Source organism: Aegilops tauschii, chromosome 1 (genome assembly GCF_002575655.3).
Source record: "Aegilops tauschii subsp. strangulata cultivar AL8/78 chromosome 1, Aet v6.0, whole genome shotgun sequence".
NCBI classification, from domain to species: Eukaryota; Viridiplantae; Streptophyta; class Magnoliopsida; order Poales; family Poaceae; genus Aegilops; species Aegilops tauschii.
The window spans coordinates 381331979-381404067 of record NC_053035.3 but is presented as its reverse complement, the minus strand read 5'-3'; the positions used below and the strand labels follow the sequence as shown (position 1 = coordinate 381404067).

General features: G+C 44.7%; 1 protein-coding gene across 2 annotated transcripts; it reads left to right on the top strand.

Annotated features, from left to right (window-relative positions):
• The first annotated feature begins 32357 nt into the window (after window positions 1-32357).
• Window positions 32358-35845, top strand: LOC109744217 (actin-7). Of its 2 annotated transcripts, none has more exons than XM_020303314.4 (5): window positions 32358-32511; window positions 33511-33592; window positions 33680-34073; window positions 34151-34764; window positions 35607-35845. In XM_020303314.4, exons 2-5 carry the CDS (start codon window positions 33536-33538, stop codon window positions 35670-35672), a joined length of 1131 nt encoding a protein of 376 aa, XP_020158903.1. In that variant the 5' UTR covers window positions 32358-32511; window positions 33511-33535; the 3' UTR covers window positions 35673-35845. The 2 variants fall into 2 exon arrangements, with proteins under 2 accessions (XP_020158903.1, XP_045083784.1); XM_045227849.2 differs by having other exon boundaries at window positions 32448-32594.
• Window positions 35846-72089: the final 36244 nt, after the last annotated feature.

Genomic DNA, 72089 nt, shown 5'->3' with positions numbered 1-72089 from the left:
GAACTTGATGAGGTAATTGTACCTGCTCCCTTATTGGAAAGTAGTTCCTCACAGAAATCAGTTCCAGTGATTCCTACACCAATTAGTGAGGAAGCTAATGATGATGATCATGAAACTTCTCATCAAGTTACTACCGAACCTCGTAGCTCAACCAGAGTAAGATCCGCACCAGAGGGGTACGGTAATCCTGTTCTGGAGGTCATGTTACTTGACCATGACGAACCTACGAACTATGAGGAAACGATGATGAGCCCAGATTCCGCGAAATGGCTTGAGGCCATGAAATCTGAGATGGGATCCATGTATGAGAACAAAGTATGGACTTTGATTGACTTGCCTGATGATCGGCAAGCCATAGAAAATAAATGGATCTTCAAGAAGAAGACCAACGCTGACAGTAATGTTACTGTCTACAAAGCTCGACTTGTTGCAAAAGGTTTTCGACAAGTTCAAGGAGTTGACAACGATGAGACTTTCTCACCCGTAGCGATGCTTAAGTCTGTTCGAATCATGTTAGCAATTGTCGCATTTTATGATTATGAAATTTGGTAAATGGACGTCAAAACTGCATTCCTGAATGGATTTCTAGAAAAAGAGTTGTATATGATGCAACCAGAAGGTTTTGTCGATCCAAAGGGTGCTACTAAAGTGTGCAAGCTCCAGCGATCCATTTATGGATTGGTGCAAGCCTCTCGGAGTTGGAATAAACGGTTTGATAGTGTGATCAAAGCATATGGTTTTATACAGACTTTTGGAGAAGCCTGTATTTACAAGAAAGTGAGTGGGAGCTCTGTAGCATTTCTAATATTATATGTGGATGACATATTGTTGCTTGGAAATGATATATAATTTCTGGATAGCATAAAAGGATACTTGAATAAGAGTTTTTCTATGAAAGACCTCGGTGAAGCTGCTTACATATTAGGAATCAAGATCTATAGAGATAGATCAAGACGCTTAATTGGACTTTCACACAGCACCATACCTTGATAAGATTTTGAAGAAGTTCAAAATGGATCAGTCAAAGAAAGGGTTCTTGCCTGTGTTACAAGGTGTGAAGTTGAGTAAGACTCAATGCCCGACCACTGCAGAAGATAGAGAGAAAATGAAAGTCATTCCCTATGCATCAGCCATAGGTTCTATCATGTATGCAATGTTGTGTACCAGACCTGATGTGCGCCTTGCTATAACTATAGTAGGGAGGTACCAAAGTAATCCAGGAGTGGATCATTGAACAGCGGTCAATAACATCCTGAAATACCTAAAAAGGACTAAGGATATATTTCTCGTTTATGGAGGTGACAAAGAGCTCGTTGTAAATGGTTACGTCGATGCAAGCTTTGACACTGCTCCGGATGACTCTAAGTCACAAACCGGATACGTATTTATATTGAATGGTGGAGCTGTAAGTTGGTGCGGTTCCAAACAGAGAGTCGTGGCGGGATCTACGTGTGAAGCGGAATACATAGCTGCTTCGGAAGCAGCAAATGAAGGAGTCTGGATGAAGGAGTTCATATCCGATCTAGGTGTCATTCGTAGTGCATCGGGTCCAATGAAAATCTTTTGTGACAATACTGGTGCAATTTCCTTGGCAAAGGAATCCAGATTTCACAACAGAACCAAGCACATCAAGAGACGCTTCAATTCAATCCGCAATAAAGTCAAGGAGGGAGACATAGAGATTTGCAAAATACATACGGATCTGAATGTTGTAGACCCGTTGACTAAGCCACTCTCACGAGCAAAACATGATCAGCACCAAGACTCCATGGGTGTTAGAATCATTACTATGTAATCTAGATTATTGACTCTGGTGCAAGTGGGAGACTGAAGGAAATATGCCCTAGAGGCAATAATAAAGTTGTTATTTATATTTCCTTATATCATGATTAAATGTTTATTATTCATGCTAGAACTGTATTAACCAGAAACTTAGTACATGTGTGAATACATAGACAAACAGTGTGTCCCTAGTATGCCTCTACTAGACTAGCTCGTTAATAAAAGATGGTTAAGTTTCCTAGCCATAGACATGTGTTGTCATTTGATGAACGGGATCACATCATTAGAGAATGAAGTGATGGACAAGACCCATCCATTAGCTTATCACTATGATCGTTTAGTTATTGCTATTGCTTTCTTCATGACTTATACATGTTCCTTTGACTATGAGATTATGCAACTCCTGAATACCGGAGGAACACTTCGTGTGCTATCAAACGTCACAACATAACTGGGTGATTATAAAGATGCTCTACAGGTGTCTCCGATGGTGTTTGTTGAGTTGCATAGATCGAGATTAGGATTTGTCACTCTGATTGTCGGAGAGGTATCTCTGGGACCTTTCAATAATGCACATCACTATAAGCCTTGCAAGCAATATTACTAAAGAGTTAGTTGCGGGATGATGCATTACAGAACGAGTAAAGAGACTTGCCGGTAACGAGATTGAACTAGGTATGATGATACTGACGATCGAATCTCGGGCAAGTAACATACCAATGACAAAGGGAACAACGTATGTTCTTATGTGGTTTGACCGATAAAGATCTTCGTAGAATATGTAGCAGCCAATATGAGCATCCAGGTTCCGCTATTGTTTATTGACCGGAGAGGTGTCTCGGTCATGTCTACATAGTTCTCGAACCCGTAGGGTCCGCACGCTTAACGTTCGATGACGATTTGTATTATGAGTTTATGTGATTTGATGACCAAAGGTTGTTCGTAGTCTCGGATGAGATCACAAACATGACCATGAGTCTCGAAATGGTCGAGACATAAAGATTGATATATTGGACCATGTTATTCGGACACCAGAAGTGTTCCGGATAATTTCGGGTAAAAATAGAGTGCCGGAGGGGTTACCACGCTCCTAATGCGCGTTTGAAGCGTTGTCAGCTCGTCCGACGAAGACCAGTCCAGGCCCTTCTCTAGCCAGGAGGGGAGCCACATTGGGGCTCCGGACTGGACTTCGGGAGCCGCAGCCCAAGTGGCGTCGCGAGGCTCAGTGACATAGAACCACTGCTGTTGCCACCCTTTGACGGTCTCCACGAAGGTACCTTTGCGCCATGTGACGTTGGGAATCTTGCTCACCATGGCGCCTCCGCACTCTGCGTGTTGGCCACCCACCAGCTTCAGCTTCACATTGAAGATCTTTAGCCACAATCCTAAGTGGGGTGGGATGCGGAGGAAGGCCTCGCACACGACAATGAATGCCGAGATGTTGAGGAAGGAGTTGGGGGCCAGATCATGGAAATCCACCCCGTAGTAGAATATGAGTCCGCGGACGAATGGGTGGAGAGGGAATCCTAGTCCGTGGACGAAGTGGGGGATGAATACTACCCTCTCATGGGGCTCTGGGTGGGGATGATCTGCCCCGTTGCGGGAAGTCGATGGGCGATCTCCTGGGCTAAGTACCTAGCCTTCCGAAGGTCGGTGATGTCCTTCTCCTTGACGGAGGAGACCATCCACTTGCCCTGCGCTCCAGATCCGGACATGGTCGGAGTGCTTTTTTGAGGTGGAAAGGATGGAGGCTTGGGCGCTGGAGCTCTAGAATGGATGGGCAGAGAGAGAGAAGGCGTGGGTGAAAGGGGTGAATCCTTATCTCCTGATAAAGGCAGCGAATATCAAGCGCCTCCCCACTCGCCTTCAAACTCGCCTATTCCCCAAAGGCTGTGTAGATGGCACAGATGGATTACCCACGCCCGTATTGATGAGAATCCTGCAATAAGGGGACACGATCTCTGCTTTGACAAGACGTGCCAATAAAACCGCATCTTGAAACATGGAGCGAAAGGCTAAAAAACGACTCGAAATAATGACCGGGCGGCGACGTGATGTCACGCTATAAAAGTTGTCAGTGGATTGGACTCGTGAGATATTTATACTCTCTACGTGTGGGTGTGGTGTTTGTTTTACAGAGCTGGACACGTTCTCTGTGTTCGCGAGCTGCTTTGGAGTATTCAGAGGAGGAACCCGCCTTGCAATGCCGAACACAATCTGCGCGCCAGACACATCGTCATTGAAGCCTGGTTCAGGGGCTACTGAGGGAGTCCTGGATTAAGGGGTCCTCGGGCGTCCGGCCTATGTGACGTGGGCCGAACTGATGGGCCGTGAAGATACAAGACAGAATACTCCCTCCCGTGTCCGGATAGGACTCTCCTTTGCGTGGATGGCAAACTTGGCGTTCGGATATGAAGGTTCCGTTCTCTGTAACCGACTTTGTACAAACCTAGTCCCCTCCGGTGTCTATATAAACTGGAGGGGTTAGTCCGTAGGGCCAATCATAATCAGACAGGCTAGACTTCTAGGGTTTAGCCATTACGATCTCGTGGTAGATCAACTCTTGTAATCCTCATATTCATCAAGATCAATCAAGTAGGAAGTAGGGTATTACCTCCATCAAGAGGGCTCGAACCTGGGTAAACATCGTGTCCCCCGTCTCCTGTTACCATCGACCCTAGACACACAGTTCGGGACCCCCTACCCGAGATCCACCGGTTTTGACACCGACATTGGTGCTTTCATTGAGAGTTCCACTGTGTCGTCACCAGGAGGTTCGATGGCTCCATCCATCATCTACACCAACGCGGCCCTAGAGGAGGTCTTTCTCCCCGGCTAAATTTTCGTATTCAGCGGCTTCGCACTGCGAGCCAACTTGTTTGGCCATCTAGAGCAGATTAACAGCTACGCCCCAGGCCACCAGATTAGCTTTGGAAATCTAGACTATGTCGCTGATATCCGAGGAGACTTGATCTTCCAAGGGTTCACGACCCCAACCTCCGCTGTGCCCTTAGATCCAGAGCGCATCGCCAGCTCCGAAGACGGGATTACTGAGCCCGCCGGATTGTCTGCGGCCATTAAGCCCGGCACGGGAGGGCCGGAGGGAGTAGTTGAAGGAAATATGCCCTAGAGGCAACAATAAAGTTATTATTTATTTCCTTATATCATGATAAATGTTTATTATTCATGCTAGAATTGTATTAACCGGAAACATAATACTTGTGTGAATACATAGACAAACAGAGTGTCACTAGTATGCCTCTACTTGACTAGCTCGTTGATCAAAGATGGTTATGTTTCCTAGCCATTGACATGCGTTGTCATTTGATTAACGGGATCACATCATTAGGAGAATGATGTTGATTGACTTGACCCATTCCGTTAGCTTAGCACTCGATCGTTTAGTATTCTGCTATTGCTTTCTTCATGACTTATACATGTTCCTATGACTATGAGATTATGCAACTCCCGTTTACCGGAGGAACACTTTGTGTGCTACCAAACGTCACAACGTAACTGGGTGATTATAAAGGTGCTCTACAGGTGTCTCCGAAGGTACTTGTTGGGTTGGCGTATTTCGAGATTAGGATTTGTCACTCCGATTGTCGGAGAGGTATCTCTGGGCCCACTCGGTAATGCACATCACTATAAGCCTTGCAAGCATTGCAACTAATGAGTTAGTTGCGGGATGATGTATTACGGAACGAGTAAAGAGATTTGCCGGTAACGAGATTGAACTAGGTATTAAGATACCGACGATCGAATCTCGGACAAGTAACATATCGATGACAAAGGGAACAACGTATGTTGTTATGCGGTTTGACCGATAAAGATCTTCGTAGAATATGTAGGAGCCAATATGAGCATCCAGGTTCCACTATTGGTTATTGACCGGAGACATGTCTCGGTCATGTCTACATAGTTCTCGAACCCATAGGGTCCGCACGCTTAAAGTTCGATGACAGTTATATTATGAGTTTATGTGTTTTGATGTACCGAAGGTAGTTAGGAGTCCCAGATGTGATCACGGACATGACGAGGAGTCTCGAAATGGTCGAGACATAAAGATTGATATATTGGAAGCCTATATTTGGATATCGGAAGTGTTCCGGGTGAAATCGGGATTTTACCGGAGTACAGGGGGTTACCCGAACCCCCCCCCCGGGGGGGGGGTTTAATGGGCCAAGATGGGCCTTAGTGGAGAAGAGGAGGGGCGGCCAGGGCAGGCCGCGCGCCCCCTCCCCGTCTAGTACGAATTGGACAAGGAGGGGGGCGGCGCCCCCCTTTCCTTCCTCTCTCCCTCCTCCTTCCCCCTTCTCCTACTCCAACTAGGAAAGGAGGGATTCCTACTCCCGGTGGGAGTAGGAATCCTCCCTGGCGCCTCCTCCTGGCCGGCCACCTCTCCCCCTTGCTCCTTTATATACGGAGGCAGGGGCACCTCTAGACACAACAATTGATCTCTTAGCCGTGTGCGGTGCCCCCCTCCACCATAATCCACCTCGATAATATCATAGCGGTGCTTAGGCGAAGCCCTGCGTCGGTAGAACATCATCATTGTCACCACGCCGTCGTGCTGACGGAACTCTCCCTCAAAGCTCGGCTGGATCGGAGTTCGAGGGAGTCATCGAGCTGAACGTGTGCTGAACTCGGAGGTGTCGTGCGTTCGGTACTTGATCAGTCGGATCGTGAAGACGTACGACTACATCAACCGCGTTGTGCTAACGCTTCCGCTTTCGGTCTAAGAGGGTACGTGGACAACACTCTCCCCTCTCGTTGCTATGCATCACCATGATCATGTGTGTGCGTAGGAATTTTTTTGAAATTACTACGTTACCCAACAGTGGCATCAGAGCCTGGTTTTATGCGTAGATGTTATATGCACGAGTAGAACACAAGTGAGTTGTGGGCGATATAAGTCATACTGCTTACCAGCATGTCATACTTTGGTTCGGCGGTATTGTTGGATGAAGCGGCCCGGACCGACATTACGCGTACGCTTACGCGAGACTGATTATACCGACGTGCTTTGCACACAGGTGGCTGGCGGGTGTCAGTTTCTCCAACTTTAGTTGAACCGAGTGTGTCTACGCCCAGTCCTTGAGAAGGTTAAAACAACACTAACTTGACAAACTATCGTTGTGGTTTTGATGCGTAGGTAAGAACGGGTCTTGCTCAGCCTGTAGCAGCCACGTAAAACTTGCAACAACAAAGTAGAGGATGTCTAAATTGTTTTTGCAGGGCATGTTGTGACGTGATATGGTCAAGGCATGATGCTATGTTTTATTGTATGAGATGATCATGTTTTGTAACCGAGTTATCGGCAACTGGCAGGAGCCATATGGTTGTCGCTTTATTGTATGCAATGCAAACGCCCTGTAATGATTTACTTTATCACTAAGCGGTAGCGATAGTCGTAAAAGCAATAGTTAGCAAGACGACAACGAGGCTACGATGGAGATCAAGGTGTCGCGCCGGTGACGATGGTGATCATGACGGTGCTTCGGAGATGGAGATCACAAGAACAAGATGATGATGGCCATATCATATCACTTATATTGATTGCATGTGATGTTTATCTTTTATGCATCTTATCTTGCTTTGATTGACGGTAGCATTATAAGATGATCTCTCACTAAATTATCAAGGTATAAGTGTTCTCCCTGAGTATGCACCATTGCGAAAGTTCTTCATGCTGAGACACCACGTGATGATCGGGTGTGATAGGCTCTACGTTCAAATACAACTGGTGCAAAACAGTTGCACACGCGGAATACTCAGGTTAAACTTGACGAGCCTAGCATATGCACATATGGCCTCGGAACACTGAGACCGAAAGGTCGAGCGTGAATCATATAGTAGATATGATCAACATAGTGATGTTCACCATTGAAACTACTCCATCTCACGTGATGATCGGACATGGTTTAGTTGATTTGGATCACGTGATCACTTAGAGGATTAGAGGGATGTCTGTCTAAGTGGGAGTTCTTAAGTAATATGATTAATTGAACTTAAATTTATCATGAACTTAGTACGTGATAGTATTTTGCTTGTCTATGTTGATTGTAGATAGATGGCCCGTACTGTTGTTCTGTTGAATTTTAATGTGTTCCTTGAGAAAGCAAGGTCGAAAGATGATGGTAGAAATTACACGGACTGGGTCCGTAACTTGAGGATTATCCTCATTGCTGCACAGAAGAATTACGTCCTGGAAGCACCGCAAAGTGCCAAACCTGCTGCAGGAGCAACACCGGATGTTATGAACATCTGGCAAAGCAAAGCTGATGACTACTCGATAGTTCAGTGTGCCATGCTTTATGGCTTAGAACCGGGACTTCAACGACTTTTTGAACATCATGGAGCATATGAGATGTTCCAGGAGTTGAAGTTAATATTTCAAGCAAATGCCCGGATTGAGAGATATGAAGTCTCCAATAAGTTCTACAGCTGTAAGATGGAGGAGAATAGTTCTGTCAGTGAGCATATACTCAGAATGTCTGGGTATAACAATCACTTGATTCAACTGGGAGTTAATCTTCCGGATAATAGCGTCGTTGACAGAATTCTTCAATCACTGCCACCAAGCTACAAGAGCTTCGTGATGAACTATAATATGCAAGGGATGGATAAGACGATTCCCGAGCTCTTCGCAATGCTAAAGGCTGCAGAGGTAGAAATCAAGAAGGAGCATCAAGTGTTGATGGTCAACAAGACCACCAGTTTCAAGAAAAGGGGCAAAGGGAAGAAGAAGGGGAACTTCAAGAAGAACAGCAAACAAGTTGCTGCTCGGGAGAAGAAACCCAAGTCTGGACCTAATCCTGAGACCGAGTGCTTCTACTTCAAACAGACTGGTCACTGGAAGCGGAACTGCCCCAAGTATTTGGCGGATAAGAAGGATGGCAAGGTGAACAAAGGTATATGTGATATACATGTTATTGATGTGTACCTTACTAATGCTTGCAGTAGCACCTGGGTATTTGATACTGGTTCTGTTGCTAATATTTGCAACTCGAAACAGGGACTACGGATTAAGTGAAGATTGGCTAAGGACGAGGTGACGATGCGCGTGGGAAATGGTTCCAAAGTCGATGTGATCGCCGTCGGCACGCTACCTCTACATCTACCTTCGGGATTAGTTTTAGACCTGAATTATTGTTATTTGGTGCCAGCGTTGAGCATGAACATTATATCTGGATCTTGTTTGATGCGAGATGGTTATTCATTTAAATCAGAGAATAATGGTTGTTCTATTTATATGAGTAATATCTTTTATGGTCATGCACCCTTGAAGAGTGGTCTATTTTTGTTGAATCTCGATAGTAGTGATACACATATTCATAATACTGAAGCCAAAAGATGCAGAGTTGATAATGATAGTGCAACTTATTTGTGGCACTGCCGTTTAGGTCATATTGGTATAAAGCGCATGAAGAAACTCCATACTGATGGACTTTTGGAACCACTTGATTTTAAATCACTTGGTACTTGCGAACCGTGCCTCATGGGCAAGATGACTAAAACGTCGTTCTCCGGAACTATGGAGCGAGCAACAGATTTGCTGGAAATCATACATACAGATGTATGTGGTTGCTACCTCTTGAGCACTGCGTTGGTTTTCCCTTGAAGAGGAAAGGGTGATGCAGCAAAGTAGTGTAAGTATTTCCCTCAGTTTTTGAGAACCAAGGTATCAATCCAGTAGGAGGCTACACGCGAGTCCCTCGCACCTACACAAAACAAATAAATCCTCGCAACCAACGCGATAAGGGGTTGTCAATCCCTTCACGGTCACTTACGAGAGTGAGATCTGATAGATATGATAGGATAATATTTTTGGTATTTTTGTGATGAAGATGCAAAGTAAAATAAAAGCAAAGTAAAAGCAAAGGAAATAACTAAGTGTTGGAAGATTGATATGATGAAGATAGACCCGGGGGCCATAGGTTTCACTAGTGGCTTCTCTCAAGAGCATAAGTATTTTACGGTGGGTGAACAAATTACTGTTGAGCAATTGACAGAATTGAGCATAGTTATGAGAATATTTAGGTATGATCATGTATATAGGCATCACATCCGAGACAAGTAGACCGACTCCTGCCTGCATCTACTACTATTACTCCACTCATCGACCGCTATCCAGCATGCATCTAGAGTATTAAGTTCATAAAAACAGAGTAACGCCTTAAGCAAGATGACATGATGTAGAGGGATAAATTCATGCAATATGATAAAAACCCCATCTTGTTATCCTCGATGGCAACAATACTATACGTGCCTTGCTGCCCCTACTGTCACTGGGAAAGGACACCGCAAGATGGAACCCAAAGCTAAGCACTTCTTCCATTGCAAGAAAGATCAATCTAGTAGGCCAAACCAAACTGATAATTCGAAGAGACTTGCAAAGATAACCAATCATACATAAAAGAATTCAGAGAAGATTCAAATATTGTTCATAGATAATCTTGATCATAAACCCAATATTCATCGGTCTCAAGAAACACACCGCAAAAGAAGGTTACATCGAATAGATCTCCACGAGAGAGGGGGAGAACATTGTATTGAGATCCAAAAAGAGAGAAGAAGCCATCTAGCTACTAACTATGGACCCGAAGGTCTGAAGTAAACTACTCACACTTCATCGGAGGGGCTATGGTGTTGATGTAGAAGCCCTCCGTGATCGATGCCCCCTCCGGCGGAGCTCCGGAACAGGCCCCAAGATGGGATCTCGTGGGTACAGAAGGTTGCGGCGGTGGAATTAGGTTTTTGGCTCCGTATCTGATCGTTTGGGGGTACATAGGTATATATAGGAGGAAGGAGTACGTCGGTGGAGCAACGTGGGGCCCATGAGGGTGGAGGGCGTGCCCTGGGGGGTAGGCGCGCCCCCTACCTCGTGGCCTCCTCTTTTGTGTCTTGACGTAGGGTCCAAGTCTCCTGGATCATATTCTTCCTAAAAATCACGTTCCCGAAGGTTTCATTCCGTTTGGACTCCGTTTGATATTCCTTTTCTGCGAAACTCTGAAATAGGCAAAAAACAGCAATTCTGGGCTGGGCCTCCCGTTAATAGGTTAGTCCCAAAAATAATATAAAAGTGAATAATAAAGCCCAACAAAGTCCAAAACAGTAGATAATATAGCATGAAGCAATCAAAAATTATAGATACGTTGGGGACGTATCAAGCATCCCCAAGCTTAATTCCTGCTCGTCCTCGAGTAGGTAAATGATAAAACAGAATTTTTGATGCGGAGTGCTACTTGGCATAATTTCAATGTAATTCTTCTTAATTGTGGTATGAATATTCAGATCCGAAAGATTCAAGGCAAAAGTTAAATATTGACATAAAAATAATAATACTTCAAGCATACTAACAAAGCAATTATGTCTTCTCAAAATAACATGGCCAAAGAAAGTTATCCCTACAAAATCATATAGTCTGGCTATGTTCTATTTTCACCACACAAAGTATTTAAATTATGCACAACCCCGATGACAAGCCAAGCAATTGTTTCATACTTTTGACATTTTCAAACTTTTTCAATCTTCACGCAATACATGAGCGTGAGCCATGGACATAGCACTATATGTGGAATAGAATGGTGGTTGTGGAGAAGACAAAAAAAAGGAGAAGATAGTCTCACATCAACTAGTCGTATCAACGGGCTATGGAGATGCCCATCAATAGATATCAATGCGAGTGAGTAGGGATTGCCATTCAACGGATGCACTAGAGCTATAAGTATATGAAAGCTCAACAAAAGAAACTATGTGGGTGTGCATCCAACTTGCTTGCTCACGAAGACCTAGGGCATTTTGAGGAAGCCCATCATTGGAATATACAAGCCAAGTTCTATAATAAAAAATTCCCACTAGTATATGAAAGTGACAGAATGAGAGACTCTCTATCATGAAGATCATAGTGCTACTTTGAAGCACAAGTGTGGTAAAAGGATAGTAACATTGTCCCTTCTCTCTTTTTCTCTCATTTTTATTATTTGGGCCTTTTCTCCTTTTTTATGGCCTCTTTTTTTCGTCCAGAGTCTCATCCCGACTTGTGGGGGAATCATAGTCTCCATTATCCTTTTCCTCACTTGGGACAATGCTCTAAAAATGAAGATCATCACACTTTTATTTTCTTACAACTCAACAATTACAACTCCATACTTAGAACAAAATATGACTCTATATGAATGCCTCCAGCGGTGTACAGGGATATGCAATGAATCAAGAGTGACACGTATGAAAGAATTATGAATGGTGGCTTTGCCACAAATATGATGTCAACTACATGATCATGCAAAGCAATATGACAATGATGGAGTGTGTCATAATAAACGGAACGGTGGAAAGTTGCATGGCAATATATCTCGGAATGGCTATGGAAATGCCATGATAGGTAGGTATGGTGGCTGTTTTGAGGAAGGTTTATGGTGGGTGTATGATACCGGCGAAAAGTGTGTGGTATTAGAGAGGCTAGCAATGGTGGAAGGAGGAAAAGTGCGTATAATCCATGGACTCAACATTAGTCATAAAGAACTCATATACTTATTGCAAAAATCTACAAGTTATCAAAGCAAAGTATTACGCGCATGCTCCTAGGGGGATAGATTGGTAGGAAAAGACCATCGCTCGTCCCCGACCGCCACTCATAAGGAAGACAATCAATAAATAAATTATGCTCCGACTTCATCACATAACGGTTCACCATACGTGCATGCTACGGGAATCACAAACTTTAACGCATGTATTTCTCAAATTCACAACTACTCAACTAGCATGACTCTAATATCACCATGTTTATGTCTCAAAACAATTATCAAGCATCAAACTTTTCATAGTATTCAACACACTCATAAGAATTCTTACAAATCTTGTATGCCTAGCATATTAGGATTATTTAAGAAAATTACCATGCTATTTAAGACTCTCAAAATAATCTAAGTGAAGCATGAGAGATCAATAGTTTCTATAAAATAAATCCACCACCATGCTCTAAAAGATATAAGTGAAGTACTAGAGCAAAACTATATAACTCAAAAGATATAAGCGAAGCACATAAAGTATTGTAACAAATTCCAAATCATGTATGGCTCTCTCAAAAGGTGTGTACAGCAAGGATGATTGTGGTAAACTAAAAAGCAAAGACTCAAATCATACAAGACGCTCCAAGCAAAACACATATCATGTGGTGAATAAAAATATAGCTCCAAGTAAAGTTACCGATGGAAGTAGACGAAAGAGGGGATGCCTTCCGGGGCATCCCCAAGCTTTGGCTTTATGGTGTCCTTAGATTATCTTGGGGGTGACATGGGCATCCCCAAGCTTAGGCTCTTGCCACTCCTTGTTCCATAATCCATCAAAATCTTTCACCCAAAACTTGAAAACTTCACAACACAAAACTCAACAGAAAATCTCGTGAGCTCCGTTAGCGAAAGAAAACAAAAGACCACTTCAAGGTACTGTAATGAACGCATTATTTATTTATATTTGTGTTAAACCTACTGTATTCCAACTTCTCTATGGCTTATAAGCTATTTTACTAGCCATAGATTCATCAAAATAAGCAAACAACACACGGAAAACAGAATCTGTCAAAAACAGAACAGTCTGTAGTAATCTGTAACTAACGCAAACTTCTGGAACTCCAAAAAATCAGCCAAAATAGGACGACCTAGACAATTTGTTTATTGATCAGCAGCAATTGGAATCAGTATTTTATCACGTTCTGGTGATTTTTAACAATTGTTTTCGTGAACAGAAAGTTTCTGGAAATTACAGCAAGATCAAATAACTATCATCCAAGAAGATCCTATAGGTTTAACTTGGCACAAACACTAATTAAAACATAAAAACACATCTAACCAGAGGCTAGAACAAATATTTATTCCTAAACAGAAGCAAAAAGCAAAAAAAACTAAAAATAAGATTGGGTTGCCTCCCAACAAGCGCTATCGTTTAACGCCCCTAGCTAGGCATAAAAGCAAGGATAGATCTAGGTATTGCCATAATAGTGGTATGGCAAGTCATGAAAACTTTTCTCATATTCTCTACGTTCAGCAGCAAGTTTTCTTTGAGGCAAGCAAAAATAATCAAAAGGGCTAAATTTAATGGGACAAAAGTCCCCAAGATCAATCTCGGGAGGTATGGGTTCCTCCCTAGGCCCTTTGTATTGCACAACCAATTCATCATTACAAGCATTCTTTTGGCAAAAAGTCACAAGCCTTTGTTCAAGAGGAAAACCTAATCCATTATTCTGAATAGCAAAATCATCATTAAGCTCGGAAATTCTATCAACTAGAATATCAGCTGGAACCTTTTTCCTAAGATTTTCATTATAAGCAACATGATCCAAAGATTGTAAACGCATCATGTATTCTTGATTAAAAAGGATAGCTTCAATGGGAGGATGACTAGCATCTACCCTATAATGCGCAAAGATTTCTTTGGCCTCTTTTATTATGAATCTAAACTCATGAGCCAAAAAGATAGTGGGGGCACGCTTAACAGAAGAATGCTCAATATTAGAGAATTCTAGGAAAATTCTTTGTATGCAAGGATGCATGTGCATAAATTGCCTTTCAAGTTCAACTATAAGCATGGCAATAGCGTCCGCAAGACTACTAGTTCTATGGAGAATAGAACCGCCCATAGAAGGCAAAGCACCGGCACAAGTAAAGAAATCTTGAATAACTCCTTTTCCAATAATATTACCACTACCAATTCGAAATCTTTTTGTATGCAAGGTAGGGGGTTCTTCAGCATGAGCATCAGAATTTTCTATGATATTATTATTGTCCATATCGGCAATAATTTCTCCAATTTCAGACATAACGACAGAGAGAGCGAGGGGCAAAAAAGAAGAAGGCGAATAAAACGGCAAGGGTGAAGTGGGGGAGAGGAAAACGAGAGGCAAATGGAAAATGATGTAATGTGGGAGATAAGGGATTGTGATGGGTACTTGGTATGTTGACTTTTGCGTAGACCTCCCCGGCAACGGCGCCAGAAATCCTTCTTGCTACCTCTTGAGCACTGCGTTGGTTTTCCCTTGAAGAGGAAAGGGTGATGCAGCAAAGTAGTGTAAGTATTTCCCTCAGTTTTTGAGAACCAAGGTATCAATCCAGTAGGAGGCTACGCGCGAGTCCCTCGCACCTACACAAAACAAATAAATCCTCGCAACCAACGCGATAAGGGGTTGTCAATCCCTTCGCGGTCACTTACGAGAGTGAGATCTGATAGATATGATAGGATAATATTTTTGGTATTTTTGTGATAAAGATGCAAAGTAAAATAAAAGCAAAGTAAAAGCAAAGGAAATAACTAAGTGTTGGAAGATTGATATGATGAAGATAGACCCGGGGGCCATAGGTTTCACTAGTGGCTTCTCTCAAGAGCATAAGTATTTCACGGTGGGTGAACAAATTACTGTTGAGCAATTGACAGAATTGAGCATAGTTATGAGAATATCTAGGTATGATCATGTATATAGGCATCACGTCCGAGACAAGTAGACCGACTCCTGCCTGCATCTACTACTATTACTCCACTCATCGACCGCTATCCAGCATGCATCTAGAGTATTAAGTTCATAAAAACAGAGTAACGCCTTAAGCAAGATGACATGATGTAGAGGGATAAATTCATGCAATATGATAAAAAACCCATCTTGTTATCCTCGATGGCAACAATACTATACGTGCCTTGCTGCCCCTACTGTCACTGGGAAAGGACACCGCAAGATTGAACCCAAAGCTAAGCACTTCTCCAATTGCAAGAAAGATCAATCTAGTAGGCCAAACCAAACTGATAATTCGAAGAGACTTGCAAAGATAACCAATCATACATAAAAGAATTCAGAGAAGATTCAAATATTGTTCATAGATAATCTTGATCATAAACCCACAATTCATCGGTCTCAACAAACACACCGCAAAAGAAGATTACATCGAATAGATCTCCATGAGAGAGGGGGAGAACATTGTATTGAGATCCAAAAAGAGAGAAGAAGCCATCTAGCTACTAACTATGGACCCGAAGGTCTGAAGTAAACTACTCACACTTCATCGGAGGGGCTATGGTGTTGATGTAGAAGCCCTCCGTGATCGATGCCCCCTCCGGCGGAGCTCCGGAACAGGCCCTAAGATGGGATCTCGTGGGTACAGAAGGTTACGGCGGTGGAATTAGGTTTTGGCTCCGTATCTGATCGTTTGGGGGTACGTAGGTATATATAGGAGGAAGGAGTACGTCGGTGGAGCAACATGGGGCCCACGAGGGTGGAGGGCGCGCCCCCTACCTCGTGGCCTCCTCTTTTGTGTCTTGACATAGGGTCCAAGTCTCCTGGATCATATTCTTCCTAAAGATCACGTTCCCGAAGGTTTCATTCTGTTTGGACTCCGTTTGATATTCCTTTTCTGTGAAACTCTGAAATAGGCAAAAAACAGCAATTCTAGGCTGGGCCTCCGGTTAATAGGTTAGTCCCAAAAATAATATAAAAGTTAATAATAATGCCCAACAATGTCCAAAACAGTAGATAATATAGCATGAAGCAATCAAAAATTACAGATACGTTGGAGACGTATCAGTGGTCCAATGAGTGTTGAGGCTCGCGGCGGGTATCGTTATTTTCTCACCTTCACAGATGATTTAAGCAGATATGGGTATATCTACTTAATGAAACATAAGTCTGAAACATTTGAAAAGTTCAAAGAATTTCATAATGAAGTAGAAAATCATCGTAACAAGAAAATAAAGTTTCTACGATCTGATCGTGGAGGAGAATATTTGAGTTACGATTTTGGTCTTCATTTGAAACAATGCGGAATAGTTTCGCAACTCACGCCACCCGGAACACCACAGCTTAATGGTGTGTCCGAACGTCGTAATCATACTTTACTAGATATGGTGCGATCTATGATGTCTCTTACTGATTTACCGCTATCATTTTGGGGTTATGCTTTAGAGACGGCTGCATTCACGTTAAATAGGGCACCACCGAAATCTGTTTAGACGATGCCTTATGAACTGTGGTTTGGCAAGAAACCAAAGTTGTCGTTTTTAAAGTTTGGGGCTGCGATGCTTATGTGAAAAAGCTTCAACCTGATAAGCTCGAACCCAAATTGGAGAAATGTGTCTTCATAGGATACCCAAAGGAAACTGTTGGGTACACCTTCTATCACAGATCTGAAGGCAAGACTTTTGTTGCTAAATTTGGATCCTTTCTAGAGAAGGAGTTTCTCTCGAAAGAAGTGAGTGGGAGGAAAGTAGAACTTGATGAGGTAACTGTACCTGCTCCCTTATTGGAAAGTAGTTCATCACAGAAACCGGTTCCTGTGACACCTACACCAATTAGTGAGGAAGTTAATGCTGATGATCATGAAACTTTAGATCAAGTTGTTACTGAACCTCGTAGGTAAACCAGAGTAAGATCCGCACCAGAGTGGTACGGTAATCCTGTTCTGGAGGTTATGTTACTAGACCATGACGAACCTACGAACTATGAAGAAGCGATGGTGAGCCCAGATTCCACAAAATAGCTTGAGGCCATGAAATATGAGATGGGATCCATGTATGAGAACAAAGTGTGGACTTTGGTTGACTTGCCCGATGATCGGCAAGCCATTGAGAATAAATGGATCTTCAAGAAGAAGATTGACGCTGACGGTAATGTTACTGTCTATAAAGCTCGACTTGTTGCAAAAGGTTTTCGACATGTTCAAGGGATTGACTACGATGAGACTTTCTCACCCGTAGCGATGCTTAAGTCTGTTTGAATCATGTTAGCAATTGCCGCATTTTATGATTATGAAATTTGGCAAGTGGATGTCAAAATTGCATTCCTGAATGGATTTCTAGAAGAAGAGTTGTATGTGATGCAGCCAGAAGGTTTTGTCGATCCAAAGGGAGCTAACAAAGTGTGCAAGCTCCAGCGATCCATTTATGGACTGGTGCAAGCCTCTCGGAGTTGGAATAAACGCTTTGATAGTGTGATCAAAGCATATGGTTTTATACAGACTTTTCGAGAAGCCTGTATTTACAAGAAAGTGAGTGGGAGCTCTATAGCATTTCTGATATTATATGTGGATGACATATTGCTGATTGGAAATGATATAGAATTTCTGGATAGCATAAAGGGATACTTGAATAAGAGTTTTTCAATGAAGGACCTCGGTGAAGCTGCTTATATATTGGGCATTAAGATCTGTAGAGATAGATCAAGACGCTTAATTGGACTTTCACAAAGCACATACCTTGACAAAGTTTTGAAGAAGTTCAAAATGGATCAAGCAAAGAAAGGTTTTTTTGCCTGTGTTACAAGGTGTGAAGTTGAGTAAGACTCAATGCCCGACCACTGCAGAAGATAGAGAGAATATGAAAGATGCTCCCTATGCTTCAGCCATAGGTTCTATCATGTATGCAATGTTGTGTACCAGACCTGATGTGTGCCTTGCTATAAGTTTAGCAGGGAGGTACCAAAGTAATCCAGGAGTGGATCACTGGACAGCGGTCAAGAACATCCTGAAATACCTGAAAAGGACTAAGGATATGTTTCTCATTTATGGAGGTGACAAAGAGCTAATCGTAAATGGTTACGTCGATGCAAGCTTTGACACTGATCCGGACAATTCTAAATCGCAAACCGGATACGTATTTACATTGAACGGTGGAGCTGTAAGTTGGTGCAGTTCTAAACAAAGCGTTGTGGCGGGATCTACGTGTGAAGCGGAGTACATAGCTGCTTCGGAAGAAGCAACTGAAGGATTCCTGATGAAGAAGTTCATATCCGATCTAGGTGTAATACCTAGTGCATCGGGTCCAATGAAAATCTTTTGTGACAATACAGGTGCAATTGCCTTGGCAAAGGAATCCAGATTTCACAAGAGAACCAAGCACATCAAGAGACACTTCAACTCCATCCGGGATCAAGTCCAGGTGGGAGACATAGAAATTTGCAAGATACATACGGATCTGAATGTTGCAGACCCGTTGACTAAGCCTCTTCCACGAGCAAAACAAGATCAGCACCAAGGCTCCATGGGTGTTAGAATCATTACTATGTAATCTAGATTACTGACTCTAGTGCAAGTGGGAGACTGAAGGAAATATGCCCTAGAGGCAATAATAAAGTTATTATTTATTCCCTTATATCATGATAAATGTTTATTTTTCATGCTAGAATTGTATTAACCGGAGACATAATACTTGTGTGAATACATAGACAAACAGAGTGTCACTAGTATGCCTCTACTTGACTAGCTCGTTGATCAAAGATGGTTATGTTTCCTAGCCATTGACATGAGTTGTCATTTGATTAACGGGATCACATCATTAGGAGAATGATGTGATTGACTTGACCCATTCCGTTAGCTTAGCACTCGATCGTTTAGTAGTCTGCTATTGCTTTCTTCATGACTTATACATGTTCCTATGACTATGAGATTATGTAACTCCCGTTTACCGGAGGAACACTTTGTGTGCTACCAAACGTCACAACGTAACTGTGCTCTACAGGTGTCTCCGAAGGTACTTGTTGGGTTGGCGTATTTCGAGATTTTGATTTGTCACTCCGATTGTCGGAGAGGTATCTCTGGGCCCACTCGGTAATGCACATCACTATAAGCCTTGCAAGCATTGCAACTAATGAGTTAGTTGCGGGATGATGTATTACGGAACAAGTAAAGAGACTTGCTGGTAACGAGATTGAACTAGGTATTAAGATACCGACGATCGAATCTCGTACAAGTAACATACCGATGACAAAGGGAACAACGTATGTTGTTATGCGGTTTGACCGATAAAGATCTTCGTAGAATATGTAGGAGCCAATATGAGCATTCAGGTTCCGCTATTGGTTATTAACCGGAGACATGTCTCGGTCATGTCTACATAGTTCTCGAACCCGTAGGGTCCGCACGCTTAAAGTTCGATGACGGTTATATTATGAGTTTGTGTGTTTTGATGTACCGAAGGTAGTTCAGAGTCCCGGATGTGATCACGGACATGACAAGGAGTCTCGAAATGGTCGAGACATAAAGATTGATATATTGGAAGCCTATATTTGGATATCAGAAGTGTTCCGGGTGAAATCGAGATTTTACTGTAGTACCGGGGGTTACCGGAACCCCCCCGGGGGTTTAATGGGCCAAGATGGGCCTTAGTGGAGAAGAGGAGGGGCGGCCAAGGCAGGCCGCGCGCCCCCTCCCTCTCTAGTCCAAATTGGACAAGGAGGGGGGCGGCGCCCCCCCTTCCTCCCTCTCTCCCTCCTCCTTCCCCTTCTCCTACTCCAAAGGAGGTTAAGGAAGTGAGCCTAGCTCACTTGGCTAGTGGAGTGGATGTACAACCCAGCCACCCAGGTTCAAGTCCTCACGGACGTGAATTTGGGTTCTTATTATTTAAAAAAACTCGCTGTGGGGGGCTTCCCCTACCGCTTTCCTTTCAAAAAAACTAGGAAAGGAGGGAGTCCTACTCCCGGTGGGAGTAGGACTCCTCCCTGGCGCGCCTCCTCCTGGCCGGCCGCCTCTCCCCCCTTGCTCCTTTATATACGGGGGCAAGGGGGGCACCTCTAGACACAACAATTGATCTCTTGATCTCTTAGCCGTGTGCGGTGCCCCCCTCCACCATAATCCACCTCGATAATATCGTAGCGGTGCTTAGGCGAAGCCTTGCGTCGGTAGAACATCATCATCGTCACCACGCCGTCGTGCTGACAGAACTCTCCCTCAAAGCTAGGCTGGATCGGAGTTCGAGGGACGTCATCGAGTTGAACGTGTGCTGAACTCGGAGGTGTCGTGCGTTCGGTACTTGATCGGTCGGATCGTGAAGACGTACGACTACATCAACCGCGTTGTGCTAACGCTTCCGCTTTCGGTCTACGAGGGTACGTGGACAACACTCTCCCCTCTCGTTGCTATGCATCAGCATGATCCTGTGTGTGCGTAGGAATTTTTTTGAAATTACTACGTTACCCAACAGTAGTGTCGCTGGCACCCATCATGAAGCCGGGCCCTTCCCCGGACACCGGCTCCGGACCCTCGGAGTCAGCACCGGTGAGTTCGGCCAAGGAGTTCCCTCCCCGCCGTACTCCACGAGCTTTCTTCTCCCTGGCCAAACCTCGCCCTTAAGCGAGGCTCTGGACTTGATGTGATCCCTCGTCATTACAGAGGAGCAATGTCCGAACTACGCCCAGCCCGGACTAGGGGCTGAGAGCGGGGAATTTTACATCCCACCCACCACCCACTTTATAGCCACTGTCGAGGACTTAACTGACATGCTCGACCATGGCTTCGAAGACATCGATGGTATGGACGAGATGCCGGAGAGGAGCGGGCCGAAAATCCGCCGTTCACCGGACGTTGGACGACCACCTCTTCGTATGACGTATACATGGTGGATACACCCAAAGCGGGTAACGGCGATGACAAAGAAGATCCAGTCGAGGATAAACCTCTTGAGATACAGCCAAAGCACCGAGTCAACGGCGCCGCTCTAAATCACGCCGTGGAAAAGATAGCGATACCGGCACATGAGAAAACAATACTCTAGACGATGGCGAAGACAAAGAAGACCCCGTCGAGCCAACTTTCGAACAGGACGAACGGGAAGATGGGCAAGTCAGCCCTGATGAACAGGCCATACATGAAGACTCTGATATAGGTAATTATCTTACGCTCTCCGAGGACGAGGTGAGCGTCGGCAACGAAGATTTTATCGTGCCTGAGGAACATCTCGAGCAGGAGCGCTTTAAGTGTCGGCTAATCGCCACTGTAAGGAGCCTGAAAAAGAAGCAGCAGTAGCTTCAAGCTGATCAAGATCTGCTCAACGACAAATGGACTAACATCCTGGCAGCCGAGGAATACGGCCTCGAGCGCCCAACCAAGAGTTACCCGAAGCGTAAACTTCTACCTCAATTCGATGAGAAGGCACTGGACCCCGTACCGTCAGCGCGTAACGCAGCTGACCGACCACCACGTGGCCGGGATAAAGCGGCAACTCAAGCCGAACACCAGCCCATACCGCCTCGCCGTAAAGGTAGAGACGCAACAGCTCGGGGATATACATATGACCTGCGGCAAGACCTGGACAATAGAGCAGGTCAGACCAGATTGATCTACGGATCGCGTGGGCGCGCCCCGACGCGCGCCGACGGCTATCCAGCCGGACGCGATAAGCATAATCAAGCCCGGGCCGAAAACCGCAGACGGACTCCATCCGAGCTACGTCGTGACTTGGCCCAATATAGAGGTGCCGCACACCCCCTCTGCTTCACCGATGAAGTAATGGAGCATGAATTCCCAGAAGGCTTTAAACCCGTGAATATCGAATCATATGATTGGACAACAGACCCCGCAGTGTGGATTGAGGATTTTATTCTCCATATCCATATGGCCCGCGGTGATGATCTTCATGCCATCAAATACCTCCCACTAAAACTCAAGGGACCAGCTCGGCACTGGTTGAACAGCCTGCCTGAAAACTCCATTGGTAGCTGGGAGGACCTGGAAGACGCCTTCCGCGACAACTTCCAAGGTACATACGTCCGACCTCCGGATGCAGATGACTTAAGTCACATAGTCCAACAGCCCGGGGAGTCAGCCAGGAAATTCTGGACTAGGTTCTAAACTAAAAAGAACCAGATCCTCGACTGTCCGGATGCCGAAGCCCTAGCGGCCTTTAAGCATACCATCTGCGATGAATGGCTCGCCCGACACCTCGGCCAGGAAAAGCCGAAGTCCATGGCAGCCCTCACGGCACTCATGACCCGCTTTTGCGCGGGCGAAGATAGTTGGCTAGCCCGTAGCAATAATAATGCAAGTGAACCTGGCACCTCTGAAGCCAAGAATAGTAACAGCAAGCCCCGGCGCAACAGGCATAAGCGTCGAAACAATGGTGACAATATGGATGACACAGCGGTCAACGCCGGATTCAGTGGCTCCAAGTCCGGTCAGCGGAAGAAGCCATACAAAAGGAACAATCCGGGCTCTTCCAGCTTGGACCGCATACTCGATCGTCCATGTCAGATCCACGGCACCCCTGATAAACCAGCCAATCATACCCACCGGAGTTGTTGGGCCTTTAAACAGGCCGGCAAGTTAAATGCCGAGGATAAGGAGAAGGGGTCGCAAAGTGAGAACGACGACGAAGAGCCCCGTCCGCCGAACACAGGGGGACAGAAGAAGTCCCCCCCCCCATGTTAAAACGGTGAACATGATATACGCTACCCACATCCCCAAAAGGGAGCGCAAACGCGCGCTCAGGGACGTCAATGTGATAGAGCCAGTCGCCCCAAAATTCAACGCATGGTCATCCTGTCCGATCACCTTCGATCGTAGGGATCATCCGACCAGTATCCGTCATGGCGGTTCAGCTGCACTGGTCCTCGACCCAATCATTGATGGATTCCACCTCACGCGAGTCCTCATGGACGGGGGAAGAAGCCTTAACCTGCTCTATGAGGATTCAGTGCGCAAAATGGGCATCGGTCCATCAAGGATCAAGCCCACAAAAACTACATTTAAAGGAGTTATACCAGGTGTAGAGGCCCGTTGCACGGGCTCAATCACATTGGAGGTCATCTTCGGATCTCCGGACAACTTCCGAAGCGAAGACTTGATCTTCGATATCGTCCCCTTCCGCAGTGGTTATCACGCACTGCTCGGACGAACCGCATTTGCTCGATTTAATGCGGTGCCACACTATGCTTATCTCAAGATCAAGATGCCCGGACCACGCGGTGTCATAACAGTCAATGGAAACACGGAATGCTCCCTCCATACCGAGTAGCACACCGCAGCTCTGGCAGCAGAAGTACAGAGCGGCCTTCTCAAGCAGAACCTTAATTCGGCGGCCAAGCTCCCGGACACTGTCAAACGAGTCCGGACTACTCTACAGCAGGACAGTCCAGCTCGTCAAGAGCTCGACTAGCAATTTGGCCTCCATCTCCATCCCGACCAAACGGCAGCGTTCGTACCGCGCGTACATAACTACACACTCAAAATACCATGGGCATAGACGGAGGCATAACTTGATTGGGGTTCATCATACGGTTCCCACACATACTTTTCCTTTTCCTTTTTACCATTTTTTGGTCTCCTTTTCACAAGGCCCCTCCCGACGGCCTGATCATCGGTCCTTTTGAAGGATAGATATACCAAGGTGGCAAGCAGTACAGACGTGTGGGGGAATCTCTAGACGCTCTTCTTCACAATCGTTCTACCTGTTTTCAGGACCCGCATGCAGCTCCGCCTTGGTCTTGGCATGTTAAATATCCAGGTTGCCTATCGCACTATTTGTACAAATACGCTTTGACGTATTAATCAAATTATAAGGGAAACATTTTGCGGCCCAGCTTATGTGGCACTAGCTTACTACTTCATTTTATTTCGTCATTCTTGTCGATTGCACCCGTACACTATGGTACGCTTTAATTCGCCAGGGGCTTCATTATGCTCCATACTACGGCAACAAAGTCCGAACACTTTTTACAGTACAGTTCGGCACCCCAAATTTTAGCATTACATGCATCGGATCCGAATCATGTCTTTGGTCAATAGTTGGGTTGCTTGGCTCCTGTGCTTACTACCTTACGTTCCGCTATATCAGCTAGGGTAGTAAAGGGAGAACTACTGCGATTGTGTCCTAGTTTATCCGGATGAGCACCTCAGTAGAGAAAGCCGAAAACTGACTATCATTATGCAGCGTGAGCCATTCAGCTGTTCGGAGGTTACAAATCTTTTGTGATTTTTTCCGCATTATGCGACGAATCGGTCTCTACCCGATCAAGTGTTTACAGCACCCTAGTCCGGATTAAATGCTAACTAGGGGTTGCGCCTACATTTTTATTGTCAAACTCCTATGGCTAAGTGAGGGTGATAAAGCCACATAGTCTGATTGCCTGGTTCGTTGCACTAAACACCTCCTTCAAGGACCAAATTCTTCAATCAAGAGTGCTTAGATTCCATCCCGAACACCCCCGTACTACCTACATGGGGGCTGAAGCCGACGACTGGCCAACTCTCAGATTTAATAAAAACGGCCGCACGGGAGGTAAAATTTTGAATAATAAACAAGCATTATATTACATAACGGCTTTGCTTCATCATACAAGACAAGATAACATGCATGTATTCATTCGAAGATGATGTCTTTTGAACACTTGCCCTCTACAATGCGGGATCCCTTGAGGACATCGTCAAAATACCGCTCTGGTGTGCGGTGCTCCTTGCCAGCGGGCGGTCCCTCGGTCGCAAGTTTGACGGCGTCCATCTTCGCCCACTGTATCTGACACGGGAAAAGGCCATCCGCGCACCTTCGATGCAGACCGACCACTTGATGGCATCAAGCCGAGGGTAGGCATTGACCAGCCGCTTCACGAGCCCGAAGTAGCTGCTGGGTATGGCTTTGGCAGGCCACAAACGGATTATCAAATCCTTCACGGCCAGTTCGGCCACCCTATGCAGTTCGGTCAGCTGTTTCAGCTGATTGCTAAAGGGCACCGGATGCTCTGGCGCAAGGTATTGCGACCAGAACAGCTTCTCCGTTGAGCTCCCCTCTTCGGCTCGGAAGAATTCCGCAGCGTCAGAAACACTACGCGGTAGATCCGCAAATGCCCCTGGAGAACTCCAAATCCGGGTCAGTAAGAAGTACCTTTTCTTCATATACTTGCTCTGCATAATAAAAGCCTTACCCGCCGCGATTTTCCTGGCCTCCTGGATTTCCTGGAGGGCGCCCTGGGCTTCGACCCGGGCATCTTGTGCGCTTTGGCGGGCCTTGGCGAGTTCGGACTCTTGATCCGCAATGTTGCGCTCCAAGGACTCGCATTTCTTCACGGCGTCCTGGAGCTCCTGCTGGACCTCGCCGACCCTGGCCTCATGCTTTTCGCGGGCAGCTTGTTCCTTTGTCGCTCTCTCCTCGGCCTCGGCCAGCGCCTTCTTGAGGGTCTCCACCTCGGTCGCCGCTCCTACAAAATATCATGATATTATGGTCAACACAAATCATTCATCCTTCTGAATCTACACAAGGTCATCGCATACCTTGATGGTCCTCCAGTTGCTTTTTCACACGGCCGAGCTCTTCCTCGATCCGCTCCAGACTCTGCTTTAGTCCGGAAACCTCGGCAGTATGAGAGGTCGCAGCCAGCAAAGATGCCTGCTTATTCACATAGACACATCTGGTTAGTCTCCTGCGAAAATTGTTTGATCCTCTGTCCGGTTTTTCTTTTCGAACACCGGACAGTGTCTCAGGGGCTACTATCTATACTATGACATTCCTTTTGCATAAATTGCATTTCATACCTCAAAACCTGTTAGAAGGCTTGTGCAGGCTTCGGTCAGTCCGCTCTTCGCGGACTGAATCCTCTCAATCACCGTACCCATGAGGGTACGGTGTTCCTCAACAATGGAAGCACTTCACAGCGCTTCCAGTAGAGTATCCGGTGCCTCTGGATAGACAAAGGTCACCGATGGAATTGGCGCATCTCCTTCTTTCGAAGGAGGCTGCTTGCCGGATTCCGGAGCCGTATAGGTCTCCGGGTCCGTATTTGGCTAGGGGCCGAATTGGATATGGCCCCCATCGCCAGTCTCCATGGGGATTTGCTCCCCCAAGTGTCCGGCGGCCGAGGTTTCACCCTCTGGCGCCGCCCTGACGGCCTCCTGGATATTTCCCTGGCCTGGGATCCTTCGGGACAACACCTTCGTGTCATCCATGGCCTTGGGAGAGGAGGCCGCCGGAAGGGACCCGTTGTCCATCACCTTCGGGTCCAACGAATTCTACGAAGATGAGGATCGCTCGAGGTCGGAACGAGACGGACTGCAAGTGCATGATTCAACATGTTAAAACTATGAAGTAAAGAGGCTGGATATATGAATGCGTCAGGGCCTTTTGAGTACTCACGGTTCGGCCAGGGGCTTATCTCGGGGGCGCCACTCCAAGCTGCTATCGATGTCCCACACGGAGTTATCCGCGAGGGAGACCTTCCCCTTCTTGGACGCCTCTGCCTCCAGATGTGTGGAGGCCGCCCTTTTCTTCCTTCCCCCCTCGGGGGGAGAGTTTCTTTCCTCCTCCTCCTCGTCGTCCTCGGCGGCAGAGGAGTGAGTCTCGGCGTCTTCAGACGTCACGTCCGAAGCGCCCTTGCGGCGGAGGCCACTTCTGGTCTCCTTGGCCTTTTTCTTGGCCTTCTTCTCCGGCGCCTGGTAGGGCGCCGGAATCAGCATCTTCGTCAAAAGCGGGATGGTTGATTCCTCGGGCGGCGGAGCCGGACACTGAATCCGCTCCGCCTTCTTTGTCCAGCCCTGAAAAAATAAATAGGGAAGCTTAGGCATCTTCCTTGGGTAAGCAAGTAAAGGATACACCTTGAAACACAAAAGACTTACCGGACTGGCGGGATGGGCCAGGTCGTGCCCAGGTCCTCGGTCGTCTTCGGCCACGTCTCGTTGGCCTTAAAGAGCACCTTCTAGATGTCTTCGTGCGTAGTTCCGAAGAACCGTTGCAAGGTCTGGTGCTCGGCCGGATCGAACTCCCACAGATGGCAAGTCCGGCTTTGGCATGGAAGGATCCGACGAACTAGCATCACCTGGATCACATTGACGGGCTTGATGTTCTTGTCGACCATGCTCCTAATGCGCGTTTGAAGCATTGTCAGCTCATCCGACAAAGACCAGTCCAGGCCCTTCTCTAGCCAGGAGGTGAGCCGCATCGGGGCTCCGGACTGGAATTCGGGAGCCGTGGCCCAGGTGGCGTCGCGAGGCTCAGTGAAATAGAACCACTGTTGTTGCCACCCTTTGACGGTCTCCACGAAGGTACCTTTGGGCCATGTGACGTTGGGCATCTTGCTCACCATGGCGCCTCCGCACTCTGCGTGTTGGCCACCCACCACCTTCGGCTTCACATTGAAGATCTTTAGCCACAATCCGAAGTGGGGTGGATGCGGAGGAAGGCCTCACACACGACAATGAATGCCGAGATGTTGAGGAAGGAGTTGGGGGCCAGATCGTGGAAATCCACCCCGTAGTAGAACATGAGTCCGCAGACGAATGGGTGGAGAGGGAATCCTAGTCTGCGGATGAAGTGGGGGATGAATACTACCCTCTCATGGGGCTCCGGGGTGGGGATGATCTGCCCCGTTGCGGGAAGCCGGTGGGCGATCTCCTGGGCTAAGTACCCAGCCTCCCGGAGCTTGGTGATGTCCTTCTCCTTGACGGAGGAGACCATCCACTTGCCCTGCGCTCCAGATCCGGACATGGTCGGAGTGCTTTTTTGAGGTGTAAAGGATGGAGGCTTGGGCGCTGGAGCTCGAGAATGGATGGGCAGAGAGAGAGAAGGCGTGGGTGAAAGGGGTGAATCCTTATCTCCTTATAAAGGCAGCGAATATCAAGCGCCTCCCCACTCGCCTTAAAACTCGCCTATTCCCCAAGGGCTGTGTAGACGGGACGGTTGGATTACCCACGCCCGTATTGATGAGAATCCTGCAATAAGGGGACACGATCTCTGCTTTGACAAGACGTGCCAATAAAACCGCATCTTGAAACATGGAGCGAAAGGCTAAAAAACGGCTCGAAATAATGACCGGGCGGCGACGTGATGTCACGGTACAAAAGTTGTCAGTGGATTGGACTTGTGAGATATTTATACTCTCTACGCATGGGTGTGGTGTTTGTTTTACATAGTCGGACACGTTCTGTGTGTTCGAGACTTGCTTTGGAGTATTCAGAGGAGGAATCGCCTTGCAATGCCGAAGACAATCTGCGCGCCGGACACATCGTCATTGAAGCCTGGTTCAGGGGCTACTGAGGGAGTCCTGGATTAAGGGGTCCTCGGGCGTCCGGCCTATGTGACGTGGGCTGGACTGATGGGCCGTGAAGATAAGAGACAGAAGACTCTCTCCCGTGTCCGGATAGGACTCTCCTTTGCGTGGATGGCAAACTTGGCGTTCGGATATGAAGATTCCGTTCTCTGTAACCGACTTTGTACAACCCTAGTCCCCTCTGGTGTCTATATAAACCGGAGGGGTTAGTCCGTAGGGCCAATCATAATCAGACAGGCTAGACTTCTAGGGTTTAGCCATTACGATCTCGTGGTAGATCAACTCTTGTAATCCTCATATTCATCAAGATCAATCAAGCAGGAAGTAGGGTATTACCTCCATCAAGAGGGCCCGAACCTGGGTAAACATCGTGTCCCCCGTCTCCTGTTACCATCGACCCTAGACACACAGTTCGGGACCCCCTACCCGAGATCCGCCGGTTTTGACACCGACAGTGCCCCCCTCCACAGTTACACACCTCAGTTATATCGTCGTAGTGCTTAGGCGAAGCCCTGCGCCGGCAACTTCATCATCACCGTCACCACGCTGTCGTGCTGACAGAACTCTCCTTCGGCCTCAACTGGATCAAGAGTTCGAGGGACGTCACCGAGCTGAACGTGTGCTGATCGTGGAGGTGTCGTACGTTCGGTACTTGGATCGGTTGGACCGCGAAGATGTTCGACTACATCAACCGCTTTACTAAACGCTTCCGCTTTCGGTCTACGAGGGTACGTGGACGCACTCTCATCGCTTGTTGCTATGCATCTCCTAGATAGATCTTGCCTGATCGTAGATAAATTTTTTGAAATACTGCATTCGCCAACAATTGTAAGAAAGTTGCTCACGGTGGCCCATTGTTATTCCGAGGTTATGGCCTGATTGTCAAAGTTATGATGGGAGAGCAGACCCGACGTCGATCACCTTAGACGGGTTGTACGTTTGGGGTGCAAATACATAGGTTCCAGGCCTACATCACAGATCTGAGGTGGTTGATCAGTTGCTCATCGCATTGGAAGGGTGAAGGAAGTCCAATTAGCACAAACTCTATATTGTGAAGGAGATCATGTGAGTGTGCGAGGGCGTTGATGGCTAAATCTTTGACTCATTTCACTCCGCTCACGGTTGGAGGAGAGGGTTGATGCATATGTTTCAGGTGAAATATCGAAAGATTCTATTTTGGCGTGAAGTTTGAGCTCTAATGGGTCACGGTTAGGAGAAGTGTGCAGCGCAGTTTGGGAAGCAGGGGACAGACAATATGGTCGTTGGATGTATGCTCAATGGCGGACGACTTCAAATGATCCGCCACCTACAAGCCGTGCTCCAAGGGGGGTGTTTTTGTGGAAGGGGCAAATCAGGAGGACGCAATCCCGCCCATAGGAAACACAATTCCCAATATGTCGATCTCGGAGAGGAATTGGATGATATTGCCACTAATCCCATGAAGCCGAATGAAAACTTTGAGGTGGAGGAGTATCCTAAAGATAGTATGGCTAGGAAAAAGTTGGATCTCGGGTGTGAAACAGAAGATAAGGGGAAAGGTGAGGCCAACGAGAAGACCCCGCCGCTACCGCCGGCCTATGTCTCACCGCTGGAAGTGAAGAAACCAAAGAGGTCAGCATCACCGATTAAAAAAGAGAACTTGGCAATATCATCGGGCTCACGAGGGGATGACCGCTGGGCCTAATGGCTATCTTATGTTGGAACTGCGAGATAACACGAGGGACTATGCGCCGACGATGCCCTGTCTGGTGGAGATTCAGAGGAAGGAACATAGATGCTGACAAGTACGATTGTGGTCTTTCGATGGTCCACAAACCTCAATGTAACTTTATCATGTTTTGGGTGATTTGTACTTCATGCGGACTGTAACAATATACCTGAGTTATTTTTGCAAAAAGAAATATATTTATTCACCCAATTGAGCAATTATTTTGTTGAGCAAAATTCCATCGACATAGCTGTGACTCGAAAAAAAAGCATAGCTGCGTATCAAAAACGGAAATGGCTTTGTGCCTGCCGAAGCTCTCCGGGCGCGTTGAGCAGAAAAAGTATGCGGGCGACGGCTGGGACGTGCAGTCCGCCGGGCGAAGGCGCCGTCCAGAACCTACAGGTCGAACATTTCGCTGGCGCCGACGTGGACGTGCCTACTTTGGGCACCGAAAGTTTTCTTGGGCTACTTGGACAGGCCAAGGTCGGAGCCCTTTCAAAACTCCAGATTTTGGCTTTCTCTCGTTCCGGGTACTGCCAGCCGAAACCGCACATCATCATCCACCGTCAAGTGCGACTTGGTGGCTCCATGTCCCATCAGGCTCCACGCAGGACAGCAGGAGCACACGTGCAATCTGCGCATTGTTTTCTTCTCCAAGAAAAATAAGTCGACGCTCATCCGGCAACCCGCTCTTTTTCCGCAACACACCTTCTCTTTGCAGGTAAATTACTCACACCTGAGGATGCTAAATTACTTCTTTTAAGATCCCAAATACTCCTCCTCGGAAGAGAAAAAGTTCACACTTGAGAAACCACAGACAGGAGCACATTTTTGCAAGATAGTGAATGTCATCCCACCTCTTTTTATCTTCCTCGTCGTCATCTCGAATGCTTCCAAGTAGATGCTAAATGTGTTGCCACTGCTGGAAAGAAAATGACGAACATGCATGGCAAAGAGAAGAAAGTCGTTGATGAGCAAAATAAAGCAAGCAATACAAGAGGAAGGGACACTGGTGCGGTGCAACATAGAAAGTCGGCGCATGTCTGAGTCGAATTTTCCCCATGTAAAAGGTAACAAATCGTGCTTGTTTATTCTTTGTTGAACCAGATCTGAAACTAACATACTTTGAAAAAACTCGTATCCAAGATATGCATCTCACCGCCACATTAGTCCCACGGTTTTCACGCATGTTTTGTGTTGAGAAAATAATATAGCACGAGTATATTTGTCTACCCTCTAATTCCTCTGCCAAGTCCATGGTGCAGCTCGCAATGCGTCTTTGAGGATAGAGGGTAGGGACATATTTATACTTGGTTTCCTGAAAATTCAAATCCGTATCCGGATAGAATTCAATTAGACTCCTAATCGAATTAACCAACCACGATCATAACCGATTATTTTTCGAGTCAAATTCCTGGTCCCTAAGCACATATATATGAGATATATGCCACGTGTAAATAGTATATGGTTCCTATTTAAACCGTGTAGACCTATCAATCTACAGAGCTGAACCTGTAAATAGCCTAGCCAATTCCAAGCATATATTGTGTCCAGACAAAAAATTCTAGTGTTCTAGTGTACATATACACACTGTATTCCAGTATAGTTTGTACCCAGCTCCTTGAGTAAATTTCCTCAGTTCAATTGCAAATATTTGTACCAATCATTCATACACCAATTCTGTATGATTTCATTCATCAACCAAATAAATGTAGTATATAATGTTTTGGAAGACACTAAAAAATTCCTACATTTTGAACATGGCAATCTAGATGAATGCTACTAGATCGGAAGATTTATCGCAAAAAAAAGACTCAAAAGAATATGCAGCACTGAGTTTAGACCCCCCGACCGTTCCTAAATGCAATCAAAAGAAAACCATGCACCATTCGATGTTCTTGGGAAACATTTACCATGCCATTTAATTTCTATTTTCTATAGAAAAACAAAAGGGGAAAGACGCAAAATCTCTGGCACAGCTCCACATTATTACGCACACTACGAGGGACCCAGGCGTAAAACGCACAGAGCGGAGCGGAGGCCCGAAACTCGGTCACGGCACCGGGGCCGTTTCCTACGGGCGGCGTGCCTTTTCTAGCATGGACGCGTATAAAGCACCTCCCAGGGCAACCAACGCCTTTACGCCATCCGCCGTATTCCTTCCTTCTTCTCGCCGCAGTCCACCTCGCTTCATCCGCCGAGCAGAGCCCTCCAGACGCCATCCACGCCCCGTGAACAGGTGACGCCCCCCTCCCACCCCTGCTCCCTCCTCAACCCGTTTGATCCGCGACACAAATCCGTCGACTTCCACTCGCCCCCCAGGTAGATCGCCTCGCTAGCCTCTGCTTCGATCGGCGAACCTTTTGTGGTTTACTCCTGAGTTCCCGAATTTTTCCGTTTCTTGTGCTGTGGGCGAATTTCGCTGCTCGGTGGGTGGGTGATCCCTTCCGGAGCATGGAAATTTTCCGGGGTGAGCGGATGATCCGAGGATGTGTTCGTCGCGCGGGCTCCCTGGCGTTGCTGGAGATAATTGCGAACTGTTCATTTTGCTTTTGTGGGGGTTTTCTTTTCCCCCTTGCCTCCAAATGTTTTTCGTCTTCTAGAAACGACGATGCGCGGATTCTAGTGCCGTGCCGTGACAATATCTTCAGTTAGCACTAGCGAGACAGCGAGGCGAATTATACTGTTTTTTAATGCTTCCATGCTTAAACTTTGTGTGACCCGTGATGTCATGATATGTGCGATTCGCTTAAGAAATTGGGATCGGGAAAGACTAAGGGCCCGAGTTTGTCTTACTCTGCATTATTATTGATTGATAATTTAGCCGCGGCACGCCGACTTCGACTAGCTGCATGTTTGGTGTTTTGCTTGGCTATCCGCCTCCTTGGGAATTAGGCCAGCTAGTGCTGTTATAAACTCTTGATGAAAAATTGTATGAGAAAAACTTTCAACTAAATAAATAGATAAATACTGAATTCTTTAACACGTTATGCTTCAAAAATTAATGCCAAATTTCTAAATTGATGCTTGGATTATAGGAAATTCTTTAACACGTTGCCTATAATCCGATGATGTTCCTCAATTGCTCTATCCCATCAGATGACAGTTATATGTGTACCTTTGTCACTTTCAAGCACTCTGAACCGCTGATACCATGGGTTTACTTGCTTACAGAAGCATTTCTGACAGTTTAGACGTTTATACAGAAACTTGCTCTTATACCAATGTACCATTGCAGATTTCTGTTACAGGAAACTTGACAAATGGCTGATGAGGATGTTCAACCTATCGTGTGCGACAACGGCACTGGAATGGTCAAGGTTGTTATATATTCAGCACAAAATCCTTTGAACATAAAAAAAAACATGCTCTCCCAAACTAACTGATCACAATCCTAATTTTTGCAGGCTGGTTTTGCCGGTGATGATGCACCCAGGGCGGTCTTTCCTAGCATTGTAGGAAGGCCACGCCATACCGGTGTCATGGTTGGTATGGGCCAAAAGGATGCCTATGTGGGCGATGAAGCTCAAGCAAAGAGAGGTATCCTGACTTTGAAATACCCCATTGAACATGGCATTGTCAACAACTGGGATGACATGGAGAAAATATGGCATCACACATTCTACAACGAGCTCCGTGTCGCACCAGAGGATCATCCTGTGTTGCTGACTGAGGCCCCTCTCAACCCCAAGGCCAACAGAGAGAAAATGACCCAGATCATGTTCGAAACCTTCAGTTGCCCAGCAATGTATGTCGCAATCCAGGCCGTTCTGTCCTTGTATGCCAGCGGTCGAACAACTGGTATGTCTGTCGCCTCGTTTGCAACAGTTGTCACTGAAGTTCATTGGATAGGGGCAGTGACAATTTTTTTCCTGCAGGTATTGTGCTTGACTCTGGTGATGGTGTGAGCCACACTGTTCCAATCTACGAGGGATACACGCTTCCTCATGCTATCCTTCGTTTGGACCTTGCTGGCCGGGACCTCACGGATAATCTAATGAAGATCCTGACAGAAAGAGGGTACTCCCTCACAACAACCGCTGAGCGGGAAATTGTCAGAGACATAAAGGAGAAGCTCGCTTACGTGGCCCTTGATTATGAGCAGGAGCTGGAAACGGCTAGGAGCAGCTCCTCTGTGGAGAAGAGCTATGAGATGCCTGATGGTCAGGTTATTACAATTGGTTCAGAAAGGTTCAGGTGCCCCGAGGTGCTGTTCCAGCCATCTCATGTTGGTATGGAAGTTCCTGGTATACACGAAGCGACATACAATTCCATTATGAAGTGTGACGTCGATATCAGAAAGGATCTGTATGGTAATGTTGTTCTCAGTGGAGGTTCTACCATGTTTCCTGGAATTGCTGATCGCATGAGCAAGGAGATCACGGCCCTTGCTCCTAGCAGTATGAAGGTTAAAGTTATTGCACCACCTGAAAGGAAATACAGTGTCTGGATCGGTGGCTCTATTTTGGCCTCTCTTAGCACTTTCCAGCAGGTTAGTATATTTCCCCCTCTCAACTGTGGAAGTTGCATATACATTACTCCTATCTTTTCTCGACAACTTTTTATAGCGCTCTTCGGGGTAATTTTTTCTCAGCATGTTTTTCTGACGATTGACTTAGAATCCTTATTCATGATCCACTTTCAGTTTGGGTTGGCAGGGTATGCATTAACTATTTTAGAGAATTCAATCTGAATATACATTTAATTCATATTTTTAGGAAATTGGCCTATAATATTCTAATTAACATAGATGGCCATATCCTCTGCTTGAACTTTTAGATATTTCTAGTATGCCATTTTACCAGAATATGAAAAAAATAGTACTCCCTCCGTTCACAAATATAGTATGTTCTAACTTTTCTCTGTATCGGATGTATATAGACACATTTTAGTGTGTTTGTTCACTCATTTTAGTCCGTATATACTCCATATTGAAATATCCAAAACATTTTATTTTCTTCGCCTACGTATAGCGTTGGTCTTATATGACTTTGCTATTTGTCGAAGTGTCTTTTGTGTGCGTGTGTTGGTGTTGGCTGTGTGCATCCTAGCGCTATGTACAGGCTGGGTGTGCATGCTCAATCTGTTTGTATCGCCTTGATGCTTCATTTTGAGCAAATAAAATTCACCCTTTGTCGAAAAATCCTATATTTGTGAACGAAGGGAGTATCTTCCAAGAGGTTACGAAATCTGTAATATGCTATGATTGCTTTTGCAACCAAAGAATAGGCCAGTAGCCTGGTGGAGGGGAGGCTGTTTAAGAAGTGCTTCTAAGACCGGATCCGGTGCGTTGTTCCAAATCGATTCTTAACATCAATTTGTTTCTATTGGCAGATGTGGATCTCCAAGGCAGAGTACGATGAGTCTGGTCCGGGCATTGTCCACATGAAGTGCTTCTAAAGAGTCGGTGAAGGTTGTTTACAAAGGGGACTTGCTGCCAAGAATATATAGTACATGGAGTACATGGTTAGTGTTTTGTAGAAGATGTGTATCCTCAAAGGCACAATAGCATGGCCTTGCATGGCGTTTTCCTGCTGTATGAAATAATGAATGGAACATATGTGTATTCCAAACGCTGCCTAAGGGCATCTCTAGCCGATCCCTTATAAGTTGACGGACTAAAACCCTTAGTAGGGTATATATACTCCACTATTTTTTTTTTCTTTCTAGCCGATCCCTTAAACTTAACGGAGTAAACTTCAAATTGATCAAACTCAAAGCAATTTGAACCGAAGGTAGCATGCATTTAAACATAAACATAAATAGTTTTGCACAACCAAACATAAAACACAAATTTAAACTAAGCTAAGCTTAACTAAACTACTTTCGGTCGAATGTGAGGTCGAGCCAATCCTTCCTTGTTGAAAGTGCTAGTTATCGACTAGAGGGAGGGTGAATAGGCGATTTTTATTATAGTCTTCAAAATACGGAGGCTTTGAAGACAAACAGTAGAAATGAACCTATTGATATGCAGTGGAAGGTAGACTACACTAGACAAGCCACAGTCAAGTAAGCAATGAAGTGAAAGTACGAAGACTATCAGCAGCTAGGTAGTATGGATCAGGATGGAAGATAGTATGAAGCCAGACAATAACAGTCTTCACACAGTGAAGACAATCAGATCATGCAAGCAGGCAATGACTTCACGAAGACAAACTATAAAGTAAAGAGATGGGAAGGATAGAACCAGTTGTTTGGTGAGGACAAGGATTTGATAAACCAGTTCCAGTTGTTGTTACAACTGTACGTCTGGTTAGGGAGACTGAGATTTAACTCAGAAGACCGTGTCTTCACCTTATTCCTCTTGAGCTAAGAACACACAGTCCTCGCCCAATCACTCTGGTAAGTCTTCAAGGTAGACTTCCAAACCTTCACAAACTTCGTTCACTGGCAATCCACAATGGCACTTGGATGCTCAAAACGTGACGCCTAACTGGCTGGAGGATTCACAATCCTCAAGTGTAACAAGTCTTCAGATCACGCAGACAGAAAGACTTCAGTGATGCCTGACACTCTTTGGCTCTGGGTGTTTTGGGCTTTGTCCTCGCAAGGATCTCTCTCTCAAATGCTTCGGAGGTGGGTTGCTCTCAAACGAAAAAAGCCGTGCACTAACTCCGAGCAGCCACCAATTTATGGTGTAGGGGGTGGGCTATTTATAGCCAGGAGGCAAGCCGACCTGATTTGTCTGAAATGACCCTGGGTCACTAAGGAACTGACACGTGTCCAACGGTCAGATTTCAAACACACGCGGCAGCTTGACTTGGGCTACAAGTAAAGCTGACTCATCCAGCTCTGTATAAGATTTGCTCTCATTGTCTTCGCTCAAAGACATAGGATTTGGTTGAGCATCACATCAGTCACTCTGACTTTGTTCACTTGGACCCCACTTAACAGTATGGTGGTTCCTATGACTCAACAAAGAAGAAACGGAAACTACGAAACAACTATGTCTTCGCACTCCATAGTCTTCACGTGAATGTCTTCTCATGTCATATTCTTCACTGCGAATAACTTCACAGACCACCATTGTCTTCAATGTCTTCACACATTTTTAGGGGTCATCTCTGGTAGGTAAACCGAATCAATATGGGACCACTACATGTGTTATCCTGCAATTCTCACAAACACATTAGTCCCTCAACCAAGTTTGTCGTCAATACTTCAAAATCAACTAGGGGTGGCACTAGATACACTTATAATCTCCCCCTTTTTGGTATTGATGACAAACAGGTTGAAGTTTTCACGGGGATAAAAGTATGTGAAAGTTAAGGATTAAGGGATTATCTTCATAAGTAGCAAAACGCTCCCCCTGAAGATGTGCATATAAGTAGTTTGCTTTTGAATGTAAATGCACATGGAAGGTTTTAGTTGTGGAGATCCTCTTCAACTTATGAAGACAATTCATCATGCATATAAAAAGATAACGAAAATAATGACATGCATAATGAAAAATGGACGTCTACGGAATGGCTTCATGGGGAATTTATCATCGCATCACAAGGTAGCAGAAAAAAGTTAGCAGACGACCATCGAGTTTAAGTGTTACAACTCAAAGAACCAAATGTATCAAAAGACGAGAGTTGTAAAGACTTAGCAAAAAAATGCAACCACCCATAAGGACCCGCTTGAAGACTATCAACTCATAAGCTTCTCCCCCTTTTGTCAGTAATGACAAAAAGGTTTGAAGACATAGAGTATTTACTCGTTCCCATCAGGAGTGGATGATGGAGCAGGGTCGACGTTGGAGTTCGGTGGTGCAGACGGGCCTGAAGCAGTGTCGAGATGCAGTGCATCCATGGTCGGTGAAGTGGCTTCGTCTTCTTCATCGACGACTCTCGCAACAACTGTTGCAGCCGAAGACGAACGTTCAGAGTCTTCAATAGACGGCGTGCGACGCCGGCTTGCATTTGGTGGAGTCCTGGAATCAAACTTGAAATTCTCTGTAAAGCCATCTTCGCGAAGATCGTCTTCAGGACAGAGCATTGTGAGACTCTTCCAGGACCGCCGACAGGCTTCATGGGCAACAAACGAGTTCTTGGTGGCCAAGTTTCGAATGCGATTGACATCCACCAAGATACTCTGCATCTGACGCTTTAGCCAGTCATGATGCTTATCCTGCTTCTGATGCAAGGCCACAAGAAGCTCTCGGCCATTGAGTACACGAGAGCGCTTCCGAGGCCTTTGGGCAATCGTACTTGCAGTGGCTTTGGTGTGGGCACGATGTGGCACTCTCATATTTCCAGCCAGAGGATAAGCGGGGGTTGCAACGTTGGGGACAAGAATTCCTTCCATTGGTTGCGTGAAGCTTTGATGTTCAGCATTCTGAAGATGTAGGGGTTTCTTGGCAGGCTCGAGGTAGATGGCTTCAATGGACAGATCAACCTCAGGCAGAAAAACAATGTGGTTGCGCACTGAAGGCTGATAGTCAATAGTGGAATGGAGCTTGATCAGGCGCATCACCCATGGAGCATAGAAATTCAGGCCAAACAGATCAATCTCAGAAGCAGCTAGTTGTCTGATGAAGATATCCTGGGTGTTGAATCTGATGCCATTGATGATATAAAATACCAACGTCTTCATGGCTCCTTCAAGTTTAGCTTCAGAAGAATGTCCCTTGATCGGCCATAGAGTACGCCTCAGAATATGGTATAATGTGCGTGGCAAGTACTCGAGGTCCTTCACAAAGAATTCCTTTGGGTATTCAGCATCTTGCGGCAATGGCTTCATCATACTTAGCATCTGACTCATATTTGGTTCAGGCCTCTGAAAGATACTCTGCAGTTCATCTCTATGACGCTGACAACCAGGCTCGTATAACTCACCTAGAGTGGGCAGGGAAGTAAGCTCGATAATGTCTTGAGCTTTGGCTTCGTGATGTACATCACCTGACATCCACTCAAGGATCCATGTCTTCGGATCCCTGTTGTAGCCGCGGATATGAAGTATGGCATAAAACTGCAGTGGAAACTTCATTGCAGTGCTCTTTGTCTGTCACAAACGGCAGAAGACCAACATCCCTAAAGCAGTCAAGAGCTTCTTCAAGACAGGGCAGCCCAGCAATAGCTTCACAATCCAGACGCATGTGTGGAAAGATTCGCTCTTGATTGTACAGAATGCAGGAGTAGTAGCTTCGCTGCTGATGGCTCCAAAATCGATCGGAAGAGATCTTTGGCTTCGAGTAGGGATTCTTGGCACTGTCAAAGAAGGTGTTATGTGCTCTGAAGCGGTGCACGCTGAAAGAACCCGATGTAGTTGCAGCACCTGGAAGCCTTGGCAGCTGTGGCTTGGGCTTCTGAACTTGAGGCCTCTGCTCCACATGATAGTCATACTGTGGTCCAGGAGTAGTGGGAGGAACCATAATAGGCCATCTTACTGTGACAAGCTGTCCACGATCAAAGGCCTGTTCTGTGAGGCCTTGGAGGTGGAACGATGGCTTCAGCATCCACATTAGCTTCAGGCTCCACATTGTCTTCAGCCATGACTGTGTCATTGGCTTTAGTGGCGTTGTTTGTGGCAGCCTTAGTGTTTTCAACCTCCACTTGTTCAAGAACTGGAGGGTCGGGCACAATCACATTCTCCTCGAGAATGACTTGATCAGTAGCTAGGGGTGTGGCAACTCTCTCATCTTCTCTCTCTTCTTTGTCTTCGTCGGCTGATGCAGCCGGAATGTCTTCAGCCACTTTGGCCTCAGATTCAGAGGCATTTGCAAAAGGGGTGGCTTCTGAAAACACTTGACATGCAACTGAGCTTTGGTGCACTTCCCCTTCCAGAATGCTCGACATGGTGACCTGTGGCCTGGGGCCTTTGCGAAGCCTGCGAAATGCGGGCGACGCCTTTGGTGAGGGAGTGGTCTGCACCATGTAGTTGTCGTCGTCAAGCACTGGAGTGGTGACTTTAGGTGGTGGTGTTCTTGGTGTCTCATCATGTACTGGGGTGTCTTGTTGTGGGCGCTCGGCCCATGAGTCATCCTAAGCAATTGGCGTCAATGGACGACCAATGCCGATAAGTTCACTGCTCGTTGGAGTAGGCGATGATACCGTCTGGGGCTCGAGCTGAGGAAGGACTACATCATCATTCACATTGTCTTCATGAGCAATGTCTTCGGCTGTGATGGGGTCAACAACTGGAACTTCTTCATCTTCTGGAGCCTCTGTGGAAGCAGGCTCATGGATCACAAGACGACGCTCTTGGTTGGTTGAGGCTGGAAGAGCAACAGAAATGGGTTCAACAATGAGGGGCTCAGAGGCCGCAACACGCTCTTTCTTTGAAGACTTTTTCTTCAATTTCTTCTTGGATGGGGCATCATCAGAAGTATCCCTATGCTTGCGTTTCCTGGCTTTGGCTTTAGCTGCCCTTGTTTTCTTCAGCTCTGAAGCTGCTAAGGTGACCTTAGGCTTTGAGCCTGTCATACTAGCAGGGAAGACAATGCGAGGTTCTTCCTGCCTTGGTGCTTCAGTTTGGGCCGCAGCAGACTTCTTCTTTTGCTTGGAAGCCATCCTGGGGTCGATGCCAGGACGCCCAAGAGCTTTTCTTTTCTCAGCTTCATTATTTGCTTGAACACATTTCTGCGCAAAGTACTTCATGCGCTCTCGTGAGCCTTTGGCTTCTTCGCGCTTTTTGTGAAATTGTTCCTTAAGGTCATGCAGCATCTTCTTGAAGATCTGCACATCAGCCACACTGAGCTTGGCCATATTCTTGTTGAAATGAGCCTTCTCATAATCAATCTTGTTCTTGAGTTGAACGATTTTCTAAGCCAGGGCCAACTCATTAGCAATGGCCCGTGAAACGTGACGCTTATGTCCACAGGCAGCTGAACATCATCAATATTGATGCTTTGGTCATCGAACCACTCATCGATGAAGTTGTTCAGAATGTCAACATCAAAGAGGGGCAGATCGTTGAAGATCTCCACCTCTTGCTTGCTCTTGATCAGCATCTCAAGTGCTTCATCACCAAGATCTTCATCACTGGATAGATCAATGGTGTCTTCCTCATTCCGCACAACGGCAGCAGGAGTCAGTTCATGCCCAGAAATCTTCTTGGGCATCTTGGTTTTCTTGGACTTCTCGGCCTTCTTGGAGACACGAGACAAATCTTCAGACTGCACACTGGGTTTAGGAGGTGCAGTGGTCAATGGCTTCATAGTCGAAGCTTTTGGTGTGGCAGAGGGCTTCGAAGCTTTTGACTTCTTTTTCTTTTGCTTCGGCGGAGCAGGCGCATCTTTGGAGTCTGTGTCATCAGCTGATTTCTCCACAGTGGCCCTCTGAGCAGCAATGTGGGAGAGGAGCCCATCGAAGCTGGTGAAGGGGCCGATGACATTTGGATTGGCATCGCGAGTCCCATCCTGCCTAGGTGCAGATGGACCAGGGTTGAAGTTGAGTCCAAGATCCTTCTTGTTCTTCGCAGCTGACTCCTTGGCAAACTGATAGTTGCGCTTAAAGAGATTGTCTTCACGACACCATAACATGGATGATGGGTCGGCATTATCATGCTTCGGTCCTCAGACCATGCATGGGTAGAAGCCTTGGGCAATAGCTTCAGGCTTTGACTTTGGCTGCAGATTCTTGTACAGGATATCACCCCATGGGCGCTTGATAGCGTTCTTCTCAGCATATTCGGCACTGACGAAGTTGTACTTGGACCACTGTTCTGCCCAATATCTTCGAATCCATTGGATTCGGGTCTTGCGCTGATTCCTCTGGATCAGTTTTGTACATTTCATACAGATCTGGAGGCAGATCTAGAGCTGTGTTACCTCTGCGCTGCCTGCCACCTTTCCTAGCAGACTTTTCTGTGGCCATGATATTCAAGCAGATAGGCTTCAGAACAGTGAAAGTCTTCCGTCTACTGGTCAAACAAGAATTGGCTTCAGTGGAGTGAATATGATGTTGTAAGAACTCTGCAGATGAATGCAGACTATGAGAACCAAGGGATTCTCCCACGGACATGTACCTGTGACAGCATTAGAGGTGCAAGGGAAGGGGAAGAGGTCATATGCATTCTTAGAAGATTTTGAAGATAAATCAGTTTGAAGACATTGACCTCATAGAGCGAAGACATTCACTTATATGAAGAGAGTTGGTTCCAGATTTGTACGAATCCATGAATAAGTACAAGTGAGGAATCTAACTAGTTATGAAGCATAAGTGAATATTCTTAGCATGACCTGAGATGCAGATAAAGACGGATCCATATTCGGAAGTGTAGAAACCACTTTTGGTTGAAGTGGATGGATTTTACGGATCGAAAAGGTGGTAAAAAGTGAGATTTAATTACCGCTGACGAACTGCTAGACGAGGCAGAGTTAGAAGTCGAGCGGTTCAATCTCCCGCGCCCTAACTTGGTGGCAGAAGACACCTATGGCGGTGGCGGAGAGGACGAGGTCCGCGGCCGGCGTGAGGACGGCGTCGAAGAAGTCGCGGCAGCTAAGCGCTTCGTCTCCAGCGTCGACGTGAACTAGCGGAGCGCTAGGGTTTGAGCGAGGTGGCGAGGTGGAAGAAGAGATAATGATCGCGAGGTGTGTGTATTTATAAGAAAAGCGACGGCACAACGTAATTACGCAGGTGCCCCTGGCAGTTCACATCTGAAGGACACGTGGCCTGCATGCAACTTATTGGAAGTTGTTCCATGTTCCCACGCATGCCTGGATTGTCGGGTGGTCGTTCCTGCTTCTCCGGCATTCAGGCAAAAGGGATATGGCATTAAAACAGATTTAAATGTTTGTCTCCATGTCTTCTGCTGACAAGGACTCAGAGAAGACATTTGACAGGTTTCAACAGACTGCATATGACTTAGATAGATAGAATTTGAGGTAGAAGCACAGAGGGGGTTAGGGTCGGATCACATTCACTTAGATCAGGAAAAAATTCAAGTATGAAGACATAGCTATAAGTGAATGCTGTAGAGGACAGAACACGCATATATATTTATATATTAGTATAAGACCAACTCAACATTGCGAAGATAAACCTTGAAGTCAAATCAATATTGAAGACAAACCAAATGCGAAGACTATGCAATTGTGACGCCAAATGAAACTCTTCTAAAATATTTTGGTGGTGGCGTTACCCACCGTATAGGAAGTATTAGACCCAGACAGGGCGCACAATTATCGTGGCGCTCCGAAGTCAAATTCCGCATTAATTATTCACACTTAGAGTGTATGTCTTCATTGATTGAAGAGATACGTTACTTCGTGTGTTGCACATCTAAGTGTTAGGATGTGTGTCCAATTACATGACATTTGAGGATTCTAAGATATTTAGCTCACACCGTAACTTGCAGAACCTTTTCTCATCCAAGGGCTTTGTGAAGATATCTGTCAATTGCTCTTCAGTGTTGACGTGAATGATGTCAATATCTTCCTTCATGACATGATCTCTGAGAAAGTGATGACGGATCTGAATGTGCTTTGTCTTCGAGTGCTGGACTGGGTTGTTGGCAATCTTGATGGCGCTTTCATTGTCGCAGTAGAGGGGCACATGCTTCAGGTGGATGCCATAGTCCTTGAGAGTTTGCTTCATCCATAGAAGCTGAGCGCAGCAAGATCCAGCAGCAATGTATTCAGATTCAGCAGTGGAGAGGGATACACAGTTCTGCTTCTTTGAAGACCAACAGACAAGAGATCGTCCAAGAAAGTGACATGTGCCTGATGTGGACTTGCGATCAACCTTGTCACCAGCATAATCGGCATCTGAGAATCCAACTAGATCAAACTCTGAGCCCTTTGGATACCATAATCCTAGTGTTGGGGTGTAGCCAAATATCGAAGAATTCGCTCCACAGCTAAGTGATGCGATTCCTTTGGTGCCGCTTGGAATCGGGCACACATGCAAACGCTAAGCTTTATATCTGGCCTGGATGCACATAAATAGAGTAAAGAACCAATCATGGAGCGGTACCTTTTGATCGAATTCTTTACCATTGTCGTCGGGGCCCAGATGACTTTTGGTTGGCATTGGCGTCATGTTCCTTTGCAGTCTTGCATTCCAAACTTCTTCAGGCAGTCTTTGAGGTATTTTTCTTGTGATATGAAGATGTCGTTGCTCTGCTGACGGATTTTAAGACCGAGGAAGAATTTTAGCTCACCCATCATGGACATCTGATATTGCTCTTGCATCATATGTCCAAACTCATCACTGTATTTCTTGTCAGTGCAGCCGAAGATAATGCCATCCACATAGATTTGGCATACAAACAGTTCACCATCATATGTCTTCGTGAAGAGTGTGGGATCCAGGGAACCAGGTTTGAAGCCTTTGCTCTTCAGGAAGTCTTTGAGTGTGTCATACCAAGCACGAGGGGCTTGTTTGAGGCCATACAGTGCCTTGTTGAGCTTGTATACCATGTCGGGATGCTTTGGGTCTTCAAAACCAGGTGGTTGTGCAACATACACTTCTTCTTCAATTTTGCCGTTGAGAAAGGCACTCTTTACATCCATTTGATACAGAAGGATGTTGTGATGGTTGGCATAGGCTAGCAGTATGCGAATGGCTTCAAGCCTAGCCACCAGAGCAAATGTTTCATCGAAGTCAATCCCTTCTACTTGAGTGTAACCCTGAGCAACGAGACGAGCCTTGTTTCTGACGACTTGACCATGCTCGTCTTGTTTATTGCGATAGATCCATTTGGTGCCTATGATGTTGTGCTTGCGAGGATTAGGACGCTTTACTAGTTCCCCAACATTGTTCAGCTCGAACTGTTGAAGCTCTTCTTGCATAGCTTGAATCCATTCAGGTTCCATGAAGGCTTCAGCAACTTTCTTGGGTTCAGATATAGAGACGAATGCAAAGTGCCCATAGAAATTTGCTAGTTGTGTTGCTCTTGAACGGGTGAGTGGACCAGGTGCATTGATGCTGTCGATTATCTTCTCAATTTGTACATCATTTGCAACACGAGGATGAACTGGACGAAGACTTTTCTCTTACTGATCATTGTCTTCATTTTCAACATTGACTTCAGGCTGAGCAGTGTCTTCGGGGTGATTGGGTGCAGAAATGATGATTTCTTCTTCAGTCTGAGCCTCTGAAGGTATGATTTCTCCAGTACCCATAATCTTGATAGATTCACTTGGTGAGGCTTCATCTAGCACATTTGGCAGGTGCTCTCCTTGCGAGCCGTTAGTCTCATCGAACCGCACATCCACAGTTTCAACCACTTAATAGTGAAAGAGGTTGAAGACTCTGTAGGAGTGCGAATCCTTTCCGTAGCCAAGCATAAAACCTGCATGTGCTTTCGGTGCAAATTTGAAGTGTGATGTGGATCCTTGATCCAGCACCTAGCACCAAATACTCTGAAGTAGCTGACGTTTGGCTTCTTACCAGTTAGTAGCTCATATGATATCTTCTTTAGAAGCTTGTGAAGATAAACACGGTTGATGACGTGGCATGCAGTATCAATGGCTTCAGGCCAGAACTTTCTTGGAGTCTTGTACTCATCAAGCATCGTCTGTGCCATCTCAATGAGGGTTCTGTTCTTGCGCTCCACGATGCCATTCTACTGAGGTGTGTATGGAGCTGAGAACTCATGTGTGATGCCCAATGTATCAAGATAAGTGTCGAGTCTGGTGTTCTTGAATTCTGTGTCGTTGTCACTCCTGATGTGCTTGATCTTGATTCCATAGTTCGTCATGGCATGATTGGCAAATCGTCTGAAGACATCCTGCACTTCATTCTTATAAAGGATTATGTGCACCCATGTATATCTTGAGTAATCATCAACAATGATGAAGCCATAGAGGCAAGCAGTGGTAGTAAGGGTAGAGTAGTGAGTGGGGCCAAATAAGTCCATGCGAAGCAGCTCGAAGGGACGTGATGTCGTCATGATTGTCTTTGAGGGATGCTTGGCCCTAGTCATCTTTCCAGCTTCGCGGGCACCACATAGATGATCCTTCTTGAACTTGACGCCCTCGATGCCTACGACATGCTTCTTCTTCGCGAGAGTGTACAAGTTCCTCATGCCAGCATGCCCTAGCCTCCGATGCCAGAGCCAGCACTCTGAAGCTTTTGCTAGAAGACATACGGCCAACTGTGGTCCTGCTGAGAAATCTACCATATGCAGATCGTCTTTTCGATATCCTTCAAAGACTAGAGATTTGTCAGATTCCATAAGCACAAGGCAACGATATTTTCCAAATATCACAATCATGTTCAGATCACAAAGCATTGAGACAGACATTAAGTTGAAACCAAGGGATTCAACAAGCATCACTTTATCCATGTGCTGGTCCTTTGAGATTGCAACTCTACCTAGACCCAATACCTTGCTTTTACCAGTGTCAGCAAATGTGATGTGACTCTTGTCATATGGATGTAGGGTTGAATCCATGAGAAGACTTCGATCACCAGTCATGTGGTTAGTGCATCCACTGTCCATAATCCATTCTAAAGCCTTTGGTGCCATACCCTATAGTGCAGTTTAGGGGATAGGCTTCACCAAGGGTATTGTGAAGCATAAACATTTGATGAACAAGCGGATTATGAAAGTTCAGATCTTGGTTAGGATAAATAGGATGTTTGTCAAGGAATACTGGGACGAAATACATAATAAGACCATTTTGGCATTTTATCTTGCGCCCCACATGATGTTTTAGGTCCCCAGCATAAGCATCAGACGCCTTTGATTTCTGGCTAGAGACCTTTCCCTGCAAAAGAGAGTTAATTTTTCTTAACCACCCGCATCTTCAGGGGTGGCTTAGAAGCAATGAGTCTAAGTGCAGCATCTGAGAACTTCGGCTTTGGAGCCCTAGCAAATAGCCTTGCAGGTGGTGAATAATACTCATAAGAATAAGCAGAAAAGTTCTTGGTCCTATGAACATAGCGGTTTGATGAAACACGCTCATATTCATAAGTCTGAGTATGGTTTCCCTGCAAAACATTGGCGTTAGGGTGACTCTGGTGAGTCCTCTGTCTGTATGAAGCCTTTGGACCATATGAAGCCTTTGGTCTGGGGTTTGTCTTCTTCCCAGGTGGTGTCATGATGACATTCACCGGAAGTTTCTCAAGACAACTTTTGGGCAACCAGATCTTCTTCAAAGGTGGTCCATTCCTGCAGTTAGTACCAATATAGCTGGCAAACACTTCACCATTCTGATTCTTAAACAGTTTATAGTTTGCATCAAAGGATTCATCAATGATAATCGGGTTAGCACAAGTGAAGCCAGATAAGGTAGATGGATCCACTGAAGGTCCCTTTGCAGCAACCCATGTGGTTTTGGGGTACTGCTCAGGCTTCCAGTAAGAACCATCAACATTCATTTTCCTCTCGAACCCAACACCCTCTTTCCTAGGGTTTTGGTTCAGAATCTGTTTCTTGAGGACATCACATAGTGTCTGATGCCCTTTGAGACTTTTGTACATTCCTGTTTTAAGCAATGTCCTCAACCTAGCATTCTCATCAGCAATAGTAGTGGTATCCTCATCAGAGGGGTTAGTTACAACATCAGCAGTTGAAGATATTGCAACAGTAGCAGCAGTAGAACATTCAGTAGCAGAGACAGCATTATCACACTCAAGGCATTTTAGACACGGTGGTTCAAACCCTTCCTGAGCGAAACTGATATGTTGAGCGCGGAGTGACTCATTCTCCTTTTGAAGATCTTCATGAGCCGATCTCAAGTTCTCAAGCTCTTGCTTCCTTTGAAGATAATCATAGGAGAGCTTTTCATGAGTAGTTGAGAGCGTTTCATGACGACTTTCAAGTTCCTCGTACTTAACATGAAGATTTTTAATGTCTTCAATTAAGGACTGAGTTCGGGTCATTTCCGCGTCCAACAGGTCATCGCTTTTGTCTAGCAACTTTTGAATATGTTCCATAGTAGTTTGTTGTTCAGTTGCAATTTTAGCAAGTGTTTTGTAGCTAGGTTTAGATTCACATCCAGAGTCATCTTCACTAGATGTTTGAAAGTAAGCATCGCGTGTTTACCTTGGCACCTCGTGCCATGAAGCAGTAAGTGGGATCAGAGTCATCCTCATCATTAGCATCAGCGTTGGTGATGAGGCCATTGTTTTCAGTGTTGAAGATGGACTTGGCGACATAGGCTGAAGCTAGAGCCAGGCTTGCCACGCCTGAATCGGACTCCTCCTCAGACTCCACCTCCGCCTCCTCAGAAGCAGACTCCTCCTCTGAATCCATCTCCTTGCCAACAAACGCACGACCCTTGCTTGATGAGCTCTTCTTGTGTGATGAAGACTTTGACGAAGACTTCAAAGAAGACTTTGAGGATTTCTTCTTCTTCTTGTCATAAGAATCATATTCCTTGCTCTTCTTCTTCTTCTTCTTGGTCTCATTGTCCCACTGTGGACACTCAGAGATGTAGTGACCGGGTTTCTTGCATCTGTGGCATGTTCTCTTCTTGTGGTCACGAGTGGAAGCTTCATCATTTCTTGAGCTGGATCTTCAAGACTTTCTGAATCCTTTCTTCTTGGTGAACTTTTGGAACTTCTTCACAAGCATAGCAAGCTCCTTTCCAATGTCTTCAGGATCCTCAGAACTGCAGTCAGTTTCTTCTTCAGATGAGGAAACAACCTTTGCCTTCAAAGCGCGAGTTCGGCCATAGTTTGGACCATAGATATCTCTTTTCTCAGATAACTGGAACTCATGTGTGTTGAGCCTCTCAAGTATGTCAGACGGATCGAGAGTCTTGAAGTCAGGGCGTTCTTGAATCATCAGGGCCAGGGTGTCGAATGAGCTGTCAAGTGATCTCAGGAGATTCTTGATGATTCCGTGCTTGGTGATCTCAGTGGCGCCGAGTGCGCGAAGCTCATTTGTGATATCAGTGAGGCGATCAAATGTGAGCTGGACATTCTCATTGTCGTTTCTCTTGAAGCGGTTGAAGAGGTTGCGAAGAACATCAATCCTTGAGTCTCTCTGGGTTGAGACGCCTTCGTTGACCTTGGAGAGCCAGTCCTAGACTAGCAGTTTCCAGAGCACTCACATGGCCATATTGTCTTTTGGTCAGATGACCATAGATGATGTTCTTGGCAGTCGAGTCCAGTTGAATGAACCTCTTGACATCAGCAACGGTGACACCTTCACCGACCTTGGGAACGCCGTTCTTGATGACATACCAGAGGTCGACGTCAATGGCTTCAACATGCATACGCATCTTATTCTTCCAATAGGGGTAATGAGTGCCATCGAAGACAGGGCACGTACCAGAGACCTTGATTATCCCTGCAGTCGACATAGCTAAAATTCCAGGTGGTTAAACCGAATCACACATAACAAGGGAGCACCTTGCTATGATACCAATTGAAAGTGCTAGTTATCGACTAGAGGGGGTGAATATGCGATTTTTATGATTGTCTTCAAAACACGAGGGATTTGAAGACAAACAGTAGAAATGAACCTATTGATATGCAGCGGAAGGTAGACTACACTAGACAAGCCATAGTCAAGTAAGCAATGAAGTGAAAGTACGAAGACTATCAGCAGCTAGATAGTATGGATCAGGATGGAAGATAGTATGAAGCCAGACAACAACAGTCTTCGCACAGTGAAGACAATCAGATCATGCAAGCAGGCAATGACTTCATAAAGACAAACTGTAAAGTAAAGAGATGGGAAGGATAAAACCAGTTGCGTGGTGAGGACAAGGATTTGGTAGACCAGTTCCAGTTGTTGTGACAACTATACGTCTGGTTAGGGAGGCTGAGATTTAACTCAGAAGACCGCGTCTTCACCTTATTCCCCTTGAGCTAAGAACACACAGTCCTTGCCCAATCAGTCTGGTAAGTCTTCAAGGTAGACTTCCAAACCTTCAAAGACTTCATTCAATGCCAATCCACAATGACTCTTGGATGCTCAGAACGTGACGCCTAACCGGCTGGAGGATTCACAGTCCTCAAGTGTAACAAGTCTTCAGATCACGCGGACAGAAAGTCTTCAGTGATGCCTAACACTCTTTGGCTCTGGGTGTTTTGGGCTTTGTCCTCGCAAGGATCTCTCTCTCAAATACTTCGGAGGTGGGTTGCTCTCAAACAACAAAAGCCGTGCACTAACTCTGAGCATCCACCAATTTATGGTGTAGGGGGTGGGCTATCTATAGCCAGGAGGCAACCCGACCTGATTTGTCCGAAATGACCTTGGGTCACTAAGGAACTGACACGTGTCCAACGGTCAGATTTCAAACACACGTGGCAGCTTGACTTGGGCTACAAGTAAAGCTGACTCATCCAGCTCTAGATAAGATTTGCTCTCATTGTCTTCGCTCGAAGACATAGGATTTGGTTGAGCATCACATTAGTCACTCTGACTTTTTTCACTTGGACCCCACTTAACAGTACGGTGGTTCCTATGACTCAACAAAGAAGAAACGGAAACTACTAGACAACTATGTCTTCACACTCCATAGTCTTCACGTGAATGTCTTCTCATGTCATATTCTTCACTATGAATAACTTCACAGACCACCATTGTCTTCAATGTCTTCACACATTTTTAGGGGTCATCTCTGGTAGGTAAACCGAATCAATATGGGACTACTACCTGTGTTATCCTGCAATTCTCACAAACACATTAGTCCCTCAACCAAGCTTGTCGTCAATACTCCAAAACCAACTAGGGGTGGCACTAGATGCACTTACACTCGTCGGGTATGGTGTGCCGCGATTTGGGTCCGGACTGGTGTCGTCATCGGGGAAGACACTCCTCCACTCATCAACTTCGATCTCCTCATCATCGCCGCCCACCTCGCCGCCTCCGACCTCGTCGGAGGAGGAGATAAAGATAACTTTGCCGCCGGCATCGGCAAGAACATCCGCTCCGCCTCCACAAGCTCCGGGTGTTGCCGGCAGAGCTCTTGCATGTAGAACTTGTCGGCGACCTCGGCCTCGAGGCGCTCCCTCGCCTCGCGGTCCTCCGGCGCCATAGTCGAGCTCATCACCCCCTGCTCCGGTGGGACGAGGTGGATCGAAGCCGTGTCGAAGGGGAAGTCAAGCCGGGCCGCCACACCGTGGTAGCGGACCTGCCAATAGTCGTACTCCATGGCCGCGAGCTCGACCGTGTGGAAGGTCCCGAGCCACCACCAGGTGTGGATCGCCCGATCCGTGATTTCTGCCACCCACATCCTCATCGGTGGCCGGGGCGGAGGGAGGACGGGTAAGTCCTCGAACCGGCGTAGGGGAGCGGCGGCCACCGGATCGGGCGACCGGCGACGGCGGCTCGATGAAGAGCCCACGGAGGACGACCCGCGTGCGTAGCGGTGCGGATCCATGTTGCGGATCGGCGGAGGGGACCGACGGCCACCATGTCCGGCCATCGGAAGGGCGGGGGCGCGCCGACGGTGGTGCGGGGGAGAAGAGGCGCCGATTTTACTCGGCCACGTAGGGATGAAGTAAATATACTCAAAATTGCAGCGATGGAGTAAAAAAATTACTCCACTAAGCCATATAGGAGATCGGCTAGGTCAAACTTAGTGGAGTAAAAAAGCCAAATTTATTCAATTAATTTAAAAAAATTTGGAAAACTTCCAATCTATTCACTTCAATCATGGCAGTACAACGAACACCAGAAATAAAAATTACATCCAGATACGTAGACCACCTAGCGACGATTACGAGCACTGAAGCAAGCCGAAGGCGCGCCACCGTCATCGCCCCTCCATCGCCGGAGTCAAGCACAACTTGTTGTAGTAGACAGACGGGAAGTCGTCGTGCTAAGGCCCCATAGGACCAGCACCCCAAAACAGCAACCGCCGCCGATGAAGAATAACGTAGATTGGAAGAATCCAAACCGAAGACACACGAACTTAGACGAACAACGACGAGATCCGAGCAAATCCACGAAAGATAGATCTGCCGGATACACACCTCCACATGCCCACCAACGATGCTGGACGCACCGTCAGAACGGGGGCTAGGCGGGGAGACCTTTATTCCATCTTCAGAGAGCCGCCGTCGTCTCGCCTTCCTGAGCAGGACACAAACCCTAACAAGATTAAAAAAATGACTAAAAACAGAGCCCTCCCACTGGCCCTTGCCAGGATCCACCGCGCCTCCATGGCCCTAGGGCCACCGGAGATGAGGCGCACCTGCACCAGCGCCGGCGAGAGGCACGAAGCCTAACTTTCTTTCTTGGAGGAGGTAATAATATGACAAGTTATCTGGACTGTAGTGAAGAAAATACTTGATGGATCTAATGATGAGTTGTCCCCTTTATTCAATTAAATTGATATAAGGGATCAGTTAGAAATGCTCTAATGATACTGCGTGGTACGCCATATTCGTGCCTCCTCAAAGGAGAGGAGTCAAAACCCACACGCCCTGGTTGAAATCGTTTTAACACCGAAACTCTCTTTTTTGCGAGCATTGACACCGAAACTCTGCTGCTAGAGAAGGCCTGACGCCCCCTCGCAGCCAGACTAGATGACCACCGAGTGCCACAGGGGTACCGGCGGTGGCCCAAAGTGGCCGGAGAGGTTCTCGCCGACCGTAGGAGATGCCTTTGGCGACACGAAGCCGCGGTGGCAGCCAGGGTCCATCTCCTCTCTCATGTCGATGCGACGTACATACTCGAAAACCTTTTTCCTTTCAAAAAATATTTCCTTTTACTTCGATCGTCTTCATGTCCTATTCATTTTCATTGCTCGAAAGCAAACAGAGTCAGGACGGACTCAAGCCACTCGAATGCGAACATAATGAGGACTTCAATGTATTACATATATGTATATGTACACGAATGTAATTTGAAGCGAAAAAGAAGTTAAATTTTACTCCCAAATGCTAGCGGGTGTGCATGCGTTCACCTCCTAAAGCCAAGGGGCATAATGCCCTGTCCCCACAACAAAAATAGATTGTTTGGGCCTCCCAAAAGTTCAGTAGTTTGTGCTTGTTCCTTTATTCGGTCCCTGACTTCTCCCTGCTCAGCCACCGATTCCTGCTCCACATTATTCTCCTCGTCATACGTCATGCATACCCACATAATCTACATAAAACTTACTGGAGCCCGCAGGTGTTATATTGATGGATGACAAGAGAAGATCTCGTTCTCAAAAAAGAAAAGACAAGATAAGATCTCGTAGGTTGCATGATTCGGTAGTCATAGCTAACCAAGAGGGAGAGAAGATTACATGGTTGTTGGGATAAGAGATAGAAAGAGGTTTAAGTTTAAGTATCTCCTAACAACTCTAACGTGGGGCTCAAGGCGCACACATCCGAACTAGGCTGGACTAACATAATGTTGTTTAGCATCCTTCTTTAATGTGAACTCCTCAAGTTAAGATTACGCTTAAATTCCTCGAATTGTCGTGTGGGCAAGGCTTTTGTAGAGCCGTCTACAACTGAACAAATCGAATTGCCAACTCCTTGCTAGAAACTCCTTCTCTCACAAAGTGATAATCAATTTAAATATACTTAGTTTTACATGAAAAACAGGATTAGCAGAAATATATGTAGCACTAAGATTATCACACCAAAGACAAGGGGTTTGTGTGTAACATATTCCAAGTTCCTTGAGCATAGACTGAACCCATATAAGCTCTGCTATTACATTTGCCAGAGCCTTATATTCAGTCTCAATACTTTATCTTAACACTATTGCATGTTTCTTTGCACATCATGAAATTAAGTTGGGTCCAAATAAAACTGCAAAATCACCTGTTGACCTTCTATCATCCAAGAAACCTGCCCAGCCAGAATCAGAGAAAGCACTAACAAGGATAGATGATGACTTGTTGGAGGTTACTTCAACACTTAGAGTATTCTTCACATATGGATCTGAATGTGGCAGACCCATTGACTAAACCTCTCTCACAAGCACAACATGATCACACCTTAGTACTCTTTGGTTGTTAATCACATGACGATGTGAACTAGATTATTGACTCTAGTAAACCCTTTGGGTATTGGTCACATGGCGATGTGAACTATAGAGTGTTAAATCACATGACGATGTGAACTATTGGTGTTAAATCACATGGCGATGTGAACTAGATTATTGACTCTAGTGCAAGTGGGAGACTGAAGGAAATATGCCCTAGAGGCAATAATAAAGTTGTTATTTATGTTTCCTTATATCATGATAAATGTTTATTATTCATGCTAGAATGTGTTAACCGAAAACTTAGTACATGTGTGAATACATAGACAAACAGAATGTCCCTAGTATGCCTCTACTTAACTAGCTCGTTAATCAAAGATGGTTAAGTTTCCTAGCCATAGACATGTGTTATCATTTGATGAACGGGATCACATCATTAGGAGAATGATGTGATGGACAAGACCCATTCATTAGCTTAGCATTATGATCGTTACAGTTTCATTGCTACTACTTTCTTCATGACTTATACATGTTCCTATGACTATGAGATTATGCAACTCCCGAATACCAGAGGAACACTTTGTGTGCTATCAAACGTCACAACGTAACTGGGTGATTATAAAGATGCTCTACAGGTGTCTCCGCTGATGTTTATTGAGTTGGCATATATCAAGATTAGGATTTGTCACTCCTATTGTCGGAGAGGTATCTCTGGGCCCTCTCGGTAATGCACATCACTATAAGCCTTGCAAGCAACATGACTAATGAGTTAGTTGCGGGATGATGCATTACGGAATGAGTAAAGAGACTTACCGGTAACGAGATTGAACTAGGTATGGTGATACCAACGATCGAATCTTGGGCAAGTAACATACCGGTGACAAAGGGAACAACGTATGTTGTTATACGGTTTGATCGATAAAGATCTTCGTAGAATATGTAGGAGCCAATATGAGCATCCAGGTTCCGCTATTGTTTATTGATCGGAGATGTGGCTCGGTCATGTCTACATAGTTCTCAAACCCGTACGGTACGCACGCTTAACGTTAGATGATGATCGGTATTATGAGTTTATGTGTTTTGATGAACCAAAGGTAGTTCGGTGTCCCGGATGTGATCACGGACATGACGAGGAGTCTCGAAATGGTCGAGACATAAAGATCGATATATTGGAAGGCTATATTCGGACATCGGAAAGGTTCCGAGTGATTCGGGTATTTTTCAGAGTACCGGAGAGTTGCGGGAATTCACCGGGAGAAGTATTGGGCCTTATTGGGCCATACAGGAATTATGGAGGCAGGCCAAAGGGAAGGAGGCGCGCTCCCCGCCCCATGGGTCCAAATTGGACTAGGGGAAAGGGGGCTGTGCCCCCCTTGCCCTTTCCTACTCCCTCTCTCTTTCCCTCTTTCTTCTCTCCTACTCCGGAAAAGAAAAGGGGAATCCTACTAGGACTTCGGAGTCCTAGTAGGACTCCCACACTTGGCGCGCCACCTCTAGGGTCGGCCTCCTCCTCCTCCCCCTTTATATACGTGGGCAAGGGACACCCCAAAGGCACAACAAAGTTTCTCTTAGTCGTGTGCGGTGCCCCCTCCACAGTTACACACCTCGGTCATATCGTCGTAGTGCTTAGGCGAAACCCTGCACCGGTAACTTCATCATCACCGTCACCACGCCGTCGTGCTGACGGAACTCTCCCTCGGCCTCAACTGGATCAAGAGTACGAGGGACGTCACCGAGCTGAACGTGTGCAGATCGCGGAGGTGCCGTGCTTTCGGTACTTGATCGGTTGGATCGCGAAGATGTTCGACTACATCAATCGCGTCACTTGACGCTTCCGCTTACGGTCTACGAGGGTACGTGGACACCACTCTTTCGCTCGTTGCTATGCATCACATAGATCTTGCGTGATCGTAGGAAATTTTTTCAAATTACTGCGTTCCCCAACAGTGGCATCCGAGCCAGGTTTATGCGTAGATGTTATATGCACGAGTAGAACACAAAGAGTTGTGGGCGATAATAGTCATACTTCTTACCGGCATGTCATACTTTGATTCGGCGGTATTGTTGGATGAGGCGGCCCGGACCGACATTACACGTACGCTTACGCGAGACTGGTTCTACCGACGTGCTTTGCACACAGGTGGCTGTCGGGTGTCAGTTTCTCCCACTTTAGTTGAACCGAGTGTGACTACGCCCGGTCCTTGTTGAAGGTTAAAACAGCACTAACTTGAAGAAATATCGTTGTGGTTTTGATGCGTAGGTAAGAACGGTTCTTGCTCAGCCCATAGCAGCCATGTAAAAGTTGCAACAACAAAGTAGAAGACGTCTAACTTTTTTTGCAGGGCATGTTGTGATGTGATGAGATATAAATTGTTGTATGAGATGATCATGTTTTGTTAAAGTTATCGGCAACTGGCAGGAGCCTTATGCTTGTCTCTTTATTGCATAAGATGCAAGTGCCATGTAATTGCTTTACTTTATCGCTATGCGATAGCAATAGTTGAAAAAGCAATAGCTGGTGAGACGACCATGTGATGACACGTTGATAAAAGATCAAGATGATGGAGATCATGGTGTCATGTGATACGTCTCCAACGTATCTATAATTTATGAAGTATTCATGCTATTATATTATCTGTTTTCGATGTTTATGGGCTTTACTAAACACTTTTATATTATTTTTGGGACTAACCTATTAACCGGAGGCCCAGCCCAAATTGTTGTTTTCTTGCCTATTTCAGTGTTTCGAAGAAAAGGAATATCAAACGGAGTCCAAACGGAATGAAACCTTCGGGAGAGTTATTTTTGAAACGGATGCAATCCAGGAGACTTGGAGTAGACGTCAGGGAATCTTCGAGGAAGCCACGAGGCAGGGAGGCGCGCCCCCCACCCTCGTGGTTCCCCTGACCGACTTTTTTTGCCTATATATGTCCATATACCCTAAAAACATCGGGGAACAGAATAGATTGGGAGTTCCGCCGCCGCAAGCCTCTGTAGAATAGATCGGATGAAGCTTTCGAGATTTAGGAAACCGTGATATGATAGGAATTAAGGAGACACACAAGCTCAATCTTGGGGATGCCCAAGGCACCCCAAGATAATATTTCAAGAAGTCTCAAGCATCTAAGCTTGGGGATGCCCCGGTAGGCATCCAACCTTTCTTCTTCAACATTTATCGGTTAGTATCGGTTGAGCCTAAGTTTTTGCTTCTTCACATGATGAGTGCTATCCTTGAAATGTCGTTTTATTTTGTTTTGCTTGATGTTTGAATAATATCCCAAGATCTGAAATTCTTAAATGAGAGAGAGTCTTCACATAGCTACATAATTATTTAACTACTCATTGATCTTCCCTTATATCTTTTTGGAGTAGTTTGTCATTTACTCGTGTGCTTCACTTATATCCTATGAGTAAATAGTTGAATGATTTGAATGTCATAAATCTGAAATTATATATGTTTCGTATGCCTTTCCCATGGGGAGTAATGCCTTCACATATAAGAAGTAGAGGCGGTAAATTTATTGAAGGTTAGCAAACATTGTATTGGTCACTTGAACAATTCATGAAAGAATATCGAAGGAAGAGAGATTTCACATATAAATATACTATCTTGGACATCTTCTATGATTGTGAGCCCCATTAATTATTTTCAAACCTGAGCAAATTAGTTGAAGTTGGACAAGGAAGACAACATAATGAGTAATGTTTGGGTATATTTGTATAGAAGTTATATTGTTATGGATCCTCCAACATGTGGTGCTTGCTATTTAGAATCTTTTGCTAGCCTAAATTTCTTTACTAAGCGGGAATACTGCTTGTGCATCCAAAATCCTTGAACCAAGTTTCTTCCATGAGTGTCCACCATATTTACCTAATGCGGTATTTACCTACCGTTCCAAGTAAATTTGCATGTGCCAAACTCTAAACCTTCAAATAATAATCTGCTTTGTATGCCCGAATCGCTCATGTAGCAACTAGGGGCTGTCAGTATCTTCCATGCTAGGTGGGTTATTCTCACGATGAGTGGACTCCGCTCATCATTCACGAGAAAATGGTTGGTAACTGGGATGACCAGTCCTATGATCAACAGATCAAAACAAATTCGCAAATAATTTAAACAAAACTCCCCCAGGAATGTTGATAGTTGGACGGCACCCGTTATTTCGGACAAGCCGTGGAGTGTGAATGTTGGTGGAGGGGGACTAAAACTTTACCTTTCTACGTGGGAACCACCTATAATGTATGTAGTATGGAAGATATTGGGAACTCTTGGTCATTATGTTGAAAATGAAAGCATACCTCTCAAAATTATTTTCATCTCTATTTTAGCTTCGAGCTCTGGCACCTCTGCAAATCCCCACTTCCCTCTGCGAAGGGTCTATCTTTTACTTTTATGCAAGAGTCAGTAGTATTCCTTCTCATTCCAACCTACTCTTTAGTTGGCAAGCATCATGTGGTGGAGAAAGATCTAAGCATATATGGCCATTCAAATATATTTGATCATGAATTATTATTGTTGACAATTATCTATATGATATATAAGTTGGGAGGCGAAACATTAAGCCCCTATCTTTCTCTGTGTTTGATGAATGCTATGTGTTCTAAAAATATGCTTTGAGTGGTAGCAATCATGGAAGACTATATGATAGTTGAGTATGTGGGATTTTCTAAATCAAAGCTCTTACATAGACCCTTCCTAAAAATAAGATGAATTGCAATTGTTTGATGACTGAGAACATAGTTTGTTAGTTTTCAAGAAAGTTTATGGTCTATGCTTTAACATGTGTATAGCTTGTTACTTGATCATGAAAAGTTTTATGAGTTGAGCTACTGTTATGACATATAATGATGCTAGAAAAGGTGATTGAAATTATCATTGATCAAACTTGTGCACCTGCTAGCATTCACACTTCATAAATTATTTCTTTTATCATTTACCTACTCGAGGACGAGCAGGAATTAAGCTTGGGGATGCTGATACGTCTCCAACGTATCTATAATTTATGAAGTATTCATGCTATTATATTATATGTTTTGGATGTTTATGGGCTTTACTAAACACTTTTATATTATTTTTGGGACTAACCTATTAACCGGAGGCCCAGCCCAAATTGCTGTTTTCTTGCCTATTTCAGTGTTTCGAAGAAAAGGAATATCAAATGGAGTCCAAACGGAATGAAACCTTCGGGAGAGTTATTTTTGGAACGGAAGAAATCCAGGAGACTTGGTGTAGCCGTCGGGAAAGCTTCAAGGAAGCCACGGGGCAGGGAGGCGCGCCCCCCACCCTCATGGGCCCCTCGTGGCTCCCCTGACCGACTTCTTTCGCCTATATATGTCCATATACCCTAAAAACATCGGGGAGCACAATAGATCGGGAGTTCCGCCACCGCAAGCCTCTGTAGCCACCAAAAACCAATCGGGACCCTGTTCCGGCACCCTGCCGGAGGGGGGATCCCTCACCGGTGGCCATCTTCATCATCCCGGCTCTCTCCATGACGAGGAGGGAGTAGTTCACCCTCGGGGCTGAGGGTATGTACCAGTAGCTATGTGTTTGATCTCTCTCTCTCGTGTTCTTGATTTGGCACGATCTTGATGTATCGCGAGCTTTGCTATTATAGTTGGATCTTATGATGTTTCTCCCCCTCTACTCTCTTGTAATGGATTGAGTTTTCCCTTTGAAGTTATCTTATCGGATTGAGTCTTTAAGGATTTTAGAACACTTGATGTATGTCTTGCATGGGATACCCGTGGTGACAATGGGGTATTCTATTGATTCACTTGATGTATGTTTTGGTGATCAACTTGCGGGTTCCGTGACCTTGGGAATCTATGCATAGGGGTTGGCACACGTTTTCGTCTTGACTCTCCGGTAGAAACTTTGGGGCACTCTTTGAAGTTCTTTGTGTTGGTTGAATAGACGAATCTGAGATTGTGTGATGCATATCGTATAATCATACCCACGGATACTTGAGGTGACATTGGAGTATCTAGGTGACATTGGGGTTTTGGTTGATTTGTGTCTTAAGGTGTTATTCTAGTACGAACTCTATGATAGATCGAACGGAAAGAATAGCTTCGTGTTATTTTACTACGGACTCTTGAATAGATCGATCGGAAAGGATAACTTTGAGGTGGTTTCGTACCCTACAATTATCTCTTCATTTGTTCTCCGCTATTAGTGACTTTGGAGTGACTCTTTGTTGCATGTTGAGGGATAGTTATATGATCCAATTATGTTATTATTGTTGAGAGAACTTGCACTAGTGAAAGTATGAACCCTAGGCCTTGTTTCCTAGCATTGCAATACCGTTTACGCTCACTTTTATCAATAGTTACCTTGCTGTTTTTATATTTTCAGGTTACAAAATCCTATATCTACCATCCATATTGCACTTGTATCACCATCTCTTCGCCGAACTAGTGCACCTATACAATTTACCATTGTATTGGATGTGTTGGGGACACAAGAGACTCTTCGTTATTTGGTTGCAGGGTTGTTTGAGAGAGACCATCTTCATCCTACACCTCCCACGGATTGATAAACCTTAGGTCATCCACTTGTGGGAAATTTGCTATTGTCCTACAAACCTCTGCACTTGGAGGCCCAACAACGTCTACAAGAAGAAGGTTGCGTAGTAGACATCATCATGCCGGTAACAATGGAGATCATGACAGTACTTTGGAGATGGAGATCAAAAGCACAAGATGATGATGGCCATACCATGTCACATATTTTGATTGCATGCGATGTTTACCTTTTATACATCTTATTTTGCTTAGTTCGGCGGTAGCTTTATAAGATGACCCCTTACTAAAATTTCAAGGTATAAGTGTTCTCCCTGAGTATGCACCGTTGCGACAGTTCTTCGTGCCGAGACACCAGGTGATGATCGGGTGTGATAAGCTCTACGTTCACATACAACGGGTGCAAGCCAGTTTTGCACACGCAGAATACTCGGGTTAAACTTGACGAGCCTAGCATATGCAGATATGGCCTCGGAACACTGAGACCGAAAGGTCGAGCGTGAATCATATAGTAGATATGATCAACATAGTGATGTTCACCATTGAAAACTACTCCATCTCACGTGATGATCGGACATGGTTTAGTTGATATGGATCACGTGATCATTTAGATGACTAGAGGGATGTCTATCTAAGTGGGAGTTCTTAAGTAATATGATTAATTGAACTTTAATTTATCATGAACTTAGTCCTGATAGTATTTGCATAACTGATACGTCTCCGTCGTATCTACTTTTCCAAACACTTTTGCCCTTGTTTTGGACTCTAACTTGCATGATTTGAATGGAACTAACCCGGACTGACGCTGTTTTCAGCAGAATTGCCATGGTGTTATTTTTGTGCAGAAACAAAAGTTCTTGCAATGACCTAAAACTTCACGGAGATTATTTTTGGAAATAATGAAAAATACTGGTGAAAGAATCAAGGCCAGGGGGCCCACACCCTGTCCACGAGGGTGGGAGGCGTGCCTGCCCCCTGGGCGCGCCCCTGCCTCGTGGGCCCCCTGGTGCTCCACCGACCTCAACTCCAACTCTATATATTCGTGTTCGGGGAGAAAAAAATCAGAGAGAAGGATTCATCGCGTTTTACGATACGGAGCCACCGCCAAGCCCTAATCTCTCTCGGGAGGACTGATCTGGAGTCCGTTCGGGGCTCCGGAGAGGGGAATCCGTCGCCGTCGTCATCATCGACCATCCTCCATCACCAATTTCATGATGCTCACCGCCGTGCGTGAGTAATTCCATCGTAGGCTTGCTGGACGGTGATGGGTTGGATGAGATTTATCATGTAATCGAGTTAGTTTTGTTAGGGTTTGATCCCTAGTATCCATTATGTTCTGAGATTGATGTTGCTATGCTTAATGCTTGTCACTAGGGCCCAAGTGCCATGATTTTAGATCTGAACCTATTATGTTTTCATGAATATATGTGAGTTCTTGATCCTATCTTGCAAGTCATTAGTCACCTACTATGTGTTATGATCCGGCAACCCCGAAGTGACAATAATCGGGACCACTCCCGGTGATGACCGTAGTTTGAGGAGTTCATGTATTCACTATGTGTTAATGCTTTGGTCCGGTACTTTATTAAAAGGAGGCCTTAATATCCCTTAGTTTCCACTAGGACCCCGCTGCCACGGGAGGGTAGGACAAAAGATGTCATGCAAGTTCATTTCCATAAGCACGTATGACTATATTCGGAATACATGCCTACATTACATTGATGAATTGGAGCTAGTTCTGTGTCACCCTATGTTATAACTGTTACATGATGAACCGCATCCGACATAATTATCCATCACCGATCCAATGCCTACGAGCTTTTCACATATTGTTCTTTGCTTAGTTACTTTACCGTTGCCACTGTTACAATCACTACAAAACTGCTACCGCTACTTTTGCTACCGTTACCGTTACTACCATACTACTTTGCTACTAAATACTTTGCTGCAGATATTAAGTTATCCAGGTGTGGTTGAATTGACAACTCAACTGCTAATACTCGAGAATATTCTTTGGCTCCCCTTGTGTCGAATCAATAAATTTGGGTTGAATACTCTACCCTCGAAAATTGTTGCGATCCCCTATACTTGTGGGTTATCAAGACTATTTTCTGGCGTCGTTGCCGGGGAGCATAGCTCTATTCTTTGAGTCACTTGGGATTTATATCTGCTGGTCACTATGAGGAACTTGAAAGACGAGAAAACCAAAATTTATCCCTCAACTACGAGGGGAGGTAAGGAACTGCCATCTAGCTCTGCGCTTGATTCACCTTCTGTTATGAGTAAGCTTGCGACACCTAAACATGCTTCTGCTATTAATTCTCATATGTCGCATGTTATTGATGATGCCACTTGTGCTATGCATGATACTTATGATGAAACTACTTCTATGCTTGATACTACTGTGCCACTAGGTGAATTTCTGGATGAACAACTTGCTAGGGCTAGAGAGAATGAAATTATTGAAACTGATAATATTGATGAAAGTGATGATGAAGATTCTCCCCCTAAGTATGAATTGCCTATTGTGCCTGAGGGTTATTTTATGGATGAAGAAACTGCTAGAGATTTTCTTGCTTGCAATGATAGAAGTGATCTTAAGAAAATATTAGCTAAGCTGAAAGAAAAATCTCTGAATGCTAGAATGAAATATGATCCTGCTTATGCTACTTCACCTATCTTTGTTACTGATAAGGATTATGATTTCTCTGTCGATCCTGAGATAATTACTTTGGTTGAATCTGATCCTTTCTATGGCTATGAATCTGAAACTGTTGTGGCACATCTTACTAAATTAAATGATATAGCCACCCTATTCACTAATGATGAGAAAACTCGTTACTACTATATCCTCAAATTATTTCCATTCTCATTAAAGGGTGATGCTAAGATATTGTTTAATTCTCTTGATCCTGGTTGTGTGCGTAGTCCCCAGGATATGATTTATTACTTCTCTGCTAAATATTTCCCTGCTCGTCAGAAACAAGCTGCTTTAAGGGATATATATAATTTTGTGCAAATTGAAGAAGAGAGTCTCCCACAAGCTTGGGGTAGGCTTCTCCAATTACTTAATGCTTTGCCTGATCATCCTCTTAAGAAAAATGAAATACTTGATATCTTTTATAATGGACTAACCGATGCTTCCAGAGACCACCTGGATAGTTGTGCTGGTTGTGTTTTCAGGGAAAGAACAGTTGATAAAGCTGAATTGCTATTGAATAATATGTTGACTAATGAAAATAATTGGACACTTCCTGAACCAACTCCTAAGCCAACTCCGAAGAAAAGAGGTATTCTATTTCTCTGTCCTGAAGATATGCAAGAGGCAAAGAAATCTATGAAAGAAAAAGGTATAAAAGCTGAAGATGTTAAGAATTTACCTCCTGTCAAAGAAATACATGGTCTTAATTCATCACCTACTGAAGAGACACATGGTCTTGGTAACCCGACACGGGTAGTAAAGGTAAATTCTCTCTATAGATATGATAAAGCTGAAATCCCTCCTACTAAGTTTGCTAGCCAATGCTTAGATGAGTTTGATAATTTTATGGTTAAGCAAGAAGATTTTAATGCTTATTTTGGTAGACAACTGAAACGCAATGCTTATATGATTGAACACTTGAGTGATTATATGTCTAGAGTTAAAGGTGAACTTAAACTCATTAGTAAACATGCTTCTATGGTTACCACTCAAGTAGAACAAGTACTTAAAGCTCAGAATGATTTGCTCAATGAATTAAATAGTAAGAAAAATGATAATGTTGTTAGAATTATGACTAGAGGGGGTAAGATGACTCAGGAACCTTTGTATCCTGAAGGCCACCCTAAGAGAATTGAGCAAGATTCTCAGAGAACTAATATAGATGCACCTAGTCCTTCTAAGAAGAAGAAAAAGAAAAATGATAGGACTTTGCATGCTTCTAGTGAACCTGTTGTTGAAACACCTGAGAATCCAAATGATATTTCTATTTCTGATGCTGAAACACAATCTAGTGATGAACATGAACCTAGTGATAATGTTAATGATGATGTTCATGTTGATGCTCAACCTAGTAATGACAATGATGTAGAAATTGAACCTGCTGTTGATCTTGATAACCCACAATCAAAGAATCAACGTTATGATAAGAGAGACTTTGTTGCCAGGAAGCACGGTAAAGAAAGGGAGCCATGGGTTCAGAAACCCATGCATTTTCCTCCTAAACCATCCAAGAAAAAGGATGATGAAGATTTTGAGCACTTTGCTGAAATGATTAGACCTATCTTTTTGCGTATGCGTTTAACTGATATGCTCAAAATGAATCCTTATGCCAAGTATATGAAGGATATTGTTACAAATAAAAGAAAGATACCGGAAGCTGAAATTTCCACCATGCTTGCTAATTATACCTTTAAGGGTGGAATACCTAAGAAACTAGGAGATCCAGGAGTACCAACTATACCATGCTCCGTTAAAAGAAACTATGTTAGAACTGCTTTATGTGATCTTGGAGTCGGTATTAGTGTTATGCCTCTCTCTTTATATCATAGACTTGATTTGAATAAGTTGACACCTACTGAAATATCTTTGCAAATGGCCGATAAATCAACTACTATACCTGTCGGTATCTGTGAGGATTTGCCTGTTGTGGTTGCAAACATTACTATCTTAACGGACTTTGTTATTCTTGATATTCCCAAGGACGATAGCATGTCTATTATCCTTGGTAGACCCTTTTTGAATACTGCAGGGGCTGTTATTGATTGCAATAAAGGCAATGTCACTTTTCATGTTAATGGCAATGAGCATATGGTACACTTTCCGAGGAAACAACCTCAAGTTCATAGTATAAACTCTATTGGAAAAATTCCATCGATTATGTTTGGAGGTTTTGAATTTCCTCTTCCTACCGTCAAAAAGAGTTATGATATTCTTATTGTTGGGGATGTGCATATCCCCGTTGAGGTAACCTAGTGCTATTCGAAAATTCTCCGGTTTCATGCGATTCGGAATGAGTTTGTTAACAAGACTTGATCAACCTTGTTAGTGGATTCCTTTTGATGAGCATGAGATGGATGAAGTTAGAAAGCACAACCTTCTGTACCCTCTTTTTACTTTCTGTTATTTAGATTAAATAAAGCAAAAATAGTATATTCTATCAGTTTTCTGATTTATCCGTGCAATAAAAAAATACCCCAAAAATAAAAGTTCTCCAAATGCCCTGAAATTGAAATATGATTTTTTTTCTGGAATATCTGAGAATATCTGGCACTCAGAACACAGCAGGGGAGCAAGCACCTGGCCATGAGGGTCCAGGGCGCGCCCCCTGCCTCGTGGGCCCATGGTGGCTCCCCTCCACTTATTCCAGCACTCACACACTCCTTCTTCCTCCCAAAAAAATCACCAACCAGCTCAAGCACGAGTTCTAGCTCATCTTGCTGCCATTTTGATCTCCTTGCTCAAAGCTCCACTCACAAAACTGCTTTGGGGGATTTTTCTTTGGTATGTGACTCCTCCAAAGGTCCAATTAGTTTATGTTCTAGTACTTTATTCATTGCAAATTTTTGCTGCTTAGGTGACCCTGTTCTTGAGCTTGCATGTCAAATTTATTTGGTCCCAAGTAGTTATAATGCATGATATAGTCTCTAGGCACTTGTGGGAGTAGTTGCTATCAATTTTGTTGAGTTTGGTTCACTTTCATTTGAAGTTACTAAAAATTTCAGAAATTTTCAGAAAATGATGAAGAGATTTTTGAGTGGCTCTTCGAGCCAAAGCTCGAAGGATAAACAAAGTGAAGAAGACAAGAGGCCCAAATATAATCTCCCTCGCACCGTGGAGGTTCGACCGTGTGAATGGCCTTGTGATGAGTTCTTGAGAGCAGCCGGGATTTATGATGATTTTTATGAGTTGGCTGAGAATGCAGGCCTCACCGACTTCCTCCTCGACCAATGTGAACAGTATCTCTTACTCACTAATATCTTTGTGCAAAATTTTCATTTCCATTCTAGGAGGTCACCACCTTCGGTGGATTTTTATTTATATGATGAGTATAAGGAGATGCCCCTTCATGAATTTTGTGAGATTTGCAAGTTACCCTTTTCGGGCAGCGTAGAAGAACCACATCGTGATGATGTGGAAGGGTTTATTGATACAATTGCTGTAGGGGAAACGAGGAAGGTTTCCGATGCAAGAATTACTAGCATACACTTTCCTGTTCTACGTTACTATGCAATATTTGCTAGTAGATGCTTAATTGGTCGCGGAAACTGCGGCAACCTTAGTGCCCCTGATATTGTTATTTTGTGCCATGCCTTGTTCCGTGATGACACATTTAGTATGGGTGCTATTGTTGCAAAGCGGTTAAATCTTAACCATACGAAGGGCCCCATCTTGGGAGGTATCTTCGCCTCGCGCCTCGCTGCACATTTTAACATACCTATTAGGCATTATGAGAAAGAAGAAAAGTTGTTGCCTCCTGTTTTTCTAGACTATAAGAGTATGGTAGCACATGATTTTATTGTTAAGAATAGGGAAAAGACGCTTAAGTACAAACTGATATTTAATAAAATTCGCCCTGATATTATTACTTTGTCGGCTCCTTCTTTGTTTGACTTATCTGCAGGCAAGTACCTTGTTCCACCGGAGGTCATTCACGTCTACCAAAACCCCACACCAGCTACAGAGCCAGAACCACAATTTGATCCTTCATGACGGTCTGTTTACCAGTGGGATCCGGAGGAGATTGCTAACCAGTGGCAACCCAAGGCTCCTTCTCAGTACGACCCCAGTTACAACTTTGGATATCCGCCAGGCCAGCCGTGGCCATAGACCAACTTAGGCCAAAAGCCTAAGCTTGGGGGAGTACGTATTTTCTCACCAACATTACATTCATGTTCACACACTCATGCTAGTTGTCGGTGCTCATACTTTTTCATTGTACTATCCATGCTAGTTTATTTCCTTTTTCCTGCTTTCTTCTTGTGTGTTTGAAAACCTTAAGAAAAACAAAAAAGATAGTTGTAGTTTTTAGCTAGTTTACTTTTCATGCCTGTAGTAATAATTAAAAGGAAAACCCAAAAAGATTTCTTGTTCTTCTTTTGATTGTTGGGAGCCTTCCCGTGTAAATAGTTTTATTTCATTTTCTTTTCTTTGGGGGTCGATAGGAGAAGACCATAATGAAAATGTTGAAGTGGCTCTTATATGCATTATTGTTGAATTAACCAAGAGCCCATATTGCCTTGTCTTCTCCTGTTTATGGAATGCTCGCAGATTCCAGCTTAGTCCAATGCACGTGCACTACTATTATTATACACACTGTTCGGTCGTGCAAGTGAAAGGCAATAATGATGATATATGATGAATTGATTGAGATGAGAAAAGCTGGTATGAACTCGACCTCTCTTGTTTTTGTAAATATGATTAGTTCATCGTTCCTGATTCAGCCTATTATGAATAAACATGTTTGCAATGACAATTAGAGATTATAGTTGCTTATGCCATGCTTAATTAGCTAGGAGTTTATAATGGTTTATCTTGCGTGCCAACATGCTATTAAAATGATTGTGATGTGGTATAGTAGGGTGGTATCCTCCTTTGAATGATTCGAGTGACTTGACTTGGCACATGTTCACACATGTAGTTGAAACAAAATCAACATAGCCTCCACGATATTTATGTTCATGGTGGATTATATCCTACTCATGCTTGCACTCAATGTTTATTAATTTTGATGCATGTTCATGACTGTTGTCGCTCTCTAGCTGGTCGCTCCCCAGTCTTTTTCTAGCCTTCACTTGTACTAAGCGGGAATACTGCTTGTGCATCCAATCCCTTAAACCCCAAAGTTATTCCATATGAGTCCACCATACCTTCCTATATGCGGTATCTACCTGCCATTCCAAGTAAATTTGTATGTGCCAAACTCTAAACCTTCAAATGAAATTCTGTTTTGTATGCTCGAATAGCTCATGTATCAACTAGGGTTGTCTGTATCTTCCATGCTAGGCGGGTTATTCTCAAGAGGAGTGGACTCCGCTCCTCACTCACGAGAAAATGGCCGGTCACCGGGATGCCCTGTCCCATGCTTTAAGCAAATCAAATCAAAATAATTGCAAACAAAACTCCCCCAGGATTGTTGTTAGTTGGACAGTACCCGTTGTTTCAGACCAGCCGTGGAGTGTGCTTGTTGGTGGTGGGGGAGTATAAACTTTACCATTCTGTTTGGAAACCGCCTATAATGTGTGTAGCATGGAAGATATCGAGATCTCTCGGTTGTTATGTTGACAATGAAAGTATGCCGCTCAAAATATTATTTATCTCTATTTCAAAAATCGAGCTCTGGCACCTCTACAAATCCCTGCTTCCCTCTGCGAAGGGCAAATCTATTTACTTTTATGTTGAGTCATCACCCTCTTATTAAAAAGCACCAGTTGGAGAGCACTGCTGTCATTTGCATCCATTACTATTAATTTATATTGAGTATGACTATGACTGGATCTCTTTTACCATGAATTACAATGTTTAGTCAGTCCTTGATCTTTAAAGGTGCTCTGCATTTATGTTTTGCAGTCTTAGAAAGGGCTAGCGAGATACCATCTTGTTATATCATATTATGATTATTTTGAGAAAGTGTTGTCATCCGAGATTTATTATTATTGCTCGCTAGTTGATTATGCCATTGATATGAGTAAACATGAGACCTAAGTGTTATTGTGAATATGGTTAGTCATAATCTTTGCTAAAACTTGAATGCTGGCTTTACATATTTACAACAACAAGAGCAAACAGAGTTTGTAAAAGTTTTTCTTTATCACTTTCAGTTTATCAATTAAATTGCTTGAGGACAAGCAAAGGTTTAAGCTTGGGGGAGTTGATACGTCTCCGTCATATCTACTTTTCCAAACACTTTTGCCCATGTTTTGGACTCTAACTTGCATGATTTGAATGGAACTAACCCGGACTGACGCTGTTTTCAGCAGAATTGCCATGGTGTTATTTTTGTGCAGAAACAAAAGTTCCCGGAATGACCTGAAACTTCACGGAGATTATTTTTGGAAATAATAAAAAATACTGGCGAAAGAATCAAGGCCAAGGGGCCCACACCCTGTCCACGAGGGTCGGAGACGCGCCTGCCCCCCTGGGCGCGCCCCCTGCCTCGTGGGCCCCCTGGTGCTCCACCGACCTCAACTCCAACTCTATATTCGTGTTCGGGGAGAAAAAATCAGAGAGAAGGATTCATCGCGTTTTACAATACGGAGCCACCACCAAGCCCTAATCTCTCTCGGGAGGGCTGATCTGGAGTCCGTTCGGGGCTCCGGAGAGGGGAATCCGTCGCCGTCGTCATCATCAACCATCCTCCATCATCAATTTCATGATGCTCACCGCCGTGCGTGAGTAATTCCATTGTAGGCTTGCTGGACGGTGATGGGTTGGATGAGATTTATCATGTAATCAAGTTAGTTTTGTTAGGGTTTGATCCCTAGTATCCATTATGTTCTGAGATTGATGTTGCTATGCTTAATGCTTGTCACTAGGGCCCGAGTGCCATGATTTCAGATCTGAACCTATTATGTTTTCATGAATATGAGTTCTTGATCCTATCTTGCAAGTCATTAGTCACCTACTATGTGTTATGATCCGGCAACCCCGAAGTGACAATAATCGGGACCACTCCCGGTGATGACCGTAGTTTGAGGAGTTCATGTATTCACTATGTGTTAATGCTTTTGTTCGGTACTCTATTAAAAGGAGGCCTTAATATCCCTTAGTTTCCACTAGGACCCCGCTGCCATTGGAGGGTAGGACAAAAGATGTCATGCACGTTCTTTTCCATAAGCACGTATGACTATATTCGGAATACATGCCTACATTACATTGATGAATTGGAGCTAGTTCTGTGTCACCCTATGTTATAACTGTTACATGATGAACCGCATCCGACATAATTATCCATCACCGATCCAATGCCTACGAGCTTTTCACATATTGTTCTTTGCTTAGTTACTTTACCGTTGCCACTGTTACAATCACTGCAAAACTGCTACCGCTACTTTTGCTACCGTTACCGTTACTACCATACTACTTTGCTGCAGATATTAAGTTATCCAGGTGTGGTTGAATTGACAACTCAACTGCTAATACTCGAGAATATTCTTTGGCTCCCCTTGTGTTGAATCAATAAATTTGGGTTGAATACTCTACCCTCAAAAACTGTTGCGATCCCCTATACTTGTGGGTTATCAATAACTATGTTGTAGATCAATAGCTCGCGATGTAGCTCCCCATTTATTTTTGATATGTTCCTAGAGAAAAATAAGTTGAAAGATGATAGTAGCAATGATGCGGACTTGGTCCGTGATCTGAGGATTATCCTCATTGCTGCACAGAAGAATTATGTCCTTGATGCACCGCTAGGTGACAGACCTATTGCAGGAGTAGATGTAGACATTATGAACGTTTGACAAAGCTCGGTATGATGACTACTTGATAGTTTAAGTGCACCATGCTTTACGGCTTAGAACCAGGACTTAAAAAATGTTTTGAACGCCACGGAGCATATAAGATGTTCCAAGAGTTGAAATTGGTATTTCATACTCATGCCCGTGTCGAGAGGTATGAGACCTCTGACAGTACTTTGCCTACAAGATGGAGGAGAATAGCTCAACCAGTGAGCATGTGCTCAGATTGTCTGGGTACTACAATTGCTTGAATCAAGTGGGAGTTAATCTTCCAGATAAGATAGTAATTGACAAAGTTCTCTAGTCACTATCACCAAGTTACTAGAACTTCGTGATGAACTATAATATGCAAGGGATGTCGAAAGTAATTCCCGAGCTCTTCGCGATGTTGAAATCAACGAAGGTAGAAATCTGGAAAGAGCATCAAATGTTGATGGTTTACAAGACCACTAGTTTCAAGAAAATGGCAAAGGAATAGAAAGGGAACTTCAAGAAAGAATGACAAACAAGTTGTCCGTCCCGTGAAGAAACCCAAAGCTAGACGCAAGCCTGAAACTGAGTGCTTCTACTGCAAAGGAAATGGTCATTGGAAGTGGAACTGCCCCTAAATACTTGGCGGATAAGAAGGATGGCAAAGTGAACAAAGGTATATTTGATATACATATTATTGATGTGTACTTTACTAGTGTTTATAGCAACCCCTCGGTATTTGATACTAGTTTAGTTGCTAAGAGTACTAACTCGAAACAAGAGTTGCAAAATAAACAGAGACTAGTTAAGGGCGAGGTGACGATGTGTGTTGGAAATGATTCCAAGGATGATAAGATCACCATCGCACACTCCCTTTACCTTCGGGATTAGTGTTGAACCTAAAATAAATGTTATTTGGTGTTTGCGTTGAGCATGAATATGATTAGATCATGTTTATTGCGATATGGTTATTCATTTAAGTCAAAGAATAATTGGTGTTCTGTTTACATGAATAAAACCTTCTATGGTCATACACTCAAAATAAATGGTTTATTGAATCTCGATCGTGTTGATACACATATTCATAATATTGATGCCAAAAGATGCAAAGTTGATAATGATAGTGCA

What these genes read in the sequence shown, in the direction of transcription:
- LOC109744217 (XM_020303314.4), top strand. Translation starts at nt 33,536, where the DNA reads ATGGCTGATGAGGATGTTCAACCTATCGTGTGCGACAACGGCACTGGA. An exon ending in TGCCAGCGGTCGAACAACTG is followed by an intron (nt 34,074 to 34,150) that starts GTATGTCTGTCG and finishes TTTTTCCTGCAG; the next exon opens with GTATTGTGCTTGACTCTGGT. An exon ending in CTCTTAGCACTTTCCAGCAG is followed by an intron (nt 34,765 to 35,606) that starts GTTAGTATATTT and finishes TTCTATTGGCAG; the next exon opens with ATGTGGATCTCCAAGGCAGA.